The sequence below is a fragment of the Phyllostomus hastatus genome, unplaced genomic scaffold (assembly GCF_019186645.2).
Source record: "Phyllostomus hastatus isolate PE091 unplaced genomic scaffold, TTU_PhHast_1.1 phas_contig_150, whole genome shotgun sequence".
Lineage (NCBI taxonomy): Eukaryota > Metazoa > Chordata > Mammalia > Chiroptera > Phyllostomidae > Phyllostomus > Phyllostomus hastatus.
In genome coordinates, this window is record NW_025333611.1 from 26,494,429 (window position 1) to 26,549,668 (window position 55,240).

Consider the following 55,240-nt stretch of genomic DNA (forward strand, 5'->3'; position numbering starts at 1 on the left):
ATAGCCCCACCCATCTTCCTTGGCGCTAAGCTACCTTCTTCCCATTAGTGTGCCCACACCTCAAATTCCAATGGCCCGCCTTCCGAGGTATAGCCCCGCCCACATAGGGCCCTCCTTTTCCTCAGCTCTAACCCCGCCCACTAAAACTTCGGCTCGGTCCTCCCGCCCGGCCCCTCCTCCAAATCTGAGTCTCCGCTGCCTCAAGACGCGCGGTTCCAACGGCCCTCACTTCGGCTTAGGAGTCCCGTGAGGCGCCACATGTCTTCGCCGACACCATAGAGGCTCGCAGCGGTAACAGCGAGGCCAAACCACGGGACAGCGGCTACAGCGGCCGCTGTGGCGCCCTTCGGGTGGCCAAACCCCAAAGAAGCTCTCAGCCAGCCAATTAGAGAGGAGTTCAGCCGGAAGACCGGCTCAGCAAAAGGAAGTGGGGGTGCAGGCTTGTTTGGGGCTAGTGGGAGGTGAACTGCGGCAAGGGCGTAAGCAAATAGAGGGGACAGCGTACGGAGGCGGGATGGTCGCAGGTGGCGAAGCGGAACCGCCTGAGAGGCGGGGCTAGAGGGGCCTCGGTGGCGCAAGAGGACCTAGCAGACACAGTGGAGACGCGAAAGGGAGACCAGTCTTCCCCAGGTCCCGATGCTGGAGGAGGCGAGACCCATTGGGCAGAGGAGAGAAGCCTTAGGGTTCCACGAAGGAATCCCGTAGGCCAGCTTCTGCTTGGAGAGGTGGGCCTGGGCTGCCTGGGTAGGCAGTGAAGGACTGTGCAGGCAGGGTACTGACTCTCGGATTCCAGCTCTGGCTCAGTTTTTGCTTCGCCACTAGTGGCTGGCCAGCCCCCTCCACTGTCAGGGTCTGAGTCTGCGTCAAGAGACGGTCAGATAGAGTGATCTTGACTGGTCCTAACTGGTTTGGAGGGAGGATAGTAAGAAGCTAGGAAAATTCCTTGGCAAGTGGAATGGGAAAGCTGAGACAGATAGCTGAACAAACTGGCAGAGCAATTTATAGCCGCTACAGAAGGTCACCAGGGCGGGAAGCCCTGGTGCCTAGTAACGAGCAAAACTGGCGTTGGACCTGAGCCAGAGTGGCCTTTCCTCCCCTGGCATATCATTGGTCATGCGGTTTAGATGCCCTGACCTTTCAAATCGCCGGTCTGTGGGATTCTCTGACCTTTCCTCCCTGGAGATAACATCTCCAGGCCCAGAAAAGCAGCAAAAGCAGTTGGGTGACCAATCAGTGCAGACCATGACCCTGAAAGGATACACCTGGAAAAGCTGATAAATATTGTATTAAGATACTCCCCTGAGGCTGCCCCTAAAATCCCTGCCTTTAGAAAGCAGATAAAACACCTCAAGTTAAAGAAGCCAGAGCACACCCTCCTTGGGGCACACCCACTTGAATTTCCTCTCAGTGAATTTTCGTTTTCTTAAACCCTAAGGTACCCACAAAACTTGCAACCAAGGGAGCAGTGGGCAGTGGCAGCTTGTCCAGGGCTAACCCCCCTGAACCTGTCTCCCAGGCCCCCTTTTCTCTGACTCTCCAGTGAGCTAACATTAGTCCTGTCTAGGCTCACTTCTTTCCAATAACTTATCTAGGCAGCCAAAGTAGCCCCACCTAGGCTTTTTCCTGTTGCTTTTTCTATCCTAGGCCCTTCTCTCTTTTCACTGTCCCCAGTTTTAGTAAATGTAGTCTCAGAATCAAGTGGACTTGAACCCACACACTACCTGCTGGCCTCAGGCAGACTTGTTCTGGGCCCAGCCTCTTTTGGTAACACTTTAATAAGAACAACTTAAGTTTCTGCTTTTAAAATACCCAAGAGGAGAACACCTTTTCCCCTGACCTACCCCTGTACACACATACCTGTTAATTAGAGCCCTCATCTTCAAACCCAGCTAATGTCATTGCTGGGAATAGAACTATTCCTCTTTCACTGCACTTGAAATAAAGGAGCTCAAGTTCAAATATAAGTTTTTTAGATTTCCTCCTTTCCCCCACGTACTGACTTCTGGGTAGGTGAAAGTCTCCATCCGGGGTAAATGAGTGCTGGGGAGTACTACTTTTAGACACAGACAATTAATACAACCAGACAGATGTATTAATTTGTTCAATTTTTGAGCCATATGTCAGCCACCATCCTAGAATCTGAGCAGACAGAATAAAGAGCATTTGTGGCCTCCAGAAACATGTGGTCCAGTGTTTTCAGAGTGGCCTCTGGAGTTACATTGCATCCCAGCTTTCTTAGCTCCCAGCTGTGTGTTCTTGGGCAGTGTACTTAACCATTTTAAGCCTCGAGTTTTTCATCTATAAGATAGTGTGAGGCTTAAATAAAACAGTACATTTAAAATCTTTGTCCCTGGCTGGTATTGCTCAGTAGATTCATTGTCGGCCTGCAAACTGAAACAGGACAGGTTTGATTCCTCGTCAGGGCACATGCCTGGGTTGCAGACCAGGTCCCCAGTTGGGGGTGTGTGAGAGGCAACTGATCAATGTATCTCTCACAAACATCAATGTTTCTCTCCCTGTCTTCCTTGCCATCTCTCTAAAATAAATAAAATCTTCAAAATGTTTAGCATAGTTCCTGGCACACCATATGAACTCAGTAAGTATAAGTTGCTATTCATTGTAGTAGAAGAGGTGAGTAGGCAAAAGAAGTAGATACGTTCCAGTAGAAGCATGAGGGCTGGGTTGTGGGATTCCATGTACAGATTCAAAAAAGTAGTTGCACTTGAGCTGGACATTTAAATGCAAGTAAGAGTTTTCCAGGTGGAGAACGGAGAAAGGCATTGCAAGCAGAAGAAACAATAAATACAGGCCCAGAAGTGTGGCTATTAGGGAACTATTCAGAAATATCCTTGCTTTGGGATTTGGGGCATCCACTTTTCACACACCTTGTGTTGCTGCCTCAAAGTAAAATAAGCATACTGGTTCAGCACTGTCCCCCCTGGGACTTCTGCGCGCTCCTTCGTTCCAGCCTGTCTGCAGTTCATTTTACCCCTTGCGGCTCAGCCGCATCCAGTGCTTCTGTGACAGTTCCCCAACTGTTGGAGCCCTCATTGCTCTCCGCTTTCCCCAATTTCTGTAAGCACTTAATTTCTTACCACACAATTTAGCAGTAATTATATGTTGTCCTGTTATTTAATTATCTCATTTGTGTAAGTCTAGTCTCTCCAGTTCTCTCCCTCAGGGCAGGGATGGCATTTTCCCATTCGTGTCCCACATTGGGCTTGACGTGAGCTATCTGTCCACAGATGTTCAGACAACGCCCGTTGACTTGACTGGACACCCTGTGCTGCTGTGATGACAGGCATAGACCCTGGTCATGGGATTTATTGGTTCTAGCGGAAGTACATTCATTCCACCTACAACCACAGAGGGCCCCCCGGGTCTGAAGCTAGTTGAAAATTTTTGAAGATAAGGTGTCTGTTCCCACATGTAAAATGTCCTGATGACATCCTTGTCCCTAGAAGCCTGAGAACACTAACAAACCACAGGTGTCAGCGTAGACTCAAGGGCAGCTAGAGTCCTCAGTGACACCCAGATCACATATTGAGCACAGCTTTTGCCTTTGTTTTTGTAGACATTCTTAATTTGCATTAACCTGACGTCTGAGAGCTTATCTTGTGCTGGAGAATGTCCTGAGTATATAACAATTTTTAAAAAGATTTTATTTATTTACTTTGTTAGAGATGGGGAAGAGCGGGAGATAAATGTAAACATCATTGTGTGAGAAATACATCGATCTGTTGCCTCTTACACACCCCCAACCTGGGGACCCAGCCCGCCACCCAGGCAGGTGCCCTGACTGGGGAATCAAACCTGCAACCTTTTCGTTCACAGGCCGGTGTTCAATCCACTGAGCCACACCAGCCAGGGCCTAGGTACATAATATTTTTTTTCTTAATTAGTGTGGTCCCTGCCATTAGAGAAAATAGTCTAGCAGGGCAAACTCAGTAAACAACTAAAATATAGAATGATGTTTTTGTTACTTATTGTGGCACAGCAGACTCTCTAAAATTTAGTGGATTTATGCAATCATTATCTCTCACAGTTCTGTGAATTGACGGGACTCAGCTGGGCAATTCTGCCAGTCTCACTTGGGGTCTCTCATGAGATTGCTGTCAGATGGCAGCTGGGGCTGGAGTCATATGAAGGCCCAACTGGGACACTGGAAAGGCTGAGCCTCTCTGCCGTGCTCCACATGGCCTCTCCAGCTGGGGAGCTGAACTTCCTAAACAGTGGCTCAGAGCTTCTAAAAGTACAAAAGGGGAAGTAGCCAGGCTTCTTAAGGCTTGGAGTTGGAACCCACAGAGTTTCGCTCCTGCACTCTGTGGGTTAAAGCAGTTCACACGATCAGCCCACAGTCAGTGTGGGTGGGGAAGACACAGGGGCTTCAATAGTGGTTAACAGTTCTTGGGAGACTAGCAAGTGCTTTAGTGGGAAAAGTACAGGGCGCTATGGAAACACCTAGGAGAGGTTCATCACCTAGATGTGGAAGTCCTAGGAAGACTTCCTGAAGGCAGCAACATCTAAATTGATGAACCTAAGTGGTGAGGACTGGGAACCAGCCAGATGAAGAAGAGGAAGGGAAAACACAATTCAAGCAGGGGAAACAGCTGTGCAAATTCCCAGGGAGGTGAAGAGTAAAATTTAAGATCAGAGCGGCTGTCAAAGAAGTGGGAGTGGTATAGGGTAGTGGTAGCCCCTTAGTCCGGAGAGGAAAATGGGGCCAGGTCATAATGCCTCGTAAGCCCCCTGGGATGTCTAGATTCTGTCCTAAGGGTATGGCACATCAAGAAAGGAAGCAGGGGTATGATCAGGCTGCAGGGATCCTGAAAAGATCATTGGCTGCTGAGTGGGTGATGGATTGAAGGAATCAAGCCCTATTTTCACCTTGTCCCTTCTAGCCAGTGACCTCACCTTCATCCCTGAGAAGGCTGAGTCATCAGCTCAGCACTGGTATCAGTTCCTTTTGCTTTTTATTAGTGAGACTTTTTATTGTAAAAATGGAAGTGCCTTTGTTTGTTTCTAAAATGAATATGTCCTAGACAGCCTGCTACCCAGTAGGATCTGGACGTATGGTTGGTCAGGTGGTCACATGATTTATACCTAAGCATGATGGGAGTTAAGGAGAGGAGGAGTGTGCCAGGCTCGGGGAATTTTACTCCTCAGTTAAGTAAGGGTTGGTTAAGAGAGCACCTACGCTAGTGAAAAGTCAAATGGTACTACAAGACTTACAACAAAATACAGCAGACCCCTGCCGCACGCGGCTACCTGCTTTCTAGTCCAGCTCCCTGGAGGCAACCATTTTCAACTCGGAAGTTTTGGATGCAGCACAGAGGAGCACAGGTTCTAGAACTGCACTGTCTGGCATCCACCGTAGTTCTCCCACTTAGCAGCTGGGTAAACCTAGTCAAGGGAATCGCATCTTTCACCTTTGTGTCCTTGTCTGGAAGATGGGAATGAGAGTTGTACCCTTCTCGTGAGAACACATAAACTGCCTGGCACGTGGTCAATAAATGGTGATGGTGAAGAGGGATCTAACGTGAGGGCAGCTGTGAGTACAGCTGTGGACTTGTAGTTGCACTCAATGTAAATAAACGTTAGGCGTGAATATGAGGTAGAGGAAATGACAAGAACAGAGACTCACTTGCAGAGGACTGGCTCTTCCCTTTGTTCTAAGGCCAAACTCTGTTTTGCTCTCAGTCCCATTCTCTTCCTGTCTCTTCTAGAACCTTGTCTATTTATCTTGTCTAATTATCATGACCTTCATCCAAAGCATACATCTCTCTACTCATTTTTTTTTCCTTCCCATCTATGAAATATACACAGGCCTTTCCTTTCCTGGGCGGGGTGGGGAGGGGCATCCTTCATTTGATCCTCCTGACTTTTTCAGCTACAAACCTGTTTTCATTCTTTCTATTTTACTTTTCTTAAGTAACACACATACTGCCTCCCATTCCTTCACTACTTGTCACTTTCAGCTTTGTCTCTGCTCTGCCATCGCTGTTCTTCTGACATAGCTGTCACTAGGGTCATCAAGACCACCTCATTAACCACCAGTGGGCCTTTGCTCAGTCAGTCTGCAGAGCACTTGACTCAGCTGACTGTTCAGTCCTTAAATCTCACAGGCAAACCGCCTCACCATTGTGCTTCACTATTTGTGTCAATTGTGCTGTTTCCCCAAGCTATTCAGGAGAGAAACCTTGAAGTCAGGGCTGGCTCAGCTCCCTTCTCTGCCCTCCCCCACATTAGTTTTGAATCTCATTGCAAATATTAGAAACTCACGGAAGCTAACTCTTTTTTTTTAATTTTTTAAAAGATTTTATTTATTTTTAGAGAGGGAAGGGAGGGAGAAAGAGAGAGAGAAACATCAATGTGCGGTTGCTGGGGGCCGTGGCCTGCAACCCAGGCATGTGCTCTGACTGGGAATCGAACCTGCAATGCTTTGATTCGCAGCCCGCACTCAATCGACTGAGCTACACCAGCCAGGGTGAAGCTAACTCTTTAGAAAAGTTTTATCAGTACACAGAGGAGTGGGGGGACATCTAATGGACCCCAAATGCAGGATGCGGCTGGAACCCAGGAAAGACCAGGACTGAAGACTTGGGAGCCAGTGAAGTGAATCTTCTCTCTAGCTTTCCTTCTGGGTTTCTTGAGATCTGCACAGACACCCCAAAGGTGTCAGACACTCCCACACCCAGTTAGTCACCAGGTCCTATAAAAATCGCCATCTTTTCTTTCCAACAGGCCCTTAAATCTGTCCCCTCTCCATGATGTCACCCATGTTTACCCTGTAACTGTTCTGTTTCTGTCATTGTGAAACCAAGGGTCCTTATGACATTAATGAAATTTAGTTTTAAATCCTAGCTCTAGAAATCATTTCCCTCTCTTTCTCTCTCCATGTATCTATATCTATATCTATATCTATCTATATCTATAATCTATATCCTTCAGTGATCTAGACTTCCCCCTGGATAATCAGCAAGCCCCAAGGCAGCAGAAGACAGTAGCCTGGACAATGTTCTGGTGGGTGGGAACTCTGGCAGGCTAAAGATAACGTTGTGATCTAAGTTCTGTTTCAGTTCCTCAGCCCTAAGGTGGAGTGACCCATGGCTACTTTCCCATGAAACTAGAACAGACCAGAACCTGTCCTCAAAATCTGAAGAAATGATTCATTCCCCGTACCTCACCTCTGGCCAATCAGCTCCCAGCATCACACCGAATCCTTAACCCACAGTATCTTGTGATTCTGCCCTATACAATTGGTAATGTGCATGCCATCAGGGAGTTCAGGCTTTTGAGCATTAGCTTCCCATTCTCCTGAATGGCACCATCCATCAATAAAATAGCCAATTTTTCTCCACTGCAATTCCGGTGTGTAGTGTTCAGCTCTGTCTAGTGGCAGATGAACGCTTTCTGTTCTGTTACGATTGCTTCTTCCGCCTCCTGACCCTGAGTGTGAGTGTTGTCCACATTTCAGTTCTCCGTGCATTGTTCTGTTCTCGAACTACCGCCTGTGTTGTTGACCCCTAAACAAGAGTCCAGTGGTTAAGAGCTTGGACTTTGGAGTCCTTGTGGCCTGGGTTTGACTCTCCCACCAATTTCTAGTTGTGTGAACCTGGGAAAGTTGAATTTTTTGAGCCTCGATCCCTCATCCGTGTAATGGGGATAATACTGGTTCCTTCCTGATGGGGTTGATGTGAGGATTCCCGGAGCAAACACATGTAAAGTGCTTAGTTAGCACAGTACTTGGCACACAGAAAAGACTTGATAAACGGCGACAATTATTAGCCTTACCCTTGTTCTCTTTCCTGAGTTCTAGCCTTAGGTCACCTGCTATACTTTTATATTAGTTGTCCTGCTCTGACCTGAGACCCACCTGTCAGAATTCTCCAGGTGCTGCTGCAAGATGCAGCTTTCTGAGAGTTGGAGGGTGGAATGACCTGGAAAAGAATCCTTGAAGGAACCTCCCCACCCCCCCCCCACCCCCCCCCCACCCCGCCACCCCCCACCCCCCTCACCCAACTTCAGCCAGGCCTCAGTGAAAATTCAGAAGAGCAGTTTCTCTGTAAGCCTCCAAACCCTCCACTGGAATCCGGGAGAGCAGGTTTGGCTGCCATTTAGAGAACAAATGAAGGATGTGAATCCAACCTTTTAAAAAAAAAGCCCCGGGGGTGGTGAGAGGAGATGTAGCAGGATCAGTGGAGCTTTGAGGTGGGTGTAAAAAGTGAGAGCAGCACCCTCAGGGCGCTGAGCTGACTTAGGCTGGGGCCTCCCTCCAGCGCTGGGGATCTGGCAGCACAGAAGCCAGAGGCGCTCCTGTTTTTAGCTGAGCTGTTGCAGGTCCCCTGTGCCGCCCTGTGAACATTCCTCATTAAGCCCAATGTGGGGAGAAGCTTTCACCTGCCCGGAAGCCCTGGCTGCCACCTCCCTCTCCGCTTCTGGGTGGCAGCATTCCTACTGGCAGGGATGTGGGGAGGGGCAGCGCCCCACTCTCACCCAGTGCAGGGGGGAGTATTGTGGACAGGGAGGGCAACCTCATAGCTGTTTGCTAAGAGGCTGCGTGGCCAGGTAGCTAAGAGCTCTGGCTCTGAAGCAGAATATGCCCCTGTTCGAATGTCACTTCTGCCATTATTATCTTTATGACCCTTCACAAGTTGTTTAACCTCTGTATGCCTCCTCTGTGTGATGGACACGGTAATAGGTCTATCTAATCGTGGTGAGTTTTAGTACGATAATGCAGGTAAAGCATGAGGGAGAGCCGAGGCCCCCGTCCTTGTAGGAACAACCATCTCCATTCCCCCCACACACCCCGACAGCATGCTGTCTACACCCCATGTGGGTTGTCCTCTGTTCATGTGTCTGTCTCTGCCCTTGGACTATAAGCTCCATCAAGTCAGAGATAGAATTATATGGCTCTGTGCACCTGGAGCCCAACACAGGGCCTGGCACATAGATGAGCTTAATAAATACATGTTTACTGTTGGAAGGAGCTCATGAAACCATATCAAAGACTGGGGATTCCCTCTGGTCTCAGGGTCCCACTATGCACTCTGGGTCATTCACCACAAATAGAGGGTCTAGGCTGGTCACTGTCCTGGGCTTGGGGATACCACGGGGAATGCAATCAGATGGGCTCCTGGCTTCATGGTGTAAACTGTCCAAAGGTTGATGGACATTAAACACAAAACAAAACTGGTGATACATTTCAACTAGGAGCATTGCTAACAAGGAGAAGCCCAGGCTACAATGACAGCAGTTTTCAACTGGTGTGCTGTGGCACACTGGTATGCCACAAGAATTTTTAAAACCTGCAACCCCTGACTATTTAGTCAGGGACACTAACCTCTTTTCCCTTAGATTGTCACATAAAAAAAGTGAAAACAGCCAACACAACAGTACATGTCTGGTATGAATGAATCAAAATTATACCTATTTTGTTTTTTAGTCAAATTGGCAAAAAAACATACTTTTTGGTGTGCCGCAGAATTTTAGTAATTAGTTTATGCGTGCCATGAAATGAAAAAGGTTGAAAAGCGCTGTGCTGTGAGAACATACAGCAGAGACTACACTTGGGGAACGGAAGAATCAGAGAGTTTTCTGCATGATGCGACAAGCAAACTGAGGCCCAAAGAAAGAGCAGGCTGGGTTGAAGGGGAGGGCGGGGAAGAGCTTTCCAGGCGGAGAAAACGGCACGTGCAAAGGTCCTGAGGCAGAAGGGAAAGAGGCTGCTGGGTGGAAGACAAGGTTAATGTCCCTGGAGCCCAGCGGAGGTGCATGGGTTATGCAGAGGCTTGCAGGCCATGATGAGAATTAAAGTCTTTATCCTAATGACAATAGCTAACATTGATTCAATTTTATGTGTGCACCGTGTTAAGTACTTTACGTGTGTTTTATCATTTACTTTTCACAACTTATCTAGGAGGCTGGTGCTATTCCCTCTGTACAAATGATGAAACCTTAGCTCAGGGAACTGAACTTGCTCAGGGTCAAACAGTTGGCAGAGGCAGAGGTGGGTTTGAACCCAGACATCAGCATCCAAAGCCTGCGTCCTAAACTCACCTTTATGTGGCCCAGCCTAAGAGCTAAGTGCTGTCTTTGATCTGAGCTGCAAGTTCCTCAAGACCTAGGTTCCTCTTTCACCGCTTGTCTCAGGTCCCCGGAACTGGGGGAACCCACGCAGAGGCTCACTCCCGAGTGGCGGGCGGAACTGCAGGCAGCGCGGCCAAGGAGGAATCGCCCCTGGCCGGGTCTCCACCCACGTGACGCGTTTGGGCGTCCGCACCGCGGAGCCGCGGAGCGGCCGCAGTGCGGTGGGCGCTGGAGTGTGCGCGCTCGCGCTGCCGCGACAGCTGTAAGATCTGGAGGTAAAGGGCCCCCAGAGCCTCGGGGTGGAGAGGGAGGGCGCCCCTCGGTGTCCGGCAGGGGGCTCTCTCTCCCCGCTATCCCCGGGCAGGGCGCCGCATCCCTGCCGCCTGGATCACGTTCCCTCCAGCCTTGAGGGGGAAAACTGCGTTCATATCTGATTAAAAAATGACTATTTTTAAAAATGAGCTTTACTCTTTATTTCTCTCTGTCCTCTCCCACGGCTAGAAAGAGACAGAAAGCGACACCGAGGATCCATTCCAAGCGAGCAGCCAAGAGGAAACGCAGCAGCTCCCAGATGTTGATGTTTTGTTTTTTGACATAAATCTTTGCACTCATATGGGAGTTTTCATTGATTCATGTTCCCATCTGCTGAATTTCCTTTTATTTATTTAATATGGCTTTTTGGGAAAATCTTGCTCTGAAGCTCTGGAGGAGCATAAACCGCAACCGCTGCACACCCTCCACCCGCTCCCAGCCCTGGCTGCTGGGAAAGGGGTTCTGGCATCCTAGAGAGAAGGCTGCCCATGTCCCCATCTAGGGGGGCAGGCGCCTAGGACCCCTAGCTTGGGGCCTGCCAGAGGCTATAAACTCGAGAAAGAAACAGCGTGAGTGAGTCTAGTCACATTGAGTCTCTGTTCCTTTTTCTTCCTGCCCACTCACACTATGCATTCCCTTCACACCAAAACACACTTACTTTGGGTTTAACAATTTGGAAACCAGGAAACATCTAACCGTGGACATCCGCATCAGGCGCGTTAGAGGCTCTCCTCTTCCCCAGCTTATCCCACATGTCCCCAACCCACTAGGGAATCTTAGTAATTAAGTGCTCCAACTTCAGCCAGACAGCCTTTGTTTAAATCCTGGCTCTACTCTGTAAAGTGCATTCTTGAGCAAATTAAACTCTAGGATCCTCAGATTCCTCATCTGTAAAATGGGGAGAATTAATATTTCTTTCCCAGATACAGGTACATTTCACACATGAGGAAACTGAGGCTGAGAGTAGTTCAGAGATCTGCTCAATTAAGATGGCACCAGGACACCCTCCTGGGTCTTTTTGATCCTCAACCTATCTCACCGCTCATCCCTTCCTTGCCCAGCTGCTCATCCCAGGATCTGCCATCTGCCTAGCAGAAAGGGGGCGCCTTCTTTTCCATGAGGCAGAAGAAAGAACTAGCTATTAGTGGTTCAGAATGTGTGACCAGTATCCCTTTGACCTTGGGACATGGACCCAGGCTTGGAAGGGACCTGGAGGTCATCTTATCTGGTTTCCTACCTCATCCTCACAGGCTTCTCTGCCAGGTACTGAGAAAGCAACATTTTATAAGGCAGCTCCTTCCATCTGAGGCTCCTCTAGCTATTTACAGACTCAAAGACGGCGGAATGGGACCATTTGAATGTGAAAAACCATGACTTCCATAGACAAAGCCCCTTAAGACCTAACACGTCACTAAGGCCCAAGGCAGTGTGTCCAGTCCTGAGGAGAATGGAGGGATTCCTCAAAGCAGCAAGTTAATTCCATCACACCCTCCTTTGTGAAGCATGTATAGAATGCACATTCCTTCCCTACATATATCCCATCCAGCCCAATCTGAGCTGCTTAGGCCTTTCCTTGCAGGGCAGGGTAGGGCTGCGGCATATCTAGGACTCTGATTTGGTTCTAAGCTTGCCCTGTAGGTTCACATGCCCTTAACTCTCCACCTATGCGCACTGTTTTCTGGAACTCCCACTTACTGTGTGGTAAGCAGTACGATGGCTCCAAATGTCCTCAATGCCTTATAGGAAGTAAGCCCTCAAAATTTTTATTGAAGAGAATCAGATAGTATGGGAGGGCACTTCTCTTCACTTTGCCTGACAACCACCTAGAAGGAAAATACTGCGTTTTTGAACTACAGCCTGTTCACCGGCCATATGATTCATCTTTGAGATTGCTGGACAATAGAAAAGAAGGGGGAAATGATTAGAATCAAGCCCTGAGATAACAGAAAGGAGGAGGCAACACCCTGTAGTGAGATGGATAATTATCCACCAAAATTCATCCTTAGCTTCTTTCATGGAAGCAGAATTAAGCTTGGATGGCCAGGCGACTAAAGAAGTGATGCGGACACATTGAGGCAACATTCATAGAACCTTACACAGATATAAACCCTGACATGTGCTTCTCCTTTTTCACCAGCTGGATCTCAAACATGACAGCAATCTGGCCTCAGCCATGCACTCCATGACAAGGCCCTAGAGTAACCTTGATTTCTTAATGACTCTGTGGAACAGAACAGCGTGCTGATCTGAAACACTCCCTTAAGACCATTCTATCAGAGAAATAAAAATTCACATTTTTTAAGCTACTGAGTTATGACTGGCTTTCTAGTTATAGCAGCTGAGCATACTTAAATTGAAACAGAGCGGAGGAAGTGTGTCAAGACAAAAAAAAAAAGGCCCAAACGAAAAAACAGATCAAAGCTCCAGAAAAAATACAACTAAGCAATGAAGAGATAGCCAACCTATCAGATGCACAGCTCAAAGCACTGGTGATCAGGATGCTCACAGAATTAGTTGAATTTGGTCACAAATTAGATGGAAAAGTGACGACTACGCTAAGTGAAATAAAGGAAAATGTACAGGGAACCAATAGTGATGGGAGGAAAACTGGAACTCGAATCAATGGAATGGACCAGACGGAAGAAAGAAACAACCAAACAGAAAAAAATGAAGAAACAAGAATTCAAAAAAATGAGGAGAGGTTTAGGGACCTCCAGGACATCTTTAAACATTCTGACATCCAAATTATAGGTGTACCAGAAGGAGAAGAGGAAGAGCAACAAGTAGAAAACTTATTTGAACAAATAATAAAGGAGAACTTCTCCAATCTGGCAAAGGAAATAGACTTCCAGGAAGTCCAGGAAGCTCAGAGAGTCCCAAACAAGTTGGACCCAAGAAGAAACACACCAAGGCACATCATAATTACATTATACAAGATTAAAATGAAGAAGAGAATCCTAGAAGCAGCAAGAGAAAAGGAGGCAGTTACCTACAAAGGAGTTCCCATTAGACTGTCAGCTGATTTCTCAAAAGAGACCTTATAGGCAAGAAGGGGTTGGAAAGAAGTATTCCAAGTCATGAAAGGCAAGGACCTCCATCCAAGATTGCTCTGTCCAGCAAAGCTTTCATTTAGAATGGGAGGGCAGATAAAGTGCTTCTCAGATAAGGTCAAGTTAAAGGAGTTCATCATCACCAAGCCCTTATTATATGAAATGTTAAAGGGAGTTATCTAAGAAAAAGAAGATAAAAAACATATACAGTAAAATGACAGCAAACTCACAATTATTAACAACCACACCTAAAACAAAACCGAAAACAAATTAAGCAAAGAACTAGAACAGGAACAGAACTACAGAAATGGAGATAACATGGAGGGTTAGCAAAGGGAAGTGGGAGGAGGAGAGAGGGGGAAAAGGTACAGAGAATAAGTATCATAGATGGTAGGTAGAAAATAGACAGGGGGAGGGTAAGAATAGTATGGGAAATGTAGAAGCTAAAGAACTTATGACACATGGACATGAACTAAAGGTGGGGAATGTGGGTGGGAGGGGGTGTTCAGGGTGGAGGGGAGTGAAGGGGGGAAAATGGGACAACTGTAATAGCATAATCAATAAACTATATTTAAAAAAATAAAATAAAACACAGTGGAGGTAGTGAGCTGGTCGAGAGCCTGGGCTTCAAAGTCAGGTTGCCTTGGTGTACACCGCAGCTCTGCCCTTACAGCTGATGACCCTGGGCTACTGATGAATGTTCCTGAGCCTCAGTTTTCTTTTCAGTAAAATGAGGGGGATAAATACAACACTATCAGGACCACTTTGAAAAGCAATCTTTGGGCTTGTTCATTAAAGCTGAATATACTTATAGCCTATAATGCAGCAATTCCATTACAAATTATATACCCTAGAGAATTGTGGGCGTGTACACCAGAATGCAAGTTCAAGAATGTCCAGAAAAGGCAGATAACCTCAATACCCATCTATAGTGAATGGAAATACCAATTTTTCTGTGTATAATGCATACTTTTTGCCCAAATTTTTGAAGGAAAATAAGGATGTACATTATAAATGGGTATAATGATTACATACTATGGGTATAAAATGGGTACGATAATCCCTTGTACAATGCACATGAAAACATGGGTGTGCATCACACACCAGAGCACATTATGCACATACGGGTGCATGGAAATTGTGTCATTTCAGCCAATGGCATGTACGTCAATTAACTTCAGATACATGAAACAACATAAATGAATTCCATAAGGATTTATGCTAAAATATACCTCAAAAGAATATATATTGTATTATCCCATTCATATATAGTTAAAAATTGACTTATTTAGGAATTAAAAATTCCTAAATATGATCTAGGAATGCATACATAGGCAATAAAACTATAAACACAGATATATGTAATAATAATATGTAATATATTAATGTTATAGAGACAATATGTGTTTTTGACATCTTCTGTATATCTGTCACATTTCACAACTAAGTGTATAAAACATCACTTAGTAGTGTTGTTTGAGAACTGAATGGGGTAATATGCATGTAACGCACTAAGCTCCATTGACTGGTGTATGGAATGTGCTTGATGAAAGTGGCCGTTTGGTTGTTTTTTAAGAGAGCAGGGAAGGGAGGGAGAAAGGGAGGGAGAGAAACATTAATGTGAGAGAGAAACATTCAGTGGTTGCCTATCACCATGACCAGGGACTGAACCTGCAACCCAGGCATGTGCCCTGATTGGGACTCTAACCAGAGACCCTTCACTTTGTGGGATGATGCCCAACCAACTGAGCCACACCAGCCAGGGCGAAAGTGACTTTTTTCATGTTGAGGAAAAGATTTGGAACCTTGGAGAAGGCCACATGCCACATGATCAAATTAAGAAAATAATAAAATTAAGAAAAGACCCTATTTTTTCCTTTAAAGCACATTGGCTTCCTACTTCTGTAGCATCCTGTGTGTAAGCGTAAATGTGTGTGTTGGGGGAGGGGACTGATTTAGGGCTAATTGACCGTCAGAAGCTTCGTGCAGAATTAGAAAGCTTCACTCTCCCCCTCCGAGAAGACACAGAGTGGAGGGGCCTGGATGAGAGGGCAAGAACAGTGAGAAGAAAATTACACCTGTGCAGGCCCCATAGACAGATGCAGGCAGGTCTGAGGCTCCAGCCAGCCCTCAGGATGTCTCCCGCACACCCTCTAGGCTGCATTGTGCTTTCTGCAGTATGGATGAGGCCTTAGAAGTCAGCACAGGCTACAGGAGGATGGCCCAGGCCCAGCTCAGTGACAGTGAGGGAAGTCTTTCTGCTGACTGTGCTTTAAGGCACTGTGGAGGCGTCCAAGATTAAGAGCAGTCACCAGCCAAATGGTGCTGGGATAAGCTAGGCAGCCAGGAAAATCTGCCCAGAGTCTTCTAGCTTGGAGGTGCCAGCAGAGGTGTGCACCTCTAGATGCCACGTCTGAGGGTCTCAGAACTGAGACTGCTGTGCCCACACTTGACCACGATGAGCTCTCTAGCTGTGTCTCCCTAAGCGGAGCTCAGTTTGGGATCCTGGGGAAGCCTCACTTCCCAACCAGAGTGTGCTGATTTCCACACTGGGCTCTGATACACTTCGCCATGTGATGGAAGTCATGGAGACAAGGGAGGTTAAACCTTGAACCCCCCACCTGGACTGTGAGTTCTTGGACTAGAGACTCCTTAGGATTTTCCCATTTTATTCTGACCCCTCCTAGTAAATACAGTTCAGTAATCCTCCTATTCACCCCATATCTGCTGAGGACACGTAATGTCCAGGTGCTTTTCTAAACGCTGGAGATATTATGATGAATAAAGAAGACATGTGGCCCTGGCTGAGTAGCTCAGTGGATTGGAGTGTCATTGCGATGTTGTGGGTTCGATCCTGGTCAGGGCACATCCAGGAAGTAACCAACAAATGCATAAATGAGTGAAACAACAAAGCGATGTTTTTCTCTCTTCCTCTCAAATAAAAATTTAAATACATTTTTCAAAAGAGGACATAGGCCCTGCCCTCAAGGAGTTTGGAGTCTAGGGGAAAAGAGTACAGGATAAATAACTTCAGTTACAAGGTAAGTAACAAAAAGAGAGGCTCAAGAATCTATGGGAGAAGATCAACGGGAGGTTTAACACAGTTTAGTGACGATTCTCAAAATGTGGTCCCTGGACCACCTGTATCAGAGGCATCTGAGTACTTGTCAGAGGTTCAGATTCCTGGCCCTTGTGCTATATGTACTGAATCAAAGGCTCTGAAGGTAGGACCAGGAATCTATTTTCTTAAAAAATTTTTAAGTAAAATTTACATAACATATAATTAGCCATTTAAAAGTGTACACTTCAGTGACATTCAGGACATTTACAGCATTGTGTAATCATCACTTCTGTCTAGTTTCAAAATATTTTCATCACCCCAAAAGAAACCATATACCCATCAAGCAGTCCCTCTCCATCCTCCTCCCCTTCTTTCTCTTCAACCAGTAACTTGCTTTCTGTCTCTATGGATTTACCCATCTGGACACCTCACATGAATGAAATCACATATGATCTTTTGTGTCAGCCTACTTTTACTTAACATAATTTTTGGAGGGTCATTCATAAATGTTGTGGTACATTTCAGCCCTTCATTTCTTCTTATTGATGGATAATATTCCATTATACATATATACTCCATTTTGTTTATCCATTCATCCATCAATAGAGGTTTGGGTTGTTTCCACATTTTGGCTGTTGTTAATATTGTTACTATGAATATTCACATGCAACTATTTGTTTGAGTACCTGTTCTCAGTTCTCTTGGGTATGTACCTAGAAGCGGAATTGCTGGGCCATAAGGTAATTCTGTTTAACTTTTTACAGAGCTACCGAACTGTTTTTCTCAGTGGCTGTACCACTCTACAGGCTGACTGGGAATGCACAAGGGCACCAATGTTGCCACATTTTTCCCAATATTTGTTATTTTTCTTTTTTAAATTTTTATTATAGCCAATCTAATGAGTGTAAAGTGGTATGTCATGGTGGTTTTGATTTGCATTTTCCTAATAACTAATGATGTTGAGCATCTTTTCATGCACTTATTGACCACTTGCATCTTTTCTTTGGAGAAATGTCTATCCAAGTCCTTTGCCCATTTCTTAGAATATTTTATTTGTTTATTTTTAGACAGAGGGGAAGGGAGGGAGAAAGAGAGGGAGAGAAACATCAATGTGTGGTTGCTTCTCACATCCCCCCTACTGGGGACCTGACCCACAACCCAGGCATGTGCCCTGACTGGGAATTGAACTGACGACCCTTTGATTTGCAGGCCAGCACTTGACCACTCAGCCACACCAGCCAGGGCTCTTTGCCCATTTTTAAATGGGGTTATTTGTTGTTGTTGTTTTTTGTCATTGAATTATATGAATTCCTTATATATTCTGGACACCAGAACCTTATTGGATATACAATTTCTAAGGAAAAGAAGAAATAAAGAAAGAAGTGTTTTTTTACTTTCTCAATGGTGTCCTTTGATGTACAAGTTTTTAATTTTGATGAAGTCCAGTTTATCCACTTTTTCTTGTGTCTTTGGTGTCATATTTAAGAAACCATTTCCAAATCCAAAGTCATGAAGATTTACTCTTACGTTTTTTTTTCTAAAAGATTTATAATTGTATCTCTTACATTTAGCTCTCTGAATCACATTGAGTTAATTTTTTGTACATAGTGTGAGGTAGGGATTCAGGTGTTTTTCCTTCCCCTCCTTATTCTAATTCTTTTTGGCATGTGAATATCCGGTTGTCACAGCAATATTTGTTAAAGAATATTCTGTTCCCACTGAATGGTCTTGGCATCCTTGTTGAAAGCCAATTGGTTTTCACCACAGATATATATGTGAGTCTATTTCTGGACTCCCAAATCTATTCCATTGATCTATATGTCTATCCTTATACCCGTATTACTCTGTTTTTATTACTGTAAATTTATAGTAAGTTTTGAAATCAGGAAATGTGAGTCCTCCGACTTTGTTCTTCTTCTTCAAGATTGTTTTGGCTAATCAGAGTCCCTTGTAATTCCATATGAATTTTAGTATCAGCTTTTTTATTTATGCACTGTCAAAAGCTCTAAAGGTGGGGCCCAGAAATATGTTTAAAATAATTTTTTAAATTGTGGTAAAACACATAACATAAAATTTATAATCTTAACCATTTTAAGTATGCAGTTCAATAGTGTTAAGTATATTCACATTGTTGTGCAACCAATTCTGCTTTCAGGGTGTATGAATTTGATTACTTTTGAAATATGGCATGAAGGAGAGCTCTACAGATAGTCTGGACTGACAGAAATATGAGCAAGTGGGTCCTAGAACAAATTAAGCCTGAAACATTGCCAGAGGCAAAAATGACAAAATGAAAGCTGTCCCAGTTTGGACACATCCAAAGAAGGCAGGGTTTTTTTGGAAAAGACAATAATGCTGGGAAAATAGAAAGCAGCAGGAAAAGAGTAAGACCAAGTATGAGATGGACTGACTCAGAAAAAGAAGCCACAGGGTCTGCCGGAGCCTGGCAGGGGTGCTGGGGACAGAGCGCTGTGGCCGCCACTCATTCATAGGATCACCAGCAGTGACACGCAGAGATACCTCATTTACTGGTAAGTGGAATCATACGGTACTTGTTGTTTTGTGACTTGTTTATTTTACTTAGCATAATGCCCTCAAGGTTCATTCATGTTGTAACAGGTGTTAGAATTTTCTTCCTTTTTAAGGCTGAATAATATTCTAATGTATGTATGGATCATATTTTATTTAGTCATTCATCTATCAATGAAGACTTGAGTTGCTTCTACCTATTGGCTGTTGTAAATAGTGCTTCTGTGAACATGGGCATATAATATCTCTTTGAGATCATGTTTTCAATTCTTTTGGGTACACACCCAGAAGAATTGCTGAATCATATGGTAATTCTATTTTTTAACTTTTTGAGAAACCACCATACTATTTACCAAAGTGGCTATTTCATACTCCCACCAACAGAGCACAAGGGCACCTTCCATATCCTTGTCAACACTTGTTATTTTGTTTCTTTTTTAATCAATTAATATATTTTTAGAGAGAGAGGAAGAGAGGAAGAGAAACATCAATGTGTGGTTGCTTCTTGCACAGCCCCCATTCGGGACCTGGCCTGCAACTTAGGCATGTGCCCTGACTGGGAATCAAACCAGCAACCGTTTGGTTCACAGGTCCGTGCTCAATCCACTGAGCTATACCAGCCAGGGCTCTTTTTTTTTTTTTTTTTTTTTAGTAGTGTGAGCTATCTCATTGTGTTTCTTTAAATAAACTTTTATTTTGGAATAATCTTAGATTTTAGAAAAAGTTACAAAGACAGTACAGAGCATTCCTGTATATTTCTCATTCATTTTCAGCTTCCCCTCATGTTATCATCCTACATTGTCATGGTACTTTGTCAAAAGTGGAAATCTGCTTTGTAATAACCACACACACAGTGACTCTTACATGCATTAGAGTTTGAGAGCCACTGACCTAGGGGTCAGGAAAGTCCTTTTTGGGAAATATATTTCAGTAGCTACTTAAAAGATGAGTATAAGTGAATAAAGGGTGTGATCCAGGCAAAGGGGGCAAATCATGCCGAGGCCTGGGAGTCATATAGAACTCGGAGCATTTGAGGATAATCGAAATGGCCATAATAGTGATTTATTGGCACTTACTATATGCCAAGCTCCGATAAGCACTTCAGAATATTATTTTACTTGATTTTTCTTAACAATTCTGTAAAATGGGAAATGTGATCATTTGTTTTATAGATGAGGTAACTAAGAGTTTCAAGTAACTTGCCTAAGAGAGAAGTAACTAGCCCAAGGCCACTCAACTATAAAATGGCAAAATCAAGACTTGAACTCAGATCTTTCTTTTCCAATCCCTTTTTTCCCACCAGGCTCCAGTCAAGCAGTTTAACCATCTGCATGCAGCAAGGAGCAAAACGTCAAACATGTGCCTGCCTCTCCCTCCCCCTAATCTAGCTTTCCCACTCTGTCTCAGACTAGACTCATCCTTCAGGGCTCAGAGAGCCCTCCCATTCCAAAGCTGTTCCTTACTGTTATCTTCTCTCATTGAATTGATGGTTGCATAAGTACATGAATAGAAATAAGGAACATTAGCAACAACATGCAATTATATACTTATTTGTGTGTTTATTTGCTTAATGCCTCTCTCTCCCACTATATAGCCAACCCACGTAGGTAAGGTTCCAGACTGTTTGGTTCATCTAGTACTGGTAGGTACTTCCTAAGCATTTATTGCATAAATGAAGATAGGGACTCAATAAACATTTTTGAATGTTGAATGAGTGATGTTTATTTCTGAGACAGAAGAAAATCAAATGGGTTGTCAGATGTCACCGAAGACATTAACCATAGGTCCCCTGTCTCTCCAGAGAAAAACCTCAGCCTCACTCCTCCAAATGTCAAACCCCATAGAAAGTTCCAGTGGTTTTAATTCCTTGGAAAGAAATACAAAAGAGAACTTGGTCTGACCTAAGAAACATACACTTCACTGTTGGGAAGTTCAAATTCTGAAATGGGGGTGGGAAGTCTCTCTTCAAGAATACCATCAAGAAGAAACTAGAACACCATCCTAACAGCCTCAGAGAATCAACTGCAAGGAGGGAAGGGGACAAGTGACCTCCCTAGCCCTTTTCTCACTATGGGATTCTGCTTTGCAATATAGCACTAGAAAGTGAGCAGAGTGACCAGGCTGCAGGTGAAGCGTAATTGCTCCTGAAGTCCCTTGGCTCCTTTAGGGTTACATTAGCTTTATGTCAATACCACATCGGCAGCTGGGATGAATTATTGAAGCTCATTCACTGCAACGGGCCCAGGTTCCACTTGCTTTATGGAATGGAGGTGAATATGAGCATATTATTTCTGTTTGCCTAGGTGCAATCAGTACATTTTCAGTCTGTTTTAATATGAAGGGACTCAGCCCTGACCGGCAGAACATTCCAGCCTCTGCTTCTCATGAGAGTGGCAGAGTCAGGCATAGTGGGAGGGGAAGGGCACGCAAACAGGTGTGCTGGCCCCAGACTCACAGGGCTCTTAGTCATCACACTTGGTATAGTCCCCAAACACCCATTCATATACACAAAAGCACATGCAATCAGTATTCACACACATATACATGTATGCATACATTCAAAGTTTCAATAAAGGTACACTCCCCAGAGGCCCAGGAACAAAAATATGGAAGGTGCCAATATTTTAAATAATAATTTTCTAAAAGACTAGGCAAATGTTAAAGCCTCTCCTCTTCTCTCTCCTTCAACACCAATGCTTCTCTAGCAGGCCTGGTTAGTCTGGCCCCCACACTTGGCAAGCACAGATAACCTGGGCTGTCTAAGGTCAAAAGTGAGAGACCCAACTGCTGGGGGCTCCTACATTCATGTGATAGAGCAGTTTTCCTTCTCTTCTCTCCCCCAACTCCCCCATGAGATGACATCTCTGTGGATTTAAAGCTATCTTTCTGCTGCTTGGCTCAGATGTCAAAATTATTAATTATAGCTCTGCATTTATCCATACACACCTGCACTGAGATTCATCGTCATGAACATGCATTCAGATGCCTACACACACACACTCACACTCACTATATACACAGAGATAGGCCTCCTGGCCACATGATTGGGTTTGGATGCTGTTGAGAAGGCCTCCTGAGCCTATTAGCTGGGTCACATGTCTCTCAAAAATCCCACCATTAAATATTCATCCCTTTGGGAGTCCTCAGTTAAGAATCAAATATCTCTGGTCAAGGCAACACATCACAAAGTTATCATCTAACATTTTGGCAGACACTCACTCTGCCCAGGGCTCCTCCCTCTCCCCTAGCTGACTCTTACCCATTCTTCAGGTCAGACCTGGCCTTCTCTGCCACTCCTCTTCCCCCAGATTAATCAGGGAGGTTAAGTTCCCCCATTATCCACTACCATTACTCTCTGTTATTTTTGTTGGATGCGCCTATTATCATTGTAATTAAGTCAATATTTGTGAGATTATATATGTATAGTTTATGTTTTCTATAGACTGAGCACCCCAGTTGGTTAAGGGCTGTCTTTCTCTCTGCTCTTCTCTGTACCCCCAGTGCCTAGCATAGTGCCTGGTACAGAGCAGATATTCAATAAATTTAAATGAAGCTGGAGGGTGTGGGGAAAGAAAAACAAAGAAGGAGGGAAGGGGCACAAAAAGTCACAGCAGATGCTTCCGAACTCTTATGATTTGGGCCTCTGAATATCACCAATTTCTCCCTTCCTCACCCCCAGAGTGATATCATGTCCCCCTTTCTGGGCATGTTATGATGCCCAGTGGAACCATAGAGGGACAGTACCAGGATTCAAGGGGACAGAGATTTCTCAGTTGGAGGGAATGGGTTTGAGGAGCATCCTGGCCTGGTCTGGCTCCCCACTAAGAGCTCATATTTCAGGAGCAAGACTTGCATGAGGAACCCTGTCTTCTAGGTGTTTTCTGATAGGATGGAAAAATGTTGCTGAGAACATACAGTATCAATAATAATAACACAAATACTATCAGCTATAAGGTTACTATATATTAGACACTGCTAAACATCTTATACATATTTATATATAATTATTTCAATTAACTTTCCAAGCATCTCATGAGGTGAAGAATATATTATTCCCATTTTGCAGATGGGGAACAAGTTCAAAGATATGTCATTGGCCCAAAACCTAGAAAGCAGCTGAACCAGGACAGGACTTTTGAGGCCATGCTTTTAGCCACCAGGATATACTTACCTTCCATGTTAAGCCCATGAGGAGATGCTAGCCCACCCATCATCCCTAGACTTTCCTCCTTATTCACCATATATAAACCGATGCCATTTGTGAACTGGGGGTTTATTTGGGGTCTTGGAAGCTGCCACTGTTTCCTTGTTCTAGAAGCACCCAGACCTGGCTCTTGATTCCTGGAGTCAGAAAAGAGGAGAGATGCCAAAACACTTGGAGTCACAGGAAGAAGCAGATACAGGCAGCTGGAAGGTGCCAGTTCCTTGGTGTTCCTCAGCAAAACATTCCAGGGCTCAGGCCCTCCTGCTTGGGAGAGGGCCCATGTTAGTCTTCCCTCTGTACTTCTCTGCTCCCTGTGATCCTGGGAGCTCATCACTGAGGCAGGTGACAGGTGAGGCACATAGGGCCACAGAAACCAAAGCCAGTCACTGTGAGGAAGGAGCCACCACTGAGCAGTGGACCCTCGTTACCTGGGACTGTGCTCAGGACCCTGGATTATTGTGTACAGCCCCTTGCCGGGAGGGAGAACTGTCTTGGACATCAGGTTGAGGTCCTCTTTGCCTCTCCTTCTCCCCAGTGCACGGACTTCCATTTTCCTCCAGTGACTAGCAGCGCCTGAGCGCTGTAGCTCCAAATTAAGTCTGGAATCCCTTTCAGACAACTAAGGTCCCAGGCAAGGATGAAATTTGGTCTGTCACAGACACTTTCTGGCTCATCCTTTCAGCTTGCATTGATCCTGGTGTTACTTCCTCTAGTCTGCGAACTCCTAAAGGGCAGGGTCTAAGTCAGTGTTGAATATGGTCAACTGGCATGTGTCCTCCATTCCTGCTTTCCTGTATTACGTTACAGAGACTAGAAAGCTGGAATTCATTTCCCTGACTCCCTCATAATTAAGTGCACTTGTGTGACTAGAAGGCAGAGAGGAGGAAGAGGCAGTCTCTCTGCTATTTTTGGCATTCTGTGGGCAAACAGAATCCTGGAGACATGGGGTTCTCCTATAAAAGCCACACCTGCTTCCTGGTTTCTTTTTCCTAATTCCCAGAAGGCAAATCTCTGGCAATGTCCTTTAATTCAATAGTTCCAGTGGTGGCCTTTTGAGTCTTTATCTTTCTAAGTATTAATAGTTCTCCTGGTATAATTAGCTCTCTTGGTACAGTTTCTAGTTCATTCCACAGGCCTTTTAGACATTTTTGTAAAGAGTTAATTCCCCACATTAAATTCTCTTCAGTTTAAAATACCTACAGTAGTTTGTTTTCTGCACTGAATCAAGCCCTCAGAGTTGTGAAATGGCTTCTTCAGGAAACTAGGGTTTGGCGGGGTCGGGGGTGGGGTTTGGGGGAGCAAGAATGGTGCAGGGTAGGAAGCTAGTGAACAGAGACAAAAATGCATTATCATAAGCCAGCTTCTCTCACTGGTAATCAGCAGGCGTTCCCATTCAGGGTACAACAAAGATAGTGACAGGGCAGAGCAGGTAGGTAGGTGGGCAAGGAAGCAGACTTCTACTTCAAGGGTTGTATGACTTATACACAGGGCACAGACAGGCAAATAAACACAGAGTTCAAATGTGAGAGTTCAGAAGTTGGCTACAGATCTACCACGTAATGTGAATTAATGTGTGTAACCCTTAGACAGACAGACAGACAGACAGAGACTCTGATTCAGGAAAGGTTCCTCTCTCTTAGTTTGAAATTCAACGCCTTCATTCATTATGATGGCCCCAAATGTGATGAAGGTGGGTAAAAGATGCATGTGTGTTGTTAGGAGGATGAGACTCAAGGTGAAGTGAGAAGACTACAGTGGAAGAAGGAAGAAGAAAGAGCTGGAAGGAGGTGGGGGGGTATAGCAGGAGTGAACTTAAATTGAAAGGAGGGAAAGAGGTGAATGAAGGGGTGTTTGAGGGCAGATAAGCAAGAGAACCGATCTTCTCATCCTGGATAACTTCATCTCTACTACACGGTGCCTGGAAATGGTAGGTATTCCGTATATATCTATGAACTGAAGAACAAAGGGAGGATGGAGAGGCAGGGTCAGACAGCATGGAGGAGTATGTGTGTACTAACAACCACTGACATTTGCCAAGTTTCACTATAAACCAGGCACTCTGCTAAGCATTTTACATGCACTCTCATTTTAAATCCACACAAGAACTCTATGAGGCAATTATTAAATTATCCCCATTTCCTAAGTGAAGAAACTGAGTCTTAGGTAGTGTAAGTAACTCATCCAAGGCCACAGAGGTAAGCAAGTGGAAGAGTTAGGATTTGAATTCTAGCTTGTCTTCAAAGGCAGTGCTTTTCACCACTACACTATATGTACTCTTCTCTGAGTCAAGGGTAGGTCTGTACCCCCACCCCCACCACACACAAAAGTTTAGAGGGAACCCTGGACTACCAGAGAGGAGATTAGTGGAGACGCAGTGGGAGCAGGCAGCTGGGGCCAGGCCGGGCCCCCTGTCTGGGGAGGGACCACATTAAAGCTTCATCTTCAACAACAGAAAGAAAAACAATTTGAAACTTAATCATCTCCCAGAATTATGATCCCTCCCACAGCAGGGAGCACATTAGCAGAGCTGAGAAATGATAATTCAGCAGCCCCCAACCCAGCAGGGAGGGAAAGAGAAGAGGATGAAGGAGAAACGGAGGAAAACGGAAACAAAGGCACAGGAAGAGATGGGGGAGGGAGAGGTAAGGGTCTGACCTCTCAGGGTTCTTTCTTCTGCCCGGATGGAAACAGAATTGCAAGGGAGTGGCCTGGAGGCACTTGACCCTTCACTTCTGCTCAGCTAGGGCAGGGGTCAAGTTACTCCTTGGGTCAGTTCTCAGCACCAATGGATACCACGTCTGGAGCTGCGCTCAGGCCGACCCAGGTCAGGCGTGATCTGTGGTCTTAGCCAATGTGGAGACCTTACGAGTCCTCTTGAGCACCCTCTTGTCCCAAGGCATCTAAGCGAATCAGCGGTCCGTCAGGACCCGAGGTACTGGACAGCTCCCAGACCAAGAAAAGCTTTCCTGGAGGCAGCCGGAGAGGTGGGGCGAGGCTTCCTCCCGCCCGGCGGTCCCCACCCTCAGGAGACGCGCGAAGACTGCTGGGAGCTAATGGGGGAAAGGGATAGGGGTCGTGAAGGGGTCCCGATGGAAATCTGGGGGGGGAGGGGGAGGACCTGGAGACTGGAGCCCTGGGGGCAACTTCTCCAGACACATTCTTTCCTTCTGAGTGCAGACCCCCCACTGCCCCCACCAACCCCCGCCGGGGACAATGGCGCCTTCAGCCCCCAGAGATGAATGGAGCCTTTGAGAGCCGCACGCCACGGGGTCAGCGGCGGCCACCGGGTCTGAGGCTGCTCGGCCTCCAGAGCACGCTTCGGGGGAGGAAGGCATCCTATGGTTCCCCGTCTTAGAGACTGGTAGACTGGTGGCCCCTGGGAAAGAGATTCATCCGGATCAGGCAGTTCATGGTGAAAAATGAGTTGGGAGGTGGGGGTGGGGGGAGAGACCGCCCCCTCGCCCCTGTACCTGGAGAGAAAACAGTTGTCTGTCCTCCCCTCAGGAGGCAGCACAGCAAACTGCACGGGGACACAATCTAGAATCGAGGAAACTTTTGCTACTTCTTCTCTCCCCTCCCCAAATCAAGGTCCCACCTTCCCTTTGGATGGGGCAGCTTTGCCCCTTCTCTCAGTGTCCGTGTCTCTTCTTCTGGGTCTGCCCTGAGGTCTGGTCTCTCCTCCCAGCTCTTGTCTTCCTTCGCCTTCCCGCAATGCACAGACTACCCGGTTTCTATAGAAACAGGCCCAGGAAGGCTCTGCCAGGAGGCCAAGGCCAGTACTGCTCTTGAGGGGGAGGGGTAGATAGGAATGGAAAGTGAGGAGCCGAGGTGAATTCTAGCATTTCCCAGAAGGGGAGGAAGCCTGTTGGGAGTCAGACTTCCGCTGCTAGAGGTGGGCAGTGGGGGTTGGGGGGGCATTGGGAAGAGGGGCCTGAGATGCAGTTGTGTGATGTGATTGAGGCCGACATGAGGGGCGCTTTCTTGCTCCTCCAGTTCTCAGTGCTCCAGACATCTGGACAAGCCCCCTCAGAGGGGAAGTTACCGGTAGTGGGTGAATACAGAGGGGCACAGGTAGTGCCGAGGCCCCACCGTTTCACCCTTCCTGGGGGACATGCCTACTTGAAAGGAGGACCCCGAGAAACTGGAAGGCCCCAGGAAATGGGAGGGAAAATTGAAGTGGGTGTGGCTGTTCAGGGCTGTTCAGGAATGTCCCTTAGGCAACTGGAGCTGGAGGGGGCCAGAGGCCTAGGGGTGCCTCTACGTTTGTGGCATCCCTCCCTAGCATCTCCACTAAGGAGCTGGGGGTGGGCCTGGAGGCAGCAGCTGCCTCCCTTCTGTCTGTCCTGTCAGGATTTGACCACAGAAAGAAAAAAGTAGAAGTGACCAAGTAGGGGTTGAAAACAGGGAAGGAAAAAACCTAAGGAAGGCGGGGTCAGGAGAGGAGTGGGTGGGTACCAATGTGCTCACGGAGGTTGGGGCAGGTAGGGAGCTTCTCAGAGGCTTGACTCTCAGCTCCTGGGAAGTGAGTCCCAGCCCTCACCCCCTCCCAATGCTCCCACCTCAGACAAAACTGCCTCTTGGGCAGGGAATTGGGAATCTGGGAGTCCTGGGAGAATGCGTTGAGGGTCCCTTGGGATGGAGCCTCCCAGGTTATCAGAAGGTTAAGCAAAGCTTCCCTGGGACAAGGGAGGAGTGAGAGGGGTCCCTTGGGAACGTAGGGTTTCCTGGACCTGAGCCATTGGCTCTCCCTTGACCATAGCCCCCAGCACAGCCGTTTTGGTGTTTGCTTATTTTGGTTGTTTTTTGATCAGATATTTTGGCACTGTGCACACTGCCTCCAGTTGCCATGGCAGCCATGACAGGGGCTGAGACACCGTGAGAAAAATACCAAAATTAATGAGTGAGCGAAAGTGCAGCCGAGAGAAAAACAAGGTTTAAAAAAGAGTTAAAACAGTAATGAAAACAGGCTTCCCAGTTCCACAGCAGAGCAGCTGCTGAAGCCTCCCCAGAGCAGCAGCCCCCGCTAAGCCTTGGGCTTCTGGCACCTCCCAGACCTCAAGGCAGAGCTCACTTGCCTTCCCCCGCCCAGCCAGCCACAGACACAGCAACAGCCACTCAGAACCGTCCCAAGCACAACAGTAGATCAGCTCCAACAGCCGAACAGCGCCCATCTCAGGTAGCATCCTGCCTCCCAGAACAGCATCGCGGGGAACAGCTTCTCATCTCCTAGGCAATGTAGTCTGGGCTACGGCCCCCACACAACAGTGGTCCCTCTCTATTACCAGGTAATGGCCTCCCAGTTACACTCGAGCTTCAGAGCTATGGCTGCAGGCATAACAGCATCCCAGCTAGAGTCCTGCACACAGGAACAGCCCAGTCACAAGCCTGGGCAACAGCATCTTAGCTATAGCCAATCACTGTTCACTGTCATCACAGCTATAGCTTCAGGACCAATAGCATCCCAGCTACAGTCTTATATACAACAGTAGCTTGCTCTTATCTCAGGTAACAGCCTTCCTCCCTATTACAGGCTCCTAGCAACAGCCTCTCATCTCCTAGGACCTAGGCAATGGATCCAGCTACAGCTCCACTTACGTCATATTACAATAGCAGAGAACAGGTTCTCGATTATCGACTATCACCTGTCTCAGGTGTGCCAGCCTCACACTTATAGCTTCAGGCCCAATGGCATTTCAGTTACAGCCCTCCCCTTAATATGCACACTTATAAACATACACATGCACACACACACACACACACACACATACACACACACACAGCTTGGCAACACCCTCTCCAGTAATCTGATTATTCTACTGTAGCATAGGCACACAGTATCACAGCATCACAATAGTATCCCAGCTGCAATCTGAGGCAACAGCCTTTTTGTTACATTGCCAAGCCCTACAACATCCTAGTCCTCTTAGCTATGTCCCAGGTGCACACATATCACAGCAAGTGTCTTAGGCCACAAGCATCCCACCCACTCCCACACCTGGCACCCCCCAGGCTTTAATCCCAGGCCACAGTCACAGCTGGGATCTCAGGCACCATGAATTTCAGGAGCCCCCCCATGCCCAGTTCTCTACTTGCCAACCAGGTCCTCCTCCCAGTTTGGTACAGAGCCAGGAGGCTGGCTTCTCTCCTCTTCAAATGTCACCTCCCAGTCCCTGTCCTTTGCCAAGTCCCCCTTCCTGGGGAAGTCAGCTCTAATCCCCACATCTACATTGCAGGCTCAGGTCCCCCACGGAGCCCAGCCTGGAAGCTGAGTAGGAGGGGATGGGAGCAGGGTGAGGAGTGGGCACACCCTGGTTTGCTCTGGCCCAGTTCTACTCCTACCGCTTGGTGCAGGATTTGGGTTTGATGGTGGTGATGCAGGGAGGACTGAGGGGAACATCTGGGAGATTAGCATTTCCTGCCCAGCTCTGCGGCTGCCTATCTTGCTCAGCCCTGAGCAAGGGAGGAGAACAGAGGAGCCTTTGAATGGCTCCCAGCAAGCAGACTGGGGAGGGCTTGCTGCAGTGGGCAGCAGGCACATGCTGGGGGCAGGGAGGCTGGGACAGCTCCTCTGTGCAAGATTTCTTCTCTCTGAGCCACAGATACCTACTTTGGATTTGTGCTTAGTGATGGGAGAGAATGAGTTTTGCAGGGGACAGAGCGAAGCCACTTACTGGACAGATCCTCCTCTCACTAGCTCTACCTATCTCTCATCCAGAGTCTCTGACCTGGGCTCCTGGGGCTGAGGAGGGCCGGGCCGGGAGGGAGGAGGAGGGAGGGGGCGGGACGGGCTCTGCGCTCTGCTCGTTGCTGGGGATGCCAACCGGAGTAGGGCCAGGCAGGGAGTCCAGTTCGGGGGGAGGGGGGGGCGGAGCTCTGGGAGAGATCTTGGGCAGTCCTTGCTTGCCACCTTAGCTGGTCAGAGATCCTACTTTTACCCTGAAGAGTGTCCCACAGAGAGGCCAGGTATAAGAAGAGGAGAAAGCAGAGGAAAGAAATAAAAGATAAAAGAGTGGTGTGGGTGAGAAAGTGGGGGAGGAGGGGGAGGAGTTGGAGGTTATGGCAAATAGAGGCCCTTCAACCAGTCGTCCCATAATAGGTCTTTCCATACCCAGCGCCAGATCTTGCCTTCCTCATTGTTCAGACCTAGAACACTCCGCCTGTGCCTCTAGCTGGCGAAAGGCGGGAGGTCGTGTTGAACTGGGGCACTTGGGAGCCTGGGGCACCAAACCTTGAGCAAAAGGGGGTTCCCTAGGTGCTCTGAGACCTCTAGATGGCGCCAGAGAGCCAGAGCTGAGCGAGAGAAACAAGAGTATCCAAATGTGTAAGACACTGCGTGTGACACTGTGTGTGACTCGGTGAGTGTGAGCGTGACAGGGAGCGTGAGGCACTGCGAGGGCATGTGACACTGAGCGGCCTCGCGGGGCAGGGGCCCGTGTGACTCTGTGTGAATGTGTGTATGTCACTGCTAAATGTGTGGGGCCACAGCTCCCTGACGCCCTGAGGTTAGGTGATTGGGGGACCCTCAAATAGCCCGGCTGGGGTGCGTCACCTCATTCTCACACTTGCTTATTTCCTCCATTCTCATTCTAGAGGAGACCCAGGGTCCCATTACCCTCCACCTCCACCAGTCCCCTCCATAGCCCCACCTCCACGGTTAGCTGCGGCCACCGAGGCTGACCGCTCTGCGGCTTCTGCCAGAGGGGGAGGGGTGGACTTCGCCCAGAGCTCAGTGGGAAGGGAGGGCCACACGGGGCGGCCTGGGGGTCCTGGCGGGAAGAGGATGGATCTGGAGGAGCAGATGCCCATGGAAGAAGGCACTGGTGGAGACGCTTCTCCAGCCTCGACTTCCCGGGGGGCAGGGTAGGGACAGGTGTTTGAATGAGGTTAGGAAGGGAATTCGGGAGGGGTCTCAGACGCGGGCTCGGGTGGGATAAGGGTAAAGGGGAGAGCCAGGGAGGGGGACGGCCCGTGTATCCGGGCCTCGGGTAGTGGGAGATAGCAAAGGGGGCTCCTGGCTTTTGGAGCGGTGCTCGGGGTCCCCTCCCAGTGGGACCAGAGCGGTCCCGAGCTCCACCTCCCGGCCGGGGTGGAGGGGGGCGGGGAGGCGGGCGGGAGGCGGGCGGGCGGGCCGGGAGGGAGGAGGAGGGAGGGGGCGGGACGGGCTCTGCGCTCTGCTCGTTGCTGGCTCCGCCGCCGCCTCGCACACTCGGGGAGCGGGAGCGCGGCGCGGACGCGGAGCCGCTGGGGCTGCTGCGCCCATAGGCAGCCGGATCCAGAGCCTGAACCGCAGCGCCAGCCTGAGCCGTGCAGAGCCGCAGCCCCGGCCGGGGCCAGTAGTGGCTCATGGACTGCAAGGCCCGCGGCCGGCGCTGCCCCGAGGCGGGTAAGGATCCGGCGGCGGTGGAGGCGGCGGTGGCTCCCGGCCGTGAGCGGCCATGGCCGGCGGGAGCTGCGGGAGGGGCGCTCATCCGAGCGAGGCCAAGGGGGCCCTGTCGGTGCTCAGCGCGCCAGGGCAGAGGTGGGAGAGACTGGGAACTCGGAGTGGGGATTGCGGCCGGGGCACCCTGGCCTCCAAGGTCCGCGGCGAGAAGCGGACTGGAGAAAAGGGGGTGCTGAACCGGCCCCCAGTATCGGCGTTCGGCACCCATGCTCGCTTGGAACCGCGGGGGTAGGAGACTCTAGGAGCGCGCAGGATGAAGATGTTTTGGGGGAAGCGCGCAGCCCCCAGTTTGGGGGGGGCTCCCCGAGGACGAAACAGCAAGGACCCTCACCCATAACGCGCACACACTTGTTGGGCGACCACCTTTGCTCACTCAGGCGCTTCTAACTCCCCGCGGGCACCCTGAGGACCAGAACGCGGACATAAGTACACGCATACATACATCCGTTCATATGTGAACACAGACATACCTCCCGCACACCAGCGCCCACTGGGGCACCGTCACTAGCTCAGAACCCGCTTCAGCGCCTGCACGTTCAGCGGCAGGGACATGCAACCCTTGGCCACACGGAGCAGCGGAACACAATCTGTGTGACATTCGGACACACAGTCCCGTGTCCACATGTAAGAGTGTTAATGCCACAGTTCGCAAGATGAACACTCAAAACCTAGCCACAACACACACACACACACACACACACACACACACACACATTCCTTTAAGGAACACACCCTAACACAAATTATGTTACCTACTTCTTGGCCAGAACATAGGCACACATCACAGGTCGGCTGGCATCCCTCGACTGCACCCACATAAACACAACCCAGTACCTCAGCACCCGCCTTGAGGGCACACATCCTGACACAGTAAGTGGCACCTGCAGAAGCGCCTCACAATCGCAAACACAAAATTCACTGCTTCACACGTCCTAACGGTGGGTGTCACACACCTTACACCAACAGTGTCACATTACACCTTGTAGCGTATACACACAAACACACACACACTCTGTCCCTCTCCCTCGGAGGCTGGATATCGTTTGGCGAGGCCGAGGCCGCCCGGCGAGCCCCTAGCGCCTTCACCTTCAGCACATTGTTATTGCAAATACCCGCACAGCGGGAACCCTGGAGGCCGGCGGGACAGGCTTCCTCCACCGGCGCCTCCCCCACCCCCACTCCCGGGCTGTCTGGCCGGGTATTCCCGGAACCAGCTGGACCTGGCTGGCCGCGCCATCCCGCCTCCCCGGGGCTCCGGAGGGTGTGCGAGCCAGGGGCGGTATTTGCGACCCTCTTCGGACCATTTAGCTGCGTTCTCCGAGCCACCTGGGGCCCCAGCACACCTGTTCCCCTCTCACACCTGGGCGCCCCCTCCGCGGGCTCCCGGCTGCAGGTCAGAGGCTTGTGCGCCCGCGAGGCCCTGGGGCCGGGGATCGCCGCACGCGCAGGGGCAAAACTGGTGGGTGAGGTGAACTCGCACCCCTTCCCCGCAGCTGTCCTCAGGAGCCCGGGCTTCTGGTCTCAATTTCCCAACGGCGGTCGGCGACTATTCCTTCTAGCAGGAAGATTTGGGCCGGCGTTGAGGTCCTGGAGGATTGAACGCGGGGCAAACACCCCTTTTCCTCCCGCCGCGAGAGGGTCGGTTTGACGAGAACGTCCCCGCCCGGCCTGGCTCGACGCTTTGTGATTCCGGCGCGGGATCCCTCCCGGCGCCCTCTGCGTGGCTCTCGCCGACGCGGGCTTGCGGGGGACCCTAGGCAGAGGCCGGATGTGCGGAGGAGGGGGAGAGATTTCCCGCAGCGGCCCTTGGGGCTGGGGGCGTGTGTGGGGGCCCGCCGGCTGAGCCTTCTCACCGCGCGGCGCCCCGCCTTCGCCTGGAGCTCCCAGGCCCCGCACAGCTCAGGTGGGGGTGGAGCCGCCCGAGCCACAGGATGATGGAGGAACTGTCGCCATCACCCCCTCTGCCCCCACCCCCAACATTCCCGCGTTCTCTGGGAGGAGACTCCCCCGAAGGGTGTGTGCGGGGAGCGCCCACAGACCACGTCGGTGTAGGCAGGGGGCTGCTGTGGCCAGCCGAGTCCAGAACGTCGTGCCGGAAGACGCAGGGAGCCTTCCATTACTTGCCTTGGGCCAGCCCTCGTTTACTGCCAGGAAAGAGGGCACCCAGGAGGTGTTTGTGGCAGCCCAGAGATCTGGGTGTGTGTCTGGGGAGAGGCACGGTGTTACTTTCTTGACGTGGGGGCCTGGAAGGATGGGAATTTGTGATGATGACTACACCGAGGCATGGGGTGGAGCTGAGGGGAAAGGGGTGAGAGAGATCTCGGGAGATGACCGGGGACAGTGTGGTGGCGGAGCAGGTCTGGTTTCCCCGCTTCCGCCAAACCCAAACTGTAGTTCCGAAAGGGATCGGCTGGAAAGGGGTGTCGTGCTGGTCCGGTGTCTTCCTGGCAGAGGAGCTGCTGCTGTGGCTGCTCCTTCAGAAGAGCTGGGCTAGGGAGAGTGAGCTAACTGCTGGGAAGAGTGGGATGGAAGGGCCAGGAGAGGGCCTGCAAGGGTGGGGGTGTGGCTCAGGGGGAATGAGGGGAGGCCCTTGGAATACTGGCTGAGGGCTGCCCCTACCATGAGCGAGGATAGTTGGTGCTGCAGAGATTCTTTCAACAGTGTATTGAGCACCTAACTGCCAGGGCCCATGGTGAGTGGTGAGGATGTGGTACAGTAGTAACATACATACCATCCTTGCCTTCATAGGTCTCCCCAATGGGTAGGGGATTGACTTGTCTATTTATTGAATCAATGAGCACTTACAGTGTGCCTGATGCTGGAAATAAAATGCTTTAGTGAGTGATAAGAAAATACATATATAATACATATATACACGCACACACAGAGGCATAGACATGTTTATATATCTTTTATGGTGTAATAGACCTTGATGCATCAGCTCTCACTCGTTTAATTCTCCCAAATAACTTCAAGAGGCAGGATTTATTATTTCTATTTCACAGTATGGAAATAGGTTCAGAAAGGTGAAGTCACTTGTCCAAGGTCACACAGCTAAGAAGTGGTGGAGCCAGGGTTCGAACTCCGACAATCTGATTGAAGAATGCAGGTGCTGGCAGCTCTGCAAAGGTTAATAGAGGCTTGTGGAGGAGCAGGGAGAGGAGCTGAGGGCTGGCTCTGTTCACTGCAGGAGGTCTCTGCACAGCTCTACCCAACAGCCCTGCTTACTTTTCTCCCCTCCCAGACATTCGTTCACTTTGTTCCTTGGTGTTTTGTTCTCACAGTGTCGGTGCCTATTGTGTAACAGTGCAGGGGTGGGGGTTTGGGGGTCCAGGGCTGACCTGGCACTGGGACATTGATAGCTGCCTCTGTGTGTTTCCTCTGTGGCCACAGCATTCAGCAGGAAGTGGACCCTGGTCTCTGAGGTGGGTTGGAAATGAAGGTTCCAGGTGAACCCTCCCCAGGTGTTGACACAGATGGTGTTTTTCCTGGGCTTTCCTGGACTCTGCCCCCTCACGCCTCCCTGTGCTCCTTAGGCCTGAGAAGGATAAGTTAGTGTCCCTGCTGAGGCCTTGGCTTCTCCGTGTCCTGGGTGCCCATATCACTGGGCAGAGGTGAGGCTAGTCTTGCCAGGAAGCCAGCCAGGACTTGGGGAAGGGCAGATAAGGTACTAACCACTTCAAAGGCTCCGTCAGGCACTAATGACTCCCAATAACTAACCACTGGGGCAAAGTTCAGGGCTGGTGGGAGCAGGGGTGAGGAAGGGCCACCTCACTGTTGTTATGGCTGCTCTGACGCTCCCTGCATCCCTAGGGTCCCTGAAGCAGCCTAGGAGGTCTGGGGTCTTTGAACTCTAGACCCTCTTTCTGTTCTTTGCCTGGCAGTCTTGGCAGCCCAGGCAGGGATAGATTGTGTGTGTGTGTGTGTGTGTGTGTGTGTGTGTGTGTGTTCGCGCATGTGCACACTCTCGTGCACGCATGCATTGGGTGAGTACAGAGCAAACGTCATAGTCTAGCCATGGGGGGTCATTTCTGTTGACTTCCCCTCCCCCATCCAGCCTTTCCCCCAAGCTCTGGGATATGAAGAGCATTCTTTCTCAAACCCTGACTTCCACTTACTACTTCTGTGACCCAAGACAATTAATTATTCTGTTTGAGCCTCATTCTCATCAACTGTGCTGCAGAGAGCCGTGTAATAATAAATAGCACTCACTTCAGAGGGTTGGGAGGATTAGGTGAAATAATGTATGTAAATGTAGTAAAATCTCAGGGAGTGTTACCTTGGACCTGGTGATGACAGGGAAGATGACGGTAAAAGTGATGATGGAGTTTGCACTTCTTTCTGAACTAGGATTTAGCATATCTCAAAGTTGTTCCCAGAAGTTCAGGGCCATTGCAGCAACCTGAGGATTTCTCCAGGTCCTTTCTCAGGAAACAGAATTCCTAAGGGTGGGGCCAGAAAAATCCTCATTTTTAAGGGGACTCTCCAGGTACTTTAAGGGCTATGCCCTCTTCAACTCCTGCCCCTACACTAGGTACCATCCCAAATTCTTCCTCCCTCTCAGGAACTCCCCTGCCCCCCATACCTTCCTGCCTTGGATATTCTTTTGTGGTTCTCTTTCCAGCACAAACCTTAGATGCCACAGTTCTTTCCCAGCTCCTCTACTGGCTGGAGGTGAGGGATCTGAGAGAGAGTATTGGGAGTGGGGGCGGGTCACAGGCGGCTGTGTTTGTACTGCCCCGGAAGCCTGAGGATCGTGATCCTCAGGTGGGGAAAGAAGCCCCAGCTACAAGTCAGAGTCACCCTAATTCTTCTAGACCATGGACCTCTGGATTTGTAGCCAAAATTTGTGAGCGTTCATTTTTCTTGGAAAAATTTGAACCATAGTTTCATAAAATTTGTAGAGGGGGACGTGACCCAATAAGAATCCTTGATCAGAAGAGAGTGAGTGGAGGCAAGCAGTCATCGCCTTATTTCTCCTCTTTGTCAGGTTTAGGGTGATTCCCTCGTAACCCCAACCCTGCCAAGACCTTCCCATGGGATAGGTGCATACAGTGATCGTGAGTTGTGCATGTGCTATGGAGGGGGAGGGGCAGAATTAGGGCCTGGAAGAGAATGAGGTTCTTTGGAGACAAGGGTGTGTGGGTTGGAGCATGCATGATGGTAGTAAGGCGAGCCCGGTGCCTGGTCCTCGAAGGTAGTGGGGAAACAGCTGGAGAGTGAATCCAAATGGAGCTTCAGATAAACGCCCCCTTCTTTTAAAGAGATTAAGGTTGCAGCTGGGAACAAACGCACAGTAACGTGATAAGGCCTCACATGCTTTAAGCACATTCTCAGGACCAGGGTGGGGCTGTGCTTTGGACAAGCTATGGGGAGGAAGTGAAGTGTTTGACTTGCGTAAGGAATCTGTGCTCAGTGAGCATTTGCTGAGAATGTCCTATGGACCTAAACAGAGAAAGATTAAATTTGCCTCCAGCAGGTTCTCAGTAGGGGAACTGGGCAGGAAAACAAGCAAAGACCTCTCCAAAAGTGCCAGGACAGGTTAAGCCTAGGAGCTAAAATAATAATCGGTCGTTCAGGAGCCCTTACTGAGTGCCTGCTGTATGCCAAGTCCAGGGTGGGATCTTGAGGGTTTAGGGCTCAACAGGGCAGGAGCTCTCCTGCTTTCTGCCCCGTCTTGTAGGAAAGACAAACAATTCACGGATTATTTCCCAAACAACCACTTAACTACAGTTGCGTTTGGGGGGGCATTTACTGAGGACTCACTGGGTACTAGGCATTCAGCCCACGTGATTTCAAACTCCCTAGGAAATAGGTGGTATGATCCCCATTTTACACATCAGGAGACAGGCTCTACATCATTTGCAGCCAGGAAGTGGGCTGCTGGGGTTTGCCTCATACTGCCTGATGCCGTGGTCCCTGCTCTTCTGCACCCGGCTGCCGTCCGTCTGCCAGATGGGCACAACCACACAAAACTGACAAGCAGTCAGTGAGTTAGAACCACTGTCAGCTCTAGCTCAGCAGCACCCAGGACAAAGCCGGGCCCATTGTGAATGTCCGGTAAACATCACCGAATGCACGGGTGGGCACCTACAGTGAGCCCGGATCCCTGAAGGAGCACGGGTGGAGCTGGGGGCTGAATGCAGGGAGCCCTGTCCCTTCCCTCAGGATGTTTGCCATTGGAGGCTGGGAGCCCAGGAATAGGCGCACGATGCTGGAGCACACGCGGGCGGGCGGTGTCCCCGACAGCAGTGATTCATGGTTGAGGGATTGGGGCAGACAATAGCAGCTGTGCGTTGGAGGCCGAGAGGTCACCGTGGGCTGGAGAGGCCTGGGAAGGATTCCCGTGACACCCAAGCCTGCCTTCAGTGGGGTGAGTGTGGTCTGTCATAGAGCCTGGGTGGAATTTCTGGGTGTAAGTGGGGGAAAGGGACCGAACCTGAGCCATTTGCTAAAAATGCTGGCCCAGAGACTTTGGATTTGAATAGAGGGGCTGGCACGGTGTTGTGGGAGAGGAGGAGGCAGGCAGGACTGGGACAGTAGCTGGAAGGTCTGGCTGGGGTCTGCAAATGCAAGCCTCAAAGCTGGGGGGAAACAGGCCAAAGAAACAGGTTACTGTGGTTGCCTAGGGCACAGGACTCATGAGAAGGGTCTGGGGGAGGGCAGGGAGAGAAGGGACTGGGCCTGTTAAGGTGGAGATGGGCCAGGTGTGAAACAGGGACCAGATGTTTACAGGGATAGGGATCAAATAGAGCCAGATGTTCATAATCAAGAGACTTTGTGGGGGGGTGTCTGGGAAAGGCTGGTGGTGTCATTGGCACCTCTGCCCCAGTCAGACCTGCTGGGTTCCCCATGCTGAGGACGGGCCAGGGCAACTCCCAGTTCCAATACCAGGGCTCATCAGCTCTGACCACAGTCCTAACTCCACCCTTTTCCTTTACCGTCTTCTCTACAGCGGCTGGGGTCTCCCCTACATCTGCCAGTGGAAGGGGGAGAGGGCGTGGGGAGGCACCTCGGCAACGGTCTGTGTGCACAGGCATGCCAGCTCAGGGGCGTATATATGTGTTTGGGAGGCAGTCTGGGGAGGGCTAACGCCTTGCTCCTCAACCCTCACTGTTTCCGGGCCTTGGCTGGTGCCCAGTTCAAGCTGGCCCTTCATGGGGTGTGGGGGACATTGGGCACTGTGAGTGGTTTTTGTCAGACAAGAATTATTTGAGATGTTGTAACTCATACGCATACACTGGCTTGGCATCTCAGAGGAGACAGAAAGAAGACATCATCCCCTCCAGCCAATCTGAGTGGCCCCGAGTGTGGGTCTGGGGAGCGGAAGGGATACCTGTGTCTCTTTCCTACTGTGCGTATGCGGTGGTGGGGGAGGGGGGATTTGTGCTCCAGGCCTCACCCTTTCCACTAGCTGCCTCTCTCTATCTCAGTATCAGGGTAATTACCATGAGTGACTAAGGCAGGATGCTGGTGAGAAGGAGGTGTTGGACAAAGCCCTGAGTAGACAGCAGGGCGGGAAGGAGGGAGTGTCAGGTGGGTCAGGGCGTTCCAGGGGCGGGAGCTGCTCTAGACCTGTTTCAGGTTCCTTACCGGCTCCTCCAGCTGGGGCAGACACCAGCTGCTACACCCAGCTCTGGGAGAGACTTAGGGCTCTGTGCTGGGCTGAGCTCCCTTACAGGGCAGTAGCGTATAGGTGGGAGAGCGAGAGTGGGGGGCCAGCTCTGCGCAGCCCTCAGGGCCAGATTCTTCTTAGCTGACCACCTCTTTTGCCTCTTCCTCTTGCAGCCCTCCTGATTCTGGAGTCTGCCAGGATGGGGCCCCTGAGGCCCAGCCCAGGCCCTGGGGGGCAACAGTTGCTGCTGCCCCCCTTGCTGCTAGCACTGCTACTCCTGCTGGCTGCATCCCCAGGCCACAGCACTCAGGTGGTGTACAAGGTGCCGGAAGAGCAGCCGCCCAACACCCTCATTGGGAGCCTCACAGCCGACTACGGTTTTCCAGATGTGGGCCACCTGTACAAACTAGAGATAGGTGCCCCGTACCTGCGAGTGGAGGGCAGGACAGGTGACATCTTCACCACTGAGACCTCTATCGACCGCGAGGGGCTCCGTGAATGCCAAAACCAGCTCCCCGGTGAGCCCTGCATCCTGGAGTTCGAGGTGTCTATCACAGACCTCTCGCAGAACGGCAGTCCCCGGCTGCTGGAGGGCCAGATAGAGGTGCAGGACATCAACGACAACACACCCAACTTCGCCTCTCCGGTCATCACGCTGCCTATCCCGGAGAACACCAACATCGGCTCACTCTTCTCCATCCCAGTGGCTTCAGACCGTGATGCTGGCCCCAACGGTGTGGCGTCCTATGAGCTGCAGGCTGGACCTGAGGCCCAGGAGCTGTTTGGGCTGCAGGTGGCAGAGGACCAGGATGGGAAACAGCCACAGCTCATTGTGATGGGCAACCTGGACCGGGAGCGCTGGGACTCCTATGACCTCACCATCAAGGTTCAGGATGGCGGCAACCCCCCACGTGCCAGCAGTGCCCTGCTGCGGGTCGCTGTGCTCGACACCAACGACAACGCCCCCAAATTTGAGCAACCCTCCTATGAGGCTGAGCTGTCTGAGAACAGCCCAATAGGCCACTCCGTCATCCAGGTGAGAGTCCCCTCCACCTCCTTGTCTGGGTGACCCACCTCTAGAAATGGGAGCCCACCCTAAGCTGGTGAGAATTCCCTTCACTTAGGGGGCAAACCACCAGGATACTGTGGCAAGGCCTCCTGTCCCCAGCCCCAGCCAGGTGAGACCTTCCCACCCCACCCTAGCAGGTGATACCACTTCCCTCTATCAAGGTACTTCAGTGACAGAGACAAAGCATGTGACTGGTAATCACCCTGCTCTGAGGCAGACTCAAATTGTTGAAATCTCTGAGAAGTAAAACCCCCTCCCAAATCAGTTGATCTTCCCCCAGCCGAGCTGGAACAAGGGAAACATCCTCTGTCCGGGCAGGATCTCTCCAGAGGAGAGAGTGTCTTCCCAAGCGGGGGGCCCCTTGGCAGTGTGAGGTTCTCCTGAAGCTGGCGGGCAGAGCCTTGCTTTAGCCTCCTTCCTGGCACAGTCAGATGAGATCATTTTAGCCAGGCGAGTCCTCAAGTTCTAGAGAACTATACTCAGATGTCTGCCTCCCGGCGTCCTCCACTAGGCATAGGGAGCCCATGGGTGTGGGGTGCTTGGCACACTGCGGATTTGGTAGCTTCTGCTGAAGTTCTCAGCACCCCTCTCCGTGGGAACTGCCCCAGGGGCTGGGCAGCTTGGTAGGGCCAGAGCCTGGGAGGGAGTGGAGAGAGCGTCCCTGCAGACAGGTGGGTGTATCTCCCACTGTCATCTCCACCCTGGCCTCCTGCCAGCCCCAGCTCCTTTCTCTGCCCCATGGGCCGAAGCCGTCTGTCTTTGATGTGAGGGAGCCGAGGAGGACTCTGCCTGCCCTGGACACCGTTACCCGGCCTCGGTACCCGTCCTAGGAAACCCTTCGTCCTGTGTCCTCAAACTGAAGTCCGGCCTGGGGAGGAGTTTCCACCCTTTTTTTTTCCCTTTGGAGGCTGGTGGACTGGAAGCCATAGAAGAGACACTGAGAAAGGAAAGGGAGACAGACAGTCGGGGCTGGTGAATAATAATAGCGTAGGTGCCAGGACTGCTCTAAGCACATTATGTGTGTTATATCATTTAATCCGCACAGCACAAGGTAAGCATTATCCCCATTTTACAGATGGGAGACTTAGTCCATTGAGTTTAGGAAGCTTGCCTGATATCATCTGGCCTCTATGTTCAGATTCCTCCTGGGCCGTGTCCAACAGTCTGGCTTTGCAGCCTCTGTGTGCAGCCGCTGACGCCCCTCCCGCTGGGTGAGGCAGGAGGCTGGGGCAGAGATGAGACCGGAGGGAGAGAGGATGGGAGGAAGGCAGCAGTGGGAAAGAGGCAGAAAGAACTGAGCAAGGATGGGAGCGAAACAGACAGAAGTCTGCTTCAGACAAAGGGAAGTAAAATGTCAAGAGAAGTAGATAAGAAGCTGGGTGACCAATGTGGAGACAGGAAGACAGTGGGACTCATAATGAAAATGTCGGGGACAGATAGATAGAGGGGGTGGGTGTGTGGAGGGGTGAGCAGAAACTGCTTGGTTTTCAGAGGGTGAGAGTTTGGCCCACCGGGGTGTGCAGAGGCCGGGGTGGCCGGGAACCCAAGCCCAGGTGCCCCACCATGTCGGAAGAAGTCCTGGCAGGAAGGCGAAGAGACTCGCAGTGGCTTGAAGGCCCATTGGGCATGGTGCCCAGCACTGTGTTAGCACTGATCTTCAGAGATGGGCAGTTAGGAGGATGGATGCACAGATGGACAAGAAGAGGGATCAGTGCTATGTAGGGAGCACTTGCCCTGTGCCAGGTCGTGTTGGGCACTTATACATATTATTCCATCTAATCCTCACCACAACCCCCGTGAAACAGGTTCTGTTGTTATCCCCATTTTGTATATTTGTCCACTGAGGCTTGGGGAGATTAAATAATTGGCTCAAGGTCACATAGTTGGGAAGTGGTGAAGCTGGATTTGAACCTAAGAAACTTCTGCTCTTCTCCCCAGAGTTCTGCCAAGTTATGCCTGTCCCCTCCCCCCTCCTCATCCCCCAGCCCACCTGTCATCACATTCTTTGGTACCTAACTTACGGCCACTGCTACCTGGTTCCTGTGGCCCCCGTGTTTGTATAGAGTGTGCTTCGGTGTTGCCACGGGAGGGTGTGCCCAGTGCAAAGGGACAGACAGTCCATTGTTTGAAGCTGGGAGCCCAGCCTGCTGCCAGCAGGCTCTGTGGCCTGCACCAACCCCTCCCTCCTGGCTGCAGGCTCTGCTGGATTCCTCAGGCTGGTGCCCAGCCAGCACCAGCCCAGTGGGAGGGGGAGAAACAGGTTTCCCCAGTTTGACAGAACAGTGGCCTGGCCAGCTCCCTCTGGCCCATATCCCTATCTCGCTGCTTTCAAAAGAAATCCCCTCACCTGTGTCCTCCAGGTGGACATATGGGTCTCCACTGATGTGAAACACACATGTGCATGACACATACACCTTTCCCACAATCACACATATCCCCATAATCACACGTGTGTATGTGCACACATATTGTATACATGTCATGCATACACACCATCTTTACTGCCCACACCTTTCCAGCTGTTCAAAAAGGTCGAAGGCCAGTTTAATTGGGTGAAAGGGCTGTACTAGCTGGACAGCGGGATCCTCGTTCCCATATTTGGGCAGAGGAGTACAGGAATGGTAAGTAGAATTTAACTCTGCCCTCTCCCATCTCGAGCAGTTGCTTGGAGTACTGTTGTGGAGTTGCAGGCAGCATCTGTGTTCTTTAGGGAAGCAGGTCGGGAAAATGGGCCAGAGTGTCCGGACCGGGAGAGGGGCAGTACCTGTGCTGCTCTGGGAAAGGGTGCCACGTTAGACCTGTCACATCTGCCGTGCTTGTTGAAAAGGCAGCCCTTGCGTCCCTTGATTTCCTCCTCTGGACTGACCCACCCGTCCTCCTTTTCCTCCCCTGCTCTGTAGGTGAGGGCCAACGACTCGGACCAAGGTGCCAATGCAGAGATCGACTACATGTTCTACCAGGCACCCGAAGTGGTGAGGCGTCTTCTGCGCCTGGACAGGAACACTGGACTGATCACTGTGCAGGGCCCCGTGGACCGTGAGGACCTAAGCACCCTGCGCTTCTCAGTGCTTGCCAAGGACCGAGGCACCAACCCCAAGAGTGCCCGTGCCCAGGTGGTGGTGACTGTGAAGGACATGAATGACAATGCCCCCACCATTGAGATCCGGGGCATAGGGCTGGTGACCCATCAGGATGGGATGGCCAACATCTCGGAGGATGTGGCAGCGGAGACAGCTGTGGCCCTGGTGCAGGTATCTGACCGAGACGAGGGAGAGAATGCAGCTGTCACCTGTGTGGTGGCAAATAATGTGCCCTTCAAGCTACGCCAGGCCAGTGACACGGGAAGTGACAGCAAGAAGAAGTACTTCCTGCAGACCACCAGCCCCCTTGACTACGAGATGGACAGAGACTACAACATTGTGATCGTGGCTGTGGACGCGGGCAACCCTCCACTCTCTAGCACCAACTCCCTAAAGGTGCAAGTGGTGGATATCAATGACAACGCACCTGTCTTCACCCAGAGCGTCACTGAGGTCGCCTTCCCAGAAAACAACACGCCAGATGAAGTGGTGGCCGAGGTCACCGCCAGTGACGCTGACTCAGGCTCCAACGCTGAGCTGGTTTACTCTCTGGAGCCCGAGTCGGCCGCCGAGGGCCTCTTCACCATTTCACCTGAGACTGGAGAGATCCGGGTGAAGACATCCCTTGATCGGGAACAGCGGGAAAACTACGAGTTGAAGGTGGTGGCAGCTGACCGGGGCAGCCCCAGCCTCCAGGGCACAGCCACTGTCCTCGTCAATGTGCTGGACTGCAATGACAATGACCCCAAGTTTATGCTGAGTGGCTACAACTTCTCAGTGATGGAGAACATGCCAGCGTTGAGTCCAGTGGGCATGGTGACTGTCATTGATGGGGACAAAGGGGAGAATGCCCGGGTACAGCTCACAGTGGAGCAGGACAATGGTGACTTCGTTATCCAGAATGGCACAGGCACCATCCTCTCCAGCCTGAGCTTCGATCGGGAGCAGCAAAGCACCTACACCTTCCAGCTGAAGGCGGTGGACGGTGGCGTCCCACCTCGCTCTGCTTACGTTGGTGTCACTATCAACGTGCTGGACGAGAATGACAATGCACCCTTTATTACTGCCCCTTCCAATACCTCGCACCGGCTGCTGACCCCCCAGACACGTCTTGGGGAGACGGTCAGCCAGGTAACAGCTGAGGACATTGACTCCGGTGTCAATGCTGAGCTGACCTACAGCATTACCGGTGGCAACCCTTACGGACTCTTCCAGATTGGGTCACGGTCAGGCGCCATCACCCTGGAGAAGGAGATTGAGCGGCGCCACCATGGGCTGCACCGTCTAGTGGTGAAGGTCAGTGACCGCGGCAAGCCCCCACGCTACGGCACAGCCTTGGTCCACCTTTATGTCAATGAGACCCTGGCCAACCGCACGCTGCTGGAGAACCTGTTGGGCCACAGCCTGGACACGCCGCTGGACATCGACATTGCTGGGGATCCGGAATATGAGCGCTCCAAGCAGCGTGGCAACATCCTCTTTGGTGTGGTGGCTGGCATTGTGGCCGTGGCCTTGCTTATCGCCCTGGCCGTGCTCGTGCGCTACTGCCGTCAGCGGGAGGCCAAGAGTGGCTACCAGGCTGGGAAGAAGGAGACCAAGGACCTGTACACCCCTAAGCCCAGCAGTAAAGCTTCCAAGGGAAACAAAGGCAAAGGCAAGAAAAGCAAGTCCCCGAAGCCTGTGAAACCAGTGGAGGATGAAGACGAGGCTGGGCTGCAGAAGTCCCTCAAGTTCAACCTGATGAGCGATGCCCCTGGGGACAGCCCCCGCATCCACCTGCCCCTCAACTACCCACCAGGCAGCCCTGACTTGGGCCGCCACTACCGCTCTAACTCCCCACTACCTTCCATCCAGCTGCAGCCCCAGTCACCCTCAGCCTCCAAGAAGCACCAGGTGGTGCAGGACCTGCCGCCTGCAAACACATTTGTGGGCACCGGGGACACCACGTCCACGGGCTCTGAGCAGTACTCCGACTACAGCTACCGCACCAATCCCCCCAAATACCCCAACAAGCAGGTAGGCCAGACCTTGCGGCTCAGCACGCCCAAGCCCCCACCCCACCCCTATCATGGGGCCATCTGGACTGAGGTGTGGGAGTGACAGAGCAGGTGTGTCGGGCCTGTGTGCTCACCAGCCCTTGTGGGGGCCGGACCAAGGCAGTGGTGGGAGGTGGGACCAAAGAGCTAGGGACGTTGGGGTCCTGGTCGCCTCACCCAGGCATGGAGGGTTAGGCAGAGTGAAAACTGAGGGAAGGTGTAATCTCCTGTTCTCTCCCCACTGGGAGAGGCCTGTGACTTCTCAAGTCCAGGGACACTGGACCCGCTGCTGGGCCTTGCAGGAGCGGGCTGGTTGGCAGGTGAGCAGAAGGGTTTGGAGGCAGAAAGGGAGGGGAAGTGGCAGAGTCCCCTCCAAACCTGGGTCTCCATCTGAGACCAGCCATGGTGCTTCTCTGGGGGGAAATGGGAGACCTGGGTCCTAGCGGGTAACTGGGTGGGGACTCCGTTGGGGAGGGGCCTCCCCGTCTGTGCCTTCGGTATGTCCTCTTCCCCACGCCAGGCTCCTGGGGCTGGGCCCCAGTTTCCCAGCCCCAGTTCCAAACACTTATCTTTGACAATAAAGTTCTCTATTTTTGGAGTTTTGGTTTCTTATTTTCCTGGAACTGAGAGAAGGAGTGAGAGAGACTGGAAACAGCCCTTTGTCCTTAGGTCCCGACACAATTTTCCCATTCCTTCTTTCTGTCCCTTCCCACATCCTAGGCCTGCCCCTCTGCTCCAACCCTATCTTAATGTACATCTTCCTGTCCGCCCACGTCCATGTCCTTGTCCCGGGAAAAGTGCCCTTCCAAGTAGCCTTCAACGTGGCCCCTTACCCCATGTGTGTGAGGCCTTCTCCCCGGGAATGTCACTCTCCACCGAGAAAGGGCAGGTGGGGATGCACTCACGCGCTGCCTTTTCTCCGCTGGCTGAGACTTGACCTCGCCAATCTTCCAGTACTGAGCGGTCTCAGACAGAGCTCGCACAGAGCACCTGCTGGGTGTGGGGTGCAGCCTGCCTGCCTCAGGTGAAGGCAGAGACCCTCTCAATTGTACCAGCCACCTTCCCTCAGGTCAAAACCTCACCAAGTCCCTTTCCCAGCCTCTTCATCCCAATACCACTCAGCCCAGCAATTAGCTGGCCCTTCCCTGTGTGTCCCCCACTGTGATCACCGGCCTGGGCTGCCTAGAGGGAGGGCTCAGAGAGAGGGGAGGGGATCCTCGACCCTTTGAATTGACCTGCCCTGGACCCCCACTTTTAGGGTGCTCCCTGCTGACGGGGGCAGAGACATCCTCGTCCTGCTCTCTCCCTTCCTTCAGCTCCTTGCTCTGGCCACCTGGGTTGCTGGCTCTCACTCTCTCTCTCTCCATCTCTCACTTCTTGCTCTCTTGGGTCTTCCCTCACTGTGTCTGAGGGGGGGAGGGCTAAAGTCTGGGTGAGGGGCCTCGGGCCCTGGGTGAGTCTCTGAGGCCAGAGGCAACCCGTCTCCATGGCGACAGAAGAGGCTTGAGACGCTCCCAGGAGGTCCGAGGCGCCAGCTCTCTACTCTGATTCCGTCCACAAACTCCCTCATCCCCTGGGGGTAGCCCCAAAGTAAAAACTCCAGGGGGCTTTGGAGGAGTGGGGCCTGGGCAAGTGAAATCTAGTTTCATTTCATGTCTCCTGGACAAATGAGCATCTCCAGGGTGACCTCCAACCACTCCTCACCAATCATTCCTTCTCTTTCATTTGCATCTTGCTGCCACCAGCTCTTCTATTCTTTAGCTCCTTCATCCTTTTCTTTCTGAGTCCGAGGGGTTATCCCTTACTTGGCTCCAATCCAAACTGCAAATGGAGCCACAATGCATACCTTCTCCCAACATTCGGCCTCCACCGAGCCGAAACACCACTACCATCTCCAAAACACAAAGGCTGAGTTCCTACCGTGTGCCCAGTGTGGTACTAGACCCCGAGGAGAAATGGACACTTTGTACAAGACGTACCAGTGAGAAGATGAGGCAATTGAGAATCTTAAGTGTCAAGTGAGAAGCGCCATAGTAAAACTTTTCCCAACTTGTCCCCCAACTACTTCTGCTACTACTTGCTTCCTTTTTTTTTTTTTTTTGAATTTTTACTAGGTGTAATGTACCATGCTAAGCACTTTATGTGAATTAGCTCATTCAATGCTCATAATCCTTTGTGACACAGGTCATTATAATAAAGCTCATTTTACAGAAGTGAAAACTAGTTAGCAATGAAGTCAGAATTCAAGCACAAAGCATCATGAAATTTGATTTCCGGAGTCTGCTGTTAACCATTATTCTATAAAAGGGGGTTGCATGATCAAGTTAGTTTTGGTAGTAAGGGCTGCATCATCACATTGTCCAATTAAAGGCTCTGTGAAGCCTGCAAGAGAGGGGGAACCTGTTAAACTTTGTATTATTCTGCGTTTTCCAAATGTATCTGACCAGAGTGCCCCCTCCCTTTGAGGAGCACGGTGGGAAGACCTACATAGGACATGGGAGTGGGCTCCTGGGAGAGAACGGGAGCCTCCGTGATAAGTAGGAGTGGGGCAGGAGGTTCACTCTGTGAGCCAACTACTGAGTCAGGAGCCAGTACGACCAAGTTGGGGGCAGGGAGAGGGCAGAAGGGGGAATGTTCTCTCTGCACTGGAGGGTGGAGGAGAGAGCTGCAAGACGAGACTGGAAGAACTATAGGTTGTAGAGGACACAGATAGCTTGCCAAAAGTTCCTTAAGAGGAAGTGGGAGCCCTGGAGAGCTCATGAGGTTTGGGTGAACTGAGTTTCACAAAGTTCAACGGAGTGTGTGGTAGACTCACAGGGAGCAGAAGGGAAGGTGCAGGATTGAAACTGTCCGGTGTGAACTAAGCTGGTGGCAGTGGGGATGATGGGTGGGTTTGGCTGAACTTAGGGAGAAAAGACCCACTGGATTTGGGGGATAATTGGATATGGAGCAGGGATGGGGGCTGAGGGGAGAGCTAAGCAGGATTCCCAGGCAGACAGACTTCATCCTTCTGCGTCTGGGTGACCGCAGAGTGATGAGAGGCAGATCATTCCCCAAGCAGAAGCTGACCGAAGGAAAAAAGAATTCGGTTTCAGATATGCTGAAGGGCCAGTAGAGACAGCCCCTTGGAAATACCCAGCAAGTGTCTAGAACTACAGGGCTAGAGTCTGAGAGTTTTTGGATGTAGGCTTTCTAAGATTTAATAGTAGAAGATTAAAGTAAAATATTTGGTGTTGAGTATAACCCAACTCTCCCTTTTACAGAAAAGAATCAGGAAAAAGAGATCAAGCGATGTGCCTAGAGGGCAGGACCAATTGGAACCTTAGACTAGCAGGGGCGGGTGCTGCGGGCGGGAGGAAGGGAAGCACCGACAACCAGACTGCGCTGCTTCCTGGATTCCCCTCCTGGAGCCCATCCACCCCATCACCAGGTGGACGGAGCTCTTGGCCCCATGTGTCGGGTGAATTTGGGGGGCCGTGTGTGTCCTCACCCAGATCCTTCTGTGTTTCTGATCACAGCATGGATCCCCAAGAAGGGCTGCCTCTTCCTAGAGTTGGGGTGGGAGCCCAGGTGGGAGGCAGTTCCGGGCTGCCTTCCCGTCAGCTCCAAAGCTCCTTTTCCTGACAGCATCCCCCACTCTGGCTGCCTTGAATGGGACAGAGGTTACGTGGGGTATCAGAAAGTTGGGTTGCCATCTTGCAGCCACCTCTTTGGGCCATCTTGAGAACATCCTTGTGAGGGCTTTAGAGGAGAGACAAAGCCCTTACAAAGTCTCGGAGCGTTGGAGGGAGCCCGGAGACTCCTCAGCAGGGCCCTGGGCCTGGGTGGCTCTCACCCTGCCCTCTAGGGGACCTGGTGCTGTGCCCTCCACAACTCCTACTTTCTGGTTGGCAGGAAAACCGGTGGCAGTCCTAGGTGGGTGTTTGGGTGATTGGCTGGTAGTGCCAGGAACCTAGGTGAGGCCCAGGGTGCTGGGGTTATCGTTAACCCATGACGGGCAGACAGGGCTGCCAGTTGGGGACATCCTGGGGACATCCTGTCACAGTTCCTCTGCCCCCACCCCAGTCCCCAGTCTGCGCTTCTGCTTCTAAGTCCTGGCTCCACCAAGCCCACAGTCCTTCCCAGAAGCTCCTTCCTGTTTCCTCAAAGTTCATTTGAGGCCAGCCTTCCTGACCCCTGATGGCAGCCAAGCCCCTCCCCCATGCCCAGGTCCTCCGGGACCCTAATCCCCTGCTGCTAAAACTGTTTCCTGATCTAGAGGATGAGGGGGTTTCCATTCCGCCTGCCCACCTCCAAGGTGCCCTGGTTGTTATCTGGCCCCCTTTCCTTCTTCCCTCCCACCTTTTCCCACCCCCAGGCCTCTCTGGAGGGGAATGAAGTGGGGCCAGGAGGGCAGAGTGGGAGCGGGTTTGGGAGCCCTGAGGCCACCTGGCCTGCAGCATTACCAGCCAGGCGGAGGAACGGGATCAGAAAGAGGTTGGCACCTCATTTGGATGGAGGCAATGGGAAGTTACAAGAGCAATGAGACAGGTGAGGAGCTGGAGTTTGGGAAGTGCTGTTTGGAAATTAGGGGACTGTTGGTGAGCTGTTTTGGAATTAGGAGTTGGTACCGCTTTTAGGGAGCTGTTCTAGAAATCAGAGGCTTGCTAGTGTTTCAAGGCTCTGCTTGTCCAGGGGCGCTGGCTGGCACTGTGCTGGTGTCGGGAGGCTGCACTGTGACCAGCGGTGGTGCTGGACGAAGCTTACCTGGTGGCCTGGGGGCTGTAGTGACACGGGGCCTGCGCTGTGTTGGGACTTTCAGCAGGTGGTCTTGGCGGTACTGGGAGCCGTCTAGAATTAAGGGGAAGTCCTCTGTTGGGGTGTGTGCCTTCCGGGGGCTATGCTGTACGGGGGGGGGGGGGGGCTGGGCCTTTTCTTGGTGGCTGCTGAGGGGCTGGAAGCTCTCGGGCGGGCCTGGCCGAGGCTGCGGCCTGGTGTGGTGGCGGGCCCCATGGCGCAGCCTGGTGGGCTGGCACTGACTTGTTCTCTCCCTGCAGTTACCTCACCGCCGCGTCACCTTCTCCGCCACCAGCCAGGCCCAGGAGCTGCAGGACCCGTCCCAGCACAGTTACTACGACAGTGGTCTGGAGGAGTCTGAGACGCCGTCCAGCAAGTCCTCCTCGGGGCCCCGGCTTGGTCCCCTGGCTCTGCCTGAGGACCACTATGAGCGCACCACCCCCGATGGCAGCATAGGAGAGATGGAGCACCCCGAGAACGGTGAGGAGTGTCAGCGTGGTTGGGGCACCCCAGGGATGAGTGGAAGCCAGAGATGGTGACGAGACCTTAGAAAAATTCCTCTTTCGGTTACTGCGCTCCTTGTATGTTCCGCAGCTATAACTGTGCAGAGTGCTTTCAGGTTCATGTTTATTTAGTCATCACAGCCACTCTTTGGCCTGAGAACTTCGTTGTGCCCACTTTATAGTGGCGGAAACTGAGGCTCAGAGAGGATGAATCACTTACTCACAGCCACACATAGGAAGTGACAGAGCTGGGAGGGATTCAAACCCAGGCTTCTCTGACTCCAGAGACCTTGCGTTCAGCATGACAGACATTATCCTGCCTCCCTGGGGATAGGACCCCTGAGCATGGTGGCCGGAGGGCTCAGGTAGTGCTGATGGAACCTTTAGGGGACCTTGAGGTAAAGAGGGTCCCATAACAGGATCAGAGGGCCTTGAGAAAAGGGAGGGGACCCTGGGTCCTCTGAGGATGTCAGAGAGGGGTATTACTGTGGGGAGGAGCAGGAGAGGGTTGGGTTGGGGCAGAGGAGTGGGAAGGTCGGGGAAGGGGAAGGGCTTGTCTGGGAGGGGTCAGGAGGGTGATGGCAGAAGGGAGGTCCTGGCTGGAGGAGAGGTCAATGCGGGCACGCGTGGTAGGTATGCTGTCAGAACGTGTGTGTGTGTGTGTGTGTGTGTGTGTGTGTGAATCCATAGCAGCCTATGGTGAGGCAGCCTAAATAATCCTCACCTTGGGACAGAGAAACAGCTTGGAGCTGTCCTTGGGTCTGGCCCCCTCCCTCAGTTCAAACTGTCCCAGCATCTGCAAAAGATGCCACCTTCCACTCCCAGCCCTTGGGTGCCGGCCCTCGTCTGACCTCCCCGGCCCCAGGTCCCAGAGTGCCCTCGCCCCCACCCTGCCCTCCATGCTCTGTCTCATGCGCATCTCGTCCTTTTTGTGCCCGCGCAGAGCCAGCTGGTCGGAGCAGGCCCTGAGGCGGAGTGCCAGGTATGTGGGAGCTACTCTGGGGTCTGGGGTCTGGGGGACTCGGCCCAGCACCCGGCCCCACCCACCCAGTGCCTGTGCTCTGCTCCATGCCAGCGTGGGTTCCCCGACTCTGCCCTGAGCTGAAGAGCCTCAGTGCTCTGAGCGCTAACAGCAGAGCTGTCCCCTCCTCACCTTGCACTGGCTGGAGGCCCAGCCCAGATGGGTGGTGTCAAGGGAGCCCCTGCTGCAGGCAGTGCTGCTCAGTCATATCCCCTGAGGGGGGTCACCGCCTGGTACTGTCCCTGAGCGAGGGCGGGACAGGGGCAACAGTGACAGGAAGTGCTCATGGCCTTACTGTTCCCATGGAGACCCTGCTGCCCAGCAACCACACCGGCTACTGCTGATGTCAAGCGGCCAACTCCTGTTCCCGAGGGTGTTCTGGGCAGGGAGCTGGGAAAAGGCCAGGGGTGGTGGATGGTGCAGGGGCCGCAGTGAGGTGGAAAGGGGCTGCATGAGCGTGCCTGTGGGTGTGTGTGTTTATACGTGAGCTCCCCACACAGAAGCTCATCTTCTCTCCCTGGCTTTAGAGCAGGGCCTTGCTGCGCTGGGGTGGGCTTCCAGGACCTCTGGGGGCACGGTGAGGCTTGAGAGGGTTCAGAAGGAAGGGATGTGCGCTCTGTGTGTGAGGATAGAGATGCCCAGTGCAAATTTGTGTATCCACGCTTACCTGAGGGGAGGGGTGAGTGTGTGTGTGTGAGGGTGTGTGTGTGAGAGAGAGAGACTCCTTAAATGAGGGTGGGGGTTTCCTCACCCCTATCGGAGGGTAGATTCGTGTGCCTGGAGATAGATGATGGAGTGCGTGGATGAGTTGTGTGTTTGTGCACCTGTCTGCGGGCAGATGTGATGGGTGTGTGCAAGCAGAGCCGGAGGGTGGGTGAGCAGGGAAGGAACGTGTCTATTTAAGGACAGATCGTGTGAGAGAGCGAGCGAGCATGTGGGAGGCGGCGGGAGGGCATGTGCCTATTGAGGCTGCATGTGCGTCTGAGCTCAGGGGGCAGCAAGGGGTGTGCGCCCTGCTCTGGCACAGCGGGAGGCCTCGGAGGAGGGCTTTGCAAGGCCGCCCTACCTGATGACTGTCATCGCTCTGTCCTGCAGACCTGCGCCCTTTGCCTGATGTCGCAATGACAGGCACATGTACCCGGGAATGCAGCGAGTTTGGTCACTCCGACACGTGCTGGATGCCTGGCCAGTCGTCTCCCAGCCGCCGGACCAAGAGCAGCGCCCTCAAACTCTCCACCTTCGTGCCTTACCAGGACCGAGGAGGGCAGGAGCCTGCGGGCGCTGGCAGCCCCAGCCCACCGGAAGACCGGAACACCAAAACGGCCCCCGTGCGCCTCCTGCCCTCCTACAGTGCCTTCTCCCACAGTAGCCATGACTCCTGCAAGGACTCGGCCACCTTGGAGGAGATCCCCCTGACCCAGACCTCGGACTTCCCGCCCGCAGCCACAACGGCACCTGCCCAGACGGCCAAGCGAGAGATCTACCTGTGAGCCCCCTTCTGGCCGGCGGCCAACCCCTCATCCAGCCGCCGGCCAGCTCCCAGACGGGCCCATTCCAGGGCCCCACTCCTGACCCCTCCAGCGTGGACTTCCCGGCCAGGGCCCCAAGTCAGGGGAGGGGGAGTTCTGGCCTCATGACCACGCTGGCCCTTTCCCCCTGCAGGGTCCAGGTCCTCTCCCCTCACTTCAGCCCCCAGCCCCCAGGGAGCCCCTTCTTCCCCTTGACGGGGCTTCCCCAGCTGACGCCCAAGAGGGTTCTTCTACAATGACCAGGCTCCCAGCCCTCCATTTCCAGGGAGCCCTCCTCACTTTGGGCAGATGGTGGAATCGTGGGTGGGCAACACACTTTTAATGCAGTTTCCCGCGTGGCCGACCAGGGCGGGGATAGGACGCCCCCATTCCAGCACTGAAGCTGGGCTGAACTGGGGAGCCCCTCTCCCTGGGAACTCCCAGAGGAAACACCTGACCACCAGGGGCTCCCTGAAGGGCTTTCGTTACCAAAGGTGGGGTGGGGAAGGGGGTGGGAGTGGGGCGGAGGCCTGTCTTCCTGTACTGCTCCTGGGCTGACCCACCTGCCCACCACATGCCCATGTCTGTCCCATCCGGGACCCCCCTTCCCTGCTGGTCACGCAGTGTCTGTATATAAGGACCTTGGAATGATGTCCCCATTTCTGCCTGATTTGCAACTTTTCTTGTTGATGTTGTGTTGTCTTGGGGGACCCCTCTGGGGGGGACCTGCCCTATGTCCCCTACTCCCTGCCACAGTGCTCCCCACCCTAGGCCTCTATCGTTCCATGTTGTAAATACCCTCGGGGCCATGGTGGGGTGGGGGTGCAGGCCAGGGACACAACAGGCGGGTGGGGGTGGGGACGGGGGTAACATTTGCCTATCAGCAGAGCTGGGCTTTTATTTAATTTTTTTTTTAAAAATACAAATCTCTATTTTTTTGTAACTGTTGCGCTGTGCCCTGGGGGGAGATCCCCGCTCAGGCTGGCCCCCCACACCCAGATGAGCATCGCGGAGGGACCCTGAGGTTGTGGGGGGGGCAGCTGGACAGGGGAGGGATGACTGTGCCTCTGGCCTGGTTGGGTGAGTTGGGAGCAGGAAGGTTTGCTCAGGGGGTGGCTGATCGCTGCCCCCAATAGGGGGGACCTGGACCCTGCTTCCTCCCTGCCCCCCACCCCCAGCCCCTGCCATGACTGACCCGTCAGCCTGTAAAACCACCATTGCCTTGATCTTGGGGTGGGAGGGGCTGCCTCAGGGCACCCTGGGCCCCTGGCCCCCTTCTTCCAATTGGGCTTCCCTTTGCCAGGGTCAGGGGTCCCATGGGAAAGTGGGTGGGGAGACTGGGGGGCAGAGAAGCCCAGTCAGCCATGATGAGGTGGGATTCCTTTCTTCACCTCAGGGGGCCAGGGTGTGAGGGGCATCCTGAAGAGCCCCCGTCTCCCACTGTGGCCATCTCAAAGCCTCCGTCCCTCTTCCTTCCAGAAAGCCCCACTGCCTTGGCCCATACCTCTTCAGCTCCCCGGGGGCCCAGGCTGGGAGGCTGAAGACTCAGGGTATGGCCCTTGCTTGACTTAGTCTAAGCTTGGGGGGGCAGCCCAAGGGTGGGAGGGGTGGGTACAGGCTGCTGGGTTGTCTGGTGCCTTTGGAAGCTGTGTTGCTGGGGTCTTGACTCCTGTAACCCCAGAGACCCCACCTCTACCCCGGAGAAGCCAGGGGGCTGAAGAAATCACCCTGTACTCTGCTCCTCCCCCTAACTTGGCTTGGAGTAACAGTGCTGGGAAGGAGAGCATTGTTAGGCTGGTGGCCCCAGCGTACACAGCCCTTCCTTCTATGGAGGGTAGGAGGTAGAGTGGGCTGGGGTGACAGCAACCAGGTCTAGGGGTTGGCCAAAGGCTCCTTTCCCTGGGGGAGGCCCAGGAAGTGGGCTGGGGCTTGTTAAAGAGACAGCCC

At 51.7% G+C, this 55,240-nt stretch overlaps 2 protein-coding genes across 6 annotated transcripts in view; one reads left to right on the top strand and one right to left on the bottom strand.

Moving 5' to 3' along the window:
• The window catches only part of DELE1 (DAP3 binding cell death enhancer 1), a 14,028-nt gene extending 13,644 nt beyond the window's left edge, over nt 1-384 (bottom strand). For both annotated transcript variants that reach the window (XM_045819616.1, XM_045819608.1), the window contains exon 1: nt 230-384. In XM_045819616.1, coding sequence (XP_045675572.1) covers nt 230-260 — 31 coding nt within the window. In that variant the 5' untranslated portion in view covers nt 261-384. The remainder of the gene's footprint in view (nt 1-229) is intronic.
• A 31,056-nt stretch (nt 385-31,440) lies between these two features.
• PCDH1 (protocadherin 1) lies at nt 31,441-54,123 on the top strand. 4 transcript variants are annotated; one of them, XM_045819946.1, is made up of 6 exons: nt 37,929-38,058; nt 39,474-40,336; nt 43,270-45,465; nt 50,522-50,741; nt 51,708-51,746; nt 52,881-53,002. In XM_045819946.1, the coding sequence occupies exons 1-5, from the start codon at nt 37,944-37,946 to the stop codon at nt 51,731-51,733; spliced, it is 3,420 nt and encodes a 1,139-aa protein (XP_045675902.1). In that variant the 5' UTR covers nt 37,929-37,943; the 3' UTR covers nt 51,734-51,746; nt 52,881-53,002. The 4 variants fall into 4 exon arrangements, with proteins under 4 accessions (XP_045675895.1, XP_045675902.1, XP_045675888.1 ...); XM_045819939.1 differs by lacking the exons at nt 37,929-38,058; nt 51,708-51,746 and adding an exon at nt 31,441-31,628 and having other exon boundaries at nt 52,881-54,123; XM_045819932.1 differs by lacking the exon at nt 51,708-51,746 and having other exon boundaries at nt 52,881-54,123.
• Nucleotides 54,124-55,240: the final 1,117 nt, after the last annotated feature.

Excerpts from the sequence above, each read along its gene's own strand:
- PCDH1 (XM_045819932.1), top strand. The coding sequence starts at position 37,944 with ATGGTTGAGGGATTGGGGCAGACAATAGCAGCTGTGCGTTGGAGGCCG. Across the intron at positions 38,059-39,473 it reads CCAAGCCTGCCTTCAGTGGG|CCCTCCTGATTCTGGAGTCT; the intron begins GTGAGTGTGGTC and ends TTCCTCTTGCAG. Across the intron at positions 40,337-43,269 it reads TAGGCCACTCCGTCATCCAG|GTGAGGGCCAACGACTCGGA; the intron begins GTGAGAGTCCCC and ends CCTGCTCTGTAG.